Raw genomic sequence first — 72,089 nt, 5'->3', positions numbered from 1 at the left:
CCCTCCTGGAAGGCATCACCCTTCCTGTATAGTGTGGAGGGTAATGGGATGGGTAGGTGGTCGGGGGCGTGGGAGGAAGGGAGGGAAGGATGAAGGGAGGGAGGGAGAAGGAACTGGGGTAGATATGTAAAATATGAAAAATAAATAAATTAATAAAAACTGAGATAGATTAAGTGCATTTACTCATGATTTCTACTCCTCCACCCCCCAAAAAAAAAAAATAGCAAAAGAGCCCATTTGCAAGTGCAAGCAAACACTCTCTGTCTTTGTGGCAGAGGGTAATTTTACAAATTGGAAGTGAAGTTGTTGTCCCCTAAATAAGCAAGGGTATGATTTACTTGAGAAAAAATTTGCTAGGCTAGAAAACTGGTAAGAGGCTTTAAAATTGAATAATGGCTCCCAGAGAAAGGGAAGGTATTTACAATGTGTGGTATAAAGGAAAGATACTAAGAAAAGGAGGGCCAGTGGATTCGAGTCAAACCAAAGTGCAATGTTCTGCCATGCCAATGAGACATTAAGCCTCTATGAACAATACAATTTTTTAGAGTCCCATGTCAAACTGTTTCTTATAGGGACTGAAATAAATAAACCTGTAGCTGGCTATAGTTAGTAACTTCATTTAAGAGGATTTCTAGTAGGATTTTGAGCCTGTGCTGAGTTACTACTTTATACACTAAATAGAGCCCCAGTGAACATTCAAAATGCCTGTTTTACAACCATAGATACAGTAAACAAAAAGTTTTCCACGAATCAAGAGAAGGGCATTTAAAATGTTTAGAGCAAATAACATCAATCAATGAGCCTAAGGCAAGCACAAGCTTTTTAAATTCCTGTAACATATTTTATGTTTAGGTTGTTATACATCTATACATTCATTTCTCAGAATAACATGTTTCTTGGAACATATTTTTATTTGGATCTGGTAGTGCAGATGGTGCAGGGAAGTGTGAGTCCCTTAGGGTATTGAGAAAATGTGGGAGTTGGAACTGGAATAAAAAGTTAGGAAGAGAAATTTATGTAGATAGTGCAATAAAATTAAAACATCATTGACAATGGGATCTGAAAGGAAGAAGAGAAAGTCCCCTTGCAGAATAGAATGCATATATACACATATATACATTTATGTGAAAGAATGTGTGTGCACATGTGCATTTATATACACATACATACATGTATAATACATATGTTTATATGTGTATACACACATGTATACATGCAACATGCACACAAAAAATCATAAATACACATATTTGTCCTGACAAACTTTCTCCATATTCTTTTGGGAAACTCAGTGCCACTTTCTCTTTTGTGAACCACTTGATCTCTCTTGTCCATAAAATGTTTCAGTGGACATAGTAAGTGTAAGACTTGCTTCCCTTGGAAGGTTGATTGTCTTAACAGGAATGTCTAAACCCAGGATAGTTACCAGTGCAGTGTGGCCTAACACAAGATCATTAACTTTCTTAAAACTTTATGATTTTTTTGCAAAGCTTTTTTGTAATTGAATTGCATGGTTCTCAATTGTAAACTTTGTACACAAATATGTCCTGCTGCAGTATCAAAGGTTTGACATAATGGCAGGACCTAAACAGATAAACTTGGTGTCTAATCATCGAGGAATAATGGTGGTTATTACTTGGTAGAGTGACAAACTATCCTGGTTTACTCAGTACTGAAACTTCAAGTCAGTGGTTATCAACTTATGGGGTATGACTCCTAGGACAAACCTCTATTTCCAAAAATATTCACATAAAATCCATAGAAGTACCAAATTAGTTTTGCAATAGCAATGAAAATGATTTTATGCTTTGGGGTCACCTCAACATAAGGAACTGTATTAAAGGGTCACAGCATTAGAAAGGTTAAAAACCATTGCTTTATGTCAGAGCAGTTCAAGGAAACCCAGGAACACAGGTCACAACCAAAATTATCTTACTTATTCTGTAGCTCATATACACTTACTCCAGGATAAGAAACTACTGTAGCCAAATTGATCAGCTTTCAAATGAAAATTGCTTCATCAGAATCTGGGAGAGATTTTTGCCTTACCACCTTATATGCAATCAAATGTGTTAAGACAATAAAGGACTTGAAATTCTAAATGAGAAATTCCAAAACACAAAGGGAGTAATATCATCTTTCTTCTTCTTTTATTATTTTTTCTTATTTTACATATCTATCCCAGTTCCTTCTCCCTCCCATGCCCCCGACCACCCTCCCATTCCATTGCCCTTCCCCACTGCACAGGGAGGGTGATGCCTTCCAGGAGAGATCATCAGAATTTGTCAAATCAAGTCATTTGGAGTAGTGTCTGGGCCTTACCCCCTACCTCCAGGCTAAGGGAGCACCCCACCATGGGGAATGTGCTCCGAAAGTCCTTTCATGTGCCAGGGATACATCTTGGTTCTTGTAAAGAGTAGGGTTTTTCTTCCCGCTGCTTAGTCTTGTCCTGCTGCCGCGCCAGCCCCAAATAACACACAGAGACTCTGTATTTGATATTATGCTGTTGGCTCGTTACTAGTTTCTTATCGACTAGCTCTGTCTTAATTATTAACCCATATCTATGTATTTCCACATGGTCTTACTGAGAGCAGAGGAATGGCGGTTCTGTTCTCTCCAGACTCTCCATCTTGACCCTCCTTACTACTTCCTCTTTCCTCCTTGTCTCCTAGTCCCGCCTATCTTGTTTTCCTATTGGCCAACAGTGCTTTATTCATGAAACCAGTATGGGAACATATACAGAATGACATCTCCCATCAGGTTCTACTGTCAGAAGTCCCTTAATTTGCCCATTATAGCTGAGACCTATTTTCAGGAGGTCTGAGTTGGTATAATGCTGGATCAGTCTGGGGGTCAATTATCTCCCTCTTGTTCAGTTCAGCTGTCTTTGGGGTTTCTGTAGCCTGGTCTTGACCCCTTTTGTTATCACTCCTCCCTCTCTGCAACTGGATTCCAGGAGTTCTGCTCAGTGTTTAGCTGTGGGTGTCTGCTTCTGTTTCCATCAGCTACTAGATGAGGTCTCTATGATGGCATATAAGTTAGTTATCAATCTCATTATCAGGGAAGGACATATAAGATAGCCTTTCTACTGTTGCAAATCATCTTAAAAGAAAACAAAAACAAACTTACAGAGATTTATCCATTTAAAAATAAGTCATTTCTTAAAATAATTAGGCTACATCCTAATTGTTCTATCTAAAGTTTGCAGTTATACCTCAATAGCTATTTGGGAATTGTTACAGAGAATTATAGACAAACAACAAAATGGGCCCACTGTAAGAGAATTGGCAACACCTAATGTCTTACTTGTCACCCAATTCAGACAGTGACACTTTTCAAAGACCCAGGTCTTGGTTTTGTCTTTCCAAATTAGCAAAGCCTGATGCAAGGATATTAGCAGAGATAGTCACTTACACAGTATCCTGGAAGGCACTGGTTTGGCAATGGGCAGTTAGATGAGGAAGAAGAAAATCCAGCAGGGGTGTGGTAGTGAGACGATTACTATTGTAGAAAATCGAGTTTCTAGTCCATTGTGAAGTGTATGTGTCCTGTTCAAACTTTTTCAAATAACAATGATACTGACTGGATATGTGTTTAAATGATTTCCTTCTCACATTGACTAAGATGTGGCAATGTGCTGAAGCCCTGTGCTTTGGGGTTTCCAGCTGGCTAGCCTCCTATGGATGAGAGGCTGGGTTTAATTGCCTCATTGTGGAACTTGTGCAGAAGCCAGGAGAGCAAAGGCAATGGGCTGCAGTGTACCACAAGTGTGCACTGAGACATCTAACAGGGGATGCAAAATATCTTTAAGGATGATGAGTGGATAAAAAAAAACCTCATTTATAAATGATCAACAGATCTTCAGAGCACAAAAAGAATGACTTTAAGTCACATGGATTGTTATTAGAGCAAGAATAGCAGCTAAGATTCCTTACATCCATCCTAGGGCACAGCTGTCCATACTGAGTGTGTCAGTATAGTCAACTGGATTTGGATGTGAGAATGATTTAAAAACCACTTTAATATTAGTGTGTGGACTATGTACAACTACTATCTCCCCATGCTTGGAAAGCTAACTTCAACTTGTTTAACAAAGGATTTAATTATAGAGAAATAAATTGACATGCTGCTTGGAGGTAGGAATGGTGAATTTGGATACTGGACATTGCATCTATCTAACTGAAACTGTCAGGAAATTAACGAATATAAGCTCTTGTTTCTAACTAGGAACATAATAGAGCACTTGATATTTCAGAATTCTGAGCAAGTTCAAATGAAATCTATTAAGTAGAGAATACTGTGAATCATAGGTACTAATCCTTTGTTGTCAATACCATTGAAAAACTAAACAAGTATTTCTGAAATGCTACATTTTTTAGGAGGAGATGCTGAGCTGGTGTCTCCTAAATTTGTGTTTGCTGCAAATGAGAAGTATGGATCTGGGTAATGTGATTAGAGATCCACAAAATTTTATTGTCTATGTAGCAGCATATATATTGTTTTCCTTACAGACTTGGATTTAATACATGGGAATTGTGCTTACAAGTGAATGCAGGAAGGTTAATGGTGAACACAAGAAAGCAGCCCAGAATGCAGCTGTTATGTCCCATTGTGCTCAGTAAAGCCTGCTGAGTTTGCAGGAGGTGCATTTGTGTGTGTGTGTGTGTGTGTGTGTGTGTGTGTGTGTGTGTGTGTGTGTGTTTGACTATACAGTGAGCTGCAAAAGGAGGAGCCCTGTAACTTCCTAGAAAAATGTCTTCCAGAACCTTTTGGGAATAGCTTTGACAATTGGCTTTCACATTATGCTTGAAATCTGTTCTTGTCTGACCCATCTCCTGTATTCTTGTTAGTTTATTACTTTCTATTACATATGTAAAAAGGATTTTTACTGCAGGCCAGATAGCTTACAATGAATGGAAAGAAACCAGCTGAGTTAAACCCACTGTTACATTAAACTCAGATGATAATCCCTGAAATCAAATTCCAAACCCCTTAGCTTTTGTTGACAGCCTATGGGCAATTGTATTAATAAGAGCCCATCATCTGTATTCTCTGTGAGTGCACAGCAGTGGTCCTCAAACATTAGCCCATGCACAATTCATGAAGACAGGCAAAAATGCAGATTTCTGTAAGTAGAAGTCAAGTGTGTATTCTCATTCCCTCTTGAAACTTTTTCCTGGATGCTGACCTTGAAGGATTTTCTTCTCTAATGCATGGCTTTACTTTAGCTGAGCATCAGCATTCTGAGAATGGGATCTTTGGCTTCTCATCCTGCCCTGTGTTGGTTCAATCATTCAGTCTACACAGAAGAACTGGAGGCCTTCTTAGCAACACAAGGTGGGTAATGAGAGAAAGAAGCTAAAGAACACGCAGAGAGATGGATGGATGGCACAGACTCTGTTATGTGAAAGATGTGGCACATAAAAGAGCTTGTACTGCATGAAACCATTCAAGGAAGCTCAATAACTAGTAGAAATAATCAAAGCAGACAGGAAGCAGAGTATGCAAAGTGCTTAGGGAATTTGGGAGTGGTGGCACACAACTGTAAATCCTGATATCTGAGGGGCTATGACTAGAGTATTGAAATGAGTTTGAAGCCAGTCTGTACTATGTATTGAGTTCCAGATTAGCCTGAGTAACAGAGTGAGACTTTGTCTCAAAAGAGCAAGAGCAATAGTGAAAACGAGCACAAGCTAAACACAAAGCTTTGGTAATCTCCTAGAGTATTGGGAATGATTCTTCTTCCTACTCGATGATGAATACACTGGCTCCATATATGCTTAAAATGAAGCAGTCGACTTAGAGTTGCTCCTTCACACACCATATTGTATATATCTAGATCCTAGTTTAAAACACACACACACACACACACACACACACACACACACACACACACACACACACACGGAAGGGCGCCTGTTTGGTGAAGGGTATACAGCCATTATTTGTTCCTACTACTGTACTTGGAAGGTCTTCTCTGCTGAGATAAATGTACCAACAGAATGACTAGATTCTAACATCACTGACAAGATGACAGTTAAAATTAGACTCTTGCTGTAACATTTGCAATTTCTCAAACTGTGCCACAGATGTGGAAAATAATTATTTGTCTCTAGACTTTGAGCACAAAATAAAAAGGGAGATTTTACAAATAATCTAGAGAAGTTGTTCTTAAACTAAAGAATAGCAGACTGTCTTGGGAACTTATTAGGAATACAGTCTTAGGCTTTAGCTTGGCTGCATTGAATCTGGACTTCTAGGAGTGAGGACTAAGGGTGAATGTCTTTTAAAGTTGTTGAACCGTTTTCTAACGTACTCTCCTAAACAACTATAACATGGCACACTGAAACTGATCTGTATGTAGGATATGGGAGTCAGCATTAATCGAAATATAGATTATGTAGTCTCCCCAGAGTTCCTTCTTGCAAATTTTCTCACTTAACTTCTCTTGGTGAATGGATAGAGAAACACCCTTTGCCGTTCACAGGTGAGAAGAATGGAGGTCAGCAATCCTTAGACACTCATTCCTATCTCAGTAAGGCAGAAGTGCACCTCTTGTTTTGAGTCTCTGTCTCTGTCTCCATTTGTCTCCCCCACCCCCTCTGTCCCTCCATGTGTGTATGTGCACATGTGTGTATATTCATGTTTGTGTGTGCACAAGGAGAAGTCCACAGTGTTTGCTGAGACTGTGTCTCTCAATGGTTCAGAGACACACTGAATAGGCTAGGTTGGCCCATGAACCCCAGAGACATACCTATCTCTGCTTCCCTGGAGCTGGAACTGCTGGAATGAACCATGAACCCTGGCTTTTCTTATGTAACCACTGGGGATTAAACTGGTATTTCGGTGTTTTATTGTTTTGTTTTTAAAACAAACAAACAAAAAAATAAAACAAACAAACAAAAACAAAGCTCTGGCATATCAACTTTACCAGAATAGAATCTACTGTTGTTTCAGCCAATAATTGCAGCATTGCAGTTACTGGCCTGCTCTTTCTCCGGTAGCAGCCTGGGCTTTTACATCCCTACTACTCCTGCCACCAAATGTAGCTCTAACTAAACCTCTATCATTCTTTTTTTTCAATAAGACTTGTGAATTATAGGCTGTGGTGAAAGCCTGTTAGCTCAGAGAGGTTGAGGAGCAGTTAGCTAATCTTCCCTCTTTGTCAAAGTCTCCAAACAGAGCTTCTCTTGGCTCATCAAACAAAAAAGCATGGCCACACTCAAAATCCCTCCCTACTACTTCCTGTTCATCTTTATGCATCTTCCAGATGTCCTCTGACTGTCTATGGTTACTTTCTGTCAGCTAGTTGCTAACTCCACCTTCTGACCCAAGGTTGATTTTATTTAATTAACACAAATGCAAACTCGGTTTCAAAGTGTTATGTATCCCACAATGTTCCAGTTGACAGAGGCAAGCACTCTACTGACTGAACTATCTTCCCCAACCCTCAAGACTTTTAAAAAGAGATAGTTAAAAGAGCTCTTGTGAGCTGGGAATAGAGAGATGGTTCAGAGGTTAAGAGGATGGCTGATCTTCCAGAAAATTCAAGTTCAGTTCCAAGGACCTACATGCAGTTCATAATCTAGTCACAGGGAATCTGATACACTCTTCTGGCCTCCACAGGCATCAGGCACAAGCATAGTGCAAGTTTTCTGTCTTCTTTTTTAAAATTCCATTCATTTACTGGGAGTGAATATGGCCAAAATATAAATTATAAGCTTCTCAAAGAAGTAGTAAGATATACAAAATTAAATTTTCTATATTAAAACATTGTATTCTTAAGATAAATATTTTACTCATTGAGGGCCAGTAATTTAATAGAATGTAACAGAAATCAAAATGTAGAAAAATGAAATAAATGTTTATATATGTGCCAACATTTTCTTTGAGCAAACAGACTTACATTTTCGTAACCAAAATGAGTAGATGTGCCACTATTTTCCTAACCAAAATGAATAGATGTGCCACTAACCAGTTACTTATAAAAACTCACTTTTTCATCTTAGATTTCTTAGCACTTCCTGTGTTACTTAAACATTTTAATTCCAAGACAAACATCAGGCTCTCAGGCTCTAGTCAGTGGTTCAGTCTTTTGATCTCTTTTGTTGGACACTGTCTTATAGACCACCTCTCCCAGTTAAGTCCTCAGACCCTAGGTATTAACCTTGCCAGCAACCACAGCACTTCTATTCTCTCAGTGTTAGAAATCTTGCACTGTGATAGTCACCTCTTCACCTTCCATCCCATTCCCTTTAGTGCACTGTATGTCCTGATTCTCAAATCTCACCAAGAATCCCATTAGATTTCAGAAAGCATGTCTGTCTTTCCATTTAGTTAGGACACGTAAAGCACCCAGAATGTCTCCCCTTACCATCTCTACCATCTCTTAACTGCAGTATGTCCTGTTGATTTTTCTCCCCCTTGACATTCTTTCCCTGTCCATCTCCTAGCTAAGGGCATTAGCTCCATTTATTTGGTGTATTCTACCCCTTCCTCACCTTCAACACATAAATCAAGTAATTTTTTTTCTCTTTCAATAACTACTTTCTTTGCCGCAACATTCCCAGCAGAATACATGCATATTTCCATGCCAAGTTGAGTTCTTTCCTTCTCTAGTTTTCTCCTTTTTCTCATTATTCATTGCATTGTTTTCCCTTTCTTTTTGACAGAACTCCTGAAAGGAATGCTAATTGTACAAGATAGTACTGTTTGTCTCTTTCTCTCTTGACCCATGTTTTGCCTCTCTTATACTATGGCATCTCTACAAGGTTCACAGGTATTTCCATGTTTCAAATCTCATTGTAAATTCCTTTGGATCCCTCATTTTTCTAGAACTCCTCCAGCAGATAACCAGGTCATCCGCCACTTGCCATGTCTTTCCCACTTGACTTTATGGGCATTGTATGGGTTCTTTCATTGTATTAAAACGATCAACATTGAATTCTTGTTATCTCCCCAATGTTAATTTGTGATCATTTTCTCAACAAATGATCTGGTCAAACATCATAGTTTAGCCCTTGACTTCTCTGTTTCATGGGGGCCCTTACTTATGAGGAGGAGAGGACTGGGAGTAAGGTGGGGGGAGTTGAGAAAGGGTTGGGGGAGGCGAGGGGGGGTGGGAGGAGGCAAGGGGGTGGGGTTGGAGGGGTGGGACAGAGAACTCTGGTTGGAATCTACAATGAAATAAAAAATCAAAAAGTAAAAAATCATATAAGATAAATCAGAAAATGTTATTGCCACTTATTCAAAAGTGTACAAAATTTTATGGCATTCTGTTTCCTTTAGTATTGATATCTTAGTTTAGACCACCATTGCCTCTTATCTGGATGATTACAAAGGACTGAACATTTCCTGTGTCCTTTTATCACAGTGGTCTTTCTTGATAACCTGGTTAAATTCCTACTTAGACCAAGTTATTTCTCTGCTTGAAATTTCTGATGGCTTTGCTTTTATAGCAAGAGCCAGCATTTGAAAAGTGACCTGTAAATCTGTAGACAAGCCTCCTTTGATGACCTTTTAGTAGCTCCATTTTCTACTTTCAATTCTGATGTCTTTGCTGTGGCACCCTGGCTTCCTATCTTTTTCTTTCTCCCTCCCATTTCCTTCCCCCTCCTTTTCTCTCCCCATCCCCCCATCTCTCCCTCTCCTCCTCCTCTTTTTCTGATGTACCTTCCTGAAATAGCATGACTTGATCCCTCCCATCCTTCATGTCTTTTCTCAAATGGTCTCTTTCAATAACATCTATTCTACCTACTTTATGAAAAAAAAATCCCCTCAGTTTCCAGCATCTACTCTCCATTCTTGCTCTACCTTTCTCCTTTCTTCTGAGATTTGTTAACATTTTCTCTGGCTCATCATTTACCATTTGCACTTGAGTGGAGTCTTTATGAGGGCTGGATTTTCTATATACTCAACATTATATTGCCAGAATGGAGAACAATGCTTCATTTAAATAATAGATGCTCAATAAACACTGAATGAGTGAATGAAAAGAATATATCTGGTTATAACTATTATATAGTTATATTATAGGCACACTGAATGCAGATAAGCTTGTGCTCTGTGGAGGAATCACATCCCAGTTCTGAAATGGACACTGTGCCTATGATCAACTCCAATTTTCAGATTTGGATAAGTCGAGATTTCCTCATTGTGTATACACAGATTTATTTTCTGATCCCCACCCACAGTCTCTTATCTTTTTAAATTTTCAACTCTATAACTCAACTCTGTCAAAAGATAATTCTGGATCTTGATTTTCTTGTATACGCTATTGCTTTCTAGCTTTGATAAGCTATGATATTTTTGCTTCATTTAAGTTTTACATAATGTTTAATAAGACAAAGATGATTTAAAAGTCCCTCTGGGCTATTGAAACAGAAATAGGGACAGATTGTATTCAACTATGTAAGGACACCATGATAGTCTCAATGCCATGGAGGGACCACATAGAAATTAAAGCTTGTGGAGTCTCATGCAATTAATCACCTACATATTTGAATCTTGGTATCATATATGTGAATGAAAAAGACTTGAAATACCTCCAATTTTTGCTACTATCTCACTGAAACTCAATGAGAGGCTTTTTGGTGATCCATCATAAAGCACTATGTGACTAATATCTTTTGTGTTGCTGTCGGTACATGGTTGAAATGCTAATAGGGACAGCATTCAGTTTTACTGAGTCAATTCTTGTACATTGCATGTCAGAAGCACTCAAGGTAGGAAAGAGTACTTGTATATTCATTGGCATGTGAAAGAGTCAAGTGCTTTTCTTCATAATTTCTCTGAATCATTAATCTTTATAGTACAGGGTTGTTGGATGTAAAGTGAAATATTAGGGGTTGGAGAGATTTCTCAGCATTCAAGAGCACTGGCTGCTTGTTCAGAGGACCCATGCACCAACATGATGTCTCACAAACATCTGTATCTCCATTTCCACAGATCTAAAGCTCTCTTCTGGTATCCATGGATATTAGGCACACATTTTGTCCACAGAAACTGTGAAAATACCAATACACATAAAAATAATAAAAGTCTTAAAAAATATATTGGTGGAAGAGAACTGGAGAAGACTGAAGACAACTTGAAAGGAAACTTTCAGAAGTTACAGGAAGAAGCAAGGTGAATTCTTATTTGTATTTTGCTAAAATTGCCCACATTTGTCATTTGTTAAAGGGAATTTTGACTAAAAAAAAACTAGTGCTTTTTCAGTCTTGACTGCTCTGCTAGCAAAAAATCATTCTAACTCAGTGTCTCCTGGGCCCATCCTCCTAAGGTCTACCATATGGAAATGCCATATTATTATAACTTCTCAACTCTTTAGCAGAGTGTTACCTCTTAGTAACTTCCTGAAAATTTATATTCTTACATTTTAGTGAAAAATAGCAAAGCTCATGCTCTTTCATTCTCTCCACTAATGTTTGATATATTATCCCCTTCAGGTCCCCAACATTTTATATGGGAATTCAATTGACTTGTTCTTGCTTTTCTTTTGGTTGTAGTCAGTCTGACTTTATTCAAAGCTATAAACTCTACATTCAGGTTTTAATTTAAGGAGATATTTCCTCTTCTTCTTTGCCTTTGCTCATCTTGCTGTCATAACACCAATATTTTAAAGTGATTTTTAAAAATAACTTTCTCAAGCCAATCCCACAGATTCCTAAGCGTGTGTTCTCCAAGAATAGACAATTTATGACTGTTCTTTCCTACATCTTTCTCTGTGACAGTTCAGTAAACCAGTTTAATCATAATATCTGAAATCTTACTGTTCACAATTATTTAGAGAGGAGAGTATATGGAATAAAGGAAAACTATACAGGAGTGAATTAAATGAATGTAATTAGTTATTTTACTTACTTTTCTATAAGAGAGAGAGGTTGGCTTCCTATGATTCCTCCTTTTCCTAGAGTTTGAACAAGCATAGAAATATCCATAGCCAGTAGAAGAGAAAAGGACGATATTGTTAATATGGCACTTACATGTTAAATACCAGCCTTATAAGACAGAAGCTAGGGTACTTTCTGTTCTAGGGTCAAAATACATTGTCACCCCTCTCCTGTTCAGAATTAAAGTTAATTTTACTGAATATTTTAATATATATCTGCAATGAAATGAATCTAATAACTTCTCCCAAGTTAGTCATAGGAGCAAGGGTGGCTTGTACTCATGGTAACAAGAAATGGGATAAAATTATCATGGAAAAAGGAAGTGAAAGAAAGCATATATACCTAAAATTTACCTTTTAAGGTATAATTGCTATAAGCTAATACATAATTTTAAGTTTCATACATTAATCGTTCTGATACCAACTCCTCTTATAATTCAAGAAATGAGTTAATAAGACAGAGAAGGAACAGAAAATATTTCTCAGGTGTTCTGTGACTAGCAAGATGGAGAAGGAATTACTATGGGGCAGGCAAATGGCTACACAGTTTGTCTACTCTAGACTTTTCCCCAGCTTCTCTATCCTTTGTCTGTGCTTCCGAGATGCATGAGTTATTGAGCTCGATTGTGACTGACAATCCAGAAAAATGTAATAAGTTACCATAAGACTTAACAGTTTTTTTTTAATGTTAACATTTATCATCTTTTGAGAGTCTACAGGCCTCATAGGTGATTCTACTAATCTTGGTGGGGAACTCTCATTTGCCTGCTGCCCTGTGTCTTCTAGTGTCTAGGGAGTTTAGAATAATTCTAGCTGGAGGGGTACAGATCCTCCATATCTCTGATCTCTCCCAAAAGGCTAGTGTGGACATGTTCTATGCTAGCAGAGAACACAAAAGTCTGGGCTTGTACTGTGTTTCCTGGTACTTCCTTGGTCAGGGAATATCATTGTGAGAAGAGAACATAAAGTTATGGAACATGGTGACTTCAGGGATCCTCTTAAAATGCACCATGAATTCAACAAGAGAAGTTATATGCAAGGAGAACCCATCAATTGCTGTATGCTGGATCCAGCAAGGGCCATGCCCTCTACCAATAGCTATCAGAAGTTACTCATAACTTCTCATCTAGAATTGGGATTTCATGGTCACTTATGCACTCCATGTGTGATTTTGTCTGACTTTATCTTTCATAGGGCTTATTGCATGTTGTCACACTGCTATTGATTTTATATGTACAGCTGTCCTATTGTGCCCACAATACAGTTTCCTTACAGTTTACTTCATCTGGCTTTTTCAGTCTCTCCACTTGTCCCCTCTTCTGCAATGACCCCTCATCCTTGTGAGGAGAGAATATGAATGGTATAGATGTCCTGTTTAGGACTGAGCACTCTGCAATCCCTTATTATCTTTACCTCAATTCATTGTGTGTCTCTAAGTGAGTTGCCACCTATTGCAAAAGCAACTTCTCTGATGAAGATGAGAGATGCACTAATCTATGGGTGTACTGAGAAGGCATTAAGAGTTGGTTTAAGTGAGTTCATACCATGATTGTCTTTCTGGGTCTGGAGTATTTTTTTCAAGTTTCATACACTTGCCAGCAAAATTAATGATGTCATTTGTAGTGAGGTAGTCCTTCTGTAGCACTGACCACGCCCATTGGGGGGTGGAGCGATGGGTGGAGGTGACCTGAGGAAGGAGGTCAGAGGGGGCCAGGAAGGCGCTCTCTTTCTGGCATGACTCGGACAGGAGAGGATCGGGTTGAATTTCCTGGTGTTCATCTGTCTAGGTTGTAAGTTATTTCTCCCTGAATAAACATCTATTCGGCCTATTTGTTTATCCTGATCCTTATTTACCACAATAGTCATTAATCTTTAATAGCTACAAATATACTATATATTTTATTCATTCTTTTGTTGAGGTACATGTAAGTTTTTTCCAGTTTCTAGCTATTACAAATAAAACTGCTATGAGCACAGTTTAGCAAGTGGCCTTGTGGGAGGATGGAGCATCCTTTGGGTATTCCTGGGAGTGGTAAAGCTGGGTCTTGAGGTATATTGATTCCCAGGTATCTGAAAAAACACCACATTGATTTGCAAAGTGACTGTACATGGTTTCACTTTCACCATCAGTGGTTCCCTTGCTCCACAGCCTTGCCAGAATCATCTGTCATTAGATTTTTTTTTTTTTCATCTTGCCATTCTGACAGGTGTGAGATGGAATTTCAATATCATTTTGATTCACATTTTCCCGATGGCAAGGGATGTTGAACAATTCTTCAAGTGTTTCTTTGCCATTTGAGTTCTCTCTGTTGAAAATTTTACATTTAGATCTTTACCCCATATTAAAAGTGGATTATTTACTTTGTTGATATCTAGTTTCTTGAGTTCTTTACATATTTTGGATATTAGCCATCTGTTGGATGCTGAGTTTCCATTCTGTTGGCTGTTTTTTCCTCCTGTTGATGGTATCCTTTACTTTACAGAAGCTTTTTGTTTCATGAGGTCCTATTTATTTATTGTTGGTCTCAGTTATTGATGATACATATGAGGCTTAGTTAAGCCCTATTGTGAGATTTTCTTCTTGTAAGAGGCTTAGTAATATTCCTATTATACCTGCTGTATTTTATTCACCCATCACATGTTGATACACAATCAGACTTATTCTATTTGGCTATTAATATTAATAATAAAATTATCATGGGAATGCTGAAATAACACTCAGATAGTGGTTTTGTTTCTCTTGGATATATATCCAACTTCCATAAAATATTGCATTGGATTGTAGCTAAGCATATAATAAATTTAGGCAATGGTAATCTTTTTCATGATCTGTTAAATGCCAAATTATGTATAAATCAGGCTGGAGATACAATTCCTGAAAAGAATAAAGAATAATGTTAGTTGTATATCCTATGAATGCAAAGAAATGGATGGCTTTGGCTGATTTCTAGTACATTCAAATATCTTGAGCACCATTAAAATTCCCAATGAAAATCCATTTCTGAAAGCCATTGTGATCATTATTAAAATTGCAAGCCTCACTAAAGAATATTAATTTGTGACATCAATTATGCTAATTACGCAGACATTAGGTGGTGTTGTGAGACCAGCTTTGCTGAGGCACTTAGAGTAATAGTTTTCAGAGTGCAGGTCTTTGATGGAATATTAAGAAATCACCTGGCAGGTGCATTGCTTCTCAGGCTAACCAGCCATTTCAATAGCCTAGAATAAAATAAATGTGCACAGACATATTGCATATTTTCATTAAGACATATTAAAAAACATTCCATGCCATTCTTTACATAAATTAAAGTGGAAAAACTCCCAGTCTTCAATTAAAATTATGACAAAATTCATGTTTTCCCACTTTTATTTTTCTTCTGGTAAGAGTTTTGTAGTGATTTCTGGTCTTAAAACAAAACCCTAAGAGAGACATGCATGGTCTCCCTGAGGAGGAGAAAGGAACAGGAGCTCCTGAGCAAATTTCAATCATGGGGGTGGGTGAGTAAGGGAGGTAGGAAACAGAGAAGGGGAGAAGAGGAGGGATGAGAACATGAGGGATCAGGAAGACTGAGTTGGGGGAAGAATAGAGGAGAGCGACAGAAGAGATACCTTAATAGAGGGAGCCATTATAGGTTTAAAGAGAAATTGGACACTAGGGAAATTTCTAGTGATCCACAAGGATGACCCCAACTAAGAATCTAAGCAACAGTGGAGAGGCTACCTTAAATGCCCTTTCTCTATAATGAGTTTGATGACTACCTTATATGTCATCCTAGAGCCTTCATCCAGTAGCTTATGGAAGTAGAAGCAGACACCCACAGCTAAACACTGAGTTGAACTCTTGGAATCCTGTTGCAGAGAGGGAGGAGTGATGAGCAAAGGGGTCACGACCACTGGAGAAACCCAAAGAAACAGCTGACGTGACCAGCTAAAAGCACAGGGACCCTAATCATAAAGCTGGGTAACCAACCAGTATTGCACCAAACCAAACCTTCTGCATGTGGGTGCCAGGTAGGAGACCTGGGCAGTCTATGACCTCTCACAGTGGAACCCGTATTTATCCCTGGTACAAAAATGGGCTTTGGGAGCCCATTACTCATGGAGGGATACTCTCTCAGCCCAGATACATGGAGGAGGGCCTAGTCCCTGCCCCAAATGATGTGACAGACTTTGATGATCCCCATGGAAGGCCTCACTTTCCCTGGGGAATGGATGGGGGTAGCATGGGGATTGGTGGGGGGGCATGAGAGGATCAGAGGGAGAAGGAACTGGAATTGATATGTAAAATAAGATTGTTTATAAATTAAATAAATAAATTTAAAAATATTTGTAGTACAAAATCTGGCATATATAATTGCTTTTAATTAGAGTTTCTAAATGTTTGCTGATTTTGTTTAACATGTGATCCAATTTATGTAAATATTTCAAGGAAATATAAGGAAAATGAATACTAAATTATATATATATATATATGTATATTTATACACACACACACACACACACATACATACACACACATGTATATATTTGTACTTCTCTAAGTTTCAGGTATATTCTCTATTAATTAAATTCCCAATGTATTTATTTATGTCTTATGGTCTTCATATATCAAGCAACACCCATCTTAATATTCCCCTTGCTTGTGATTTTACCCATCTCATCTTAAAGTTTTTAATTATACATGTGGTGAACTGTTTCTTTATGTGTAGCATTTTATGACTGGCAAATTGACATTATGAATATATATTTAACAATAAAAATGACACTGATTTGAGTCATTTTTCATTCAGCAAGAAGATAAACTTTTGGTAATTTATAATTAATGTTATTCAGAAAGGGTACAGGGCTGGCATAATTTCTGAAGGCTAGTATGCTGAAGGCATTTGTTTTGTCCCTTCCTAGGAATAGTGAATTGCCATGTAAAATTGCTACTGGTCTATGTCATTTTCTAATTTTCCTAGGTCTGACCCATTATCAGGTAACACTTATATTGTTTTATGTTATAGTCATGCATTTTCATAGTTTTATTTTTTAGCAATTGAACCGTTTAATCTGTAGCTTTCTGCTGAGGGCTTCTTGGGATCCTCTGTCTAGTTGCTGTTGTGAAGATGTGGGACCATTTTCTCAGCATGTATGGGTATTGGCGGCAGCTCTGTAGATGCCTATTACTTTTGGTTCTGATTTTTCAACCTCAACAGATGTGTCTATAATTCTCAGTGAGTCTTTTCTGGATGCAGGTCATTTCCCTTCACATTCTCTTCATCTTTTATTGGTAAAGTCTGAAAAGTCTCCCTGTCTGTCCTTTAGTTTCAGCCTATCACAGATTAGATTGTTCATAATATTGTGTGTAAGCAGTATGGTTTTTCCACCCACTGCCCGGTCTTGTCCCGCTGCCACGCCAGCTCCAATTAATACACAAAGACTCTGTATTTGATATAATTCTGTTGGCCAGGTACTAGTTTCTTATCGGCTAACTCTATCTTAATTATTAACCCATTTCTATGTATTTCCACGTGGTATCCTTACCGGGGAATGGGGCAGGCATCTGGTCTCCCCGGTCTCTCCATCTTGACCCCTCCTTCCTACTTCCTCTTTCCTCCTTTTCTCCTAGTCCCTCCTATCTTCCTTTCCTATTGGGCAACAGCGCTTTATTTATTAACCAGTATGAGAAAAATTTACAGAATGGCATCTCCCATCAATTGTGTGGTTTCCTTCTTTTTTTTTTTCCTTATTCATTTATATATTTTTTTCTTATTTTACACATCGATCCCATTTCCTTCTCCCTCCCTCCCACCCTCCCCTACACACACTCTTCTTATCTCTGTGATATTTCCAATGTCCATGTCCTTAAAATCCTCCCTTCTTTCTTGGATTTTTAGTGTTTCTGCTTACTGTTTTGTACTTCTCTCTAAGGTTCTATGTTCACCTCCCTGACTCAAGGGCTTTTTATTTCTGTTTTGTATACATTATATAGATTAAGATATCCCTTCTCTGCTGACAGAAATTTAATCATTCATTCATTGATTATTTGCTGAACATGCATTTTATTCTTGGTAGCACCTTTATTAATCATAGACATTAAACAAAATAATTAAACAAATAATTATAGACTGACAAAATTGCAAAGTGCTCTGATAGTGTTTAACTCTCATAGGTTAGTACCTTAACCTGGGACATCAGTGAAGGACTCCTTGAGTAGTTATATATGAGCTAAAATTTGAAAAGAATAGCCAGAGTGACAAGAGGGAGAAGGTATAGAACTCAGCATAGCCCAGAAAATTAAAATTCTGGCTTCCTCCACTGAGCTCACCCTCCAGTTTCACAAGATAAAATCCTCTTTCTCTTGATTTATGTGCATTTTAACAACTCTCTTCTTTTTTTTTTTTTTTTTTTTTTTGTGTGTGTGTGTGTGTGTGTGTGTGTCATCTTTTTTAAGGTAGTCCCCTAGATTTGCTGCAGAGTCTATTGATGATCTAAGTTCATCAGTTTGGCCCTTTTGGTGATGGAAATCCTTTTTCCTGTAATTATAGTGTATAGTTCCCAAATGGCTCTGTGTGGTGTGTTTATCTAGGAAGACATTGCCAAAAGTCACAATTCTCTACAGGAATAGACTGCAGTGGCTTTCTCCTTATCAACAAGAGGGTTGCCAACTTCTTTTGTTTTTCCCCTTTTAATTTAAATTTGAAACAATGTTATTTTACATGTCAATCCCAGTTCCCCCACCCTCCCATCCTTCCTTATCACCCCCACCAAGCCATAGCCCATCCCCTCCTGCCAACTTCTAAAGCAGAATTGAGTCAAAGACAAACTGCTTAAATGGCTTATTTATCCTCCTTTTCAGTTACTGTTCATGATACAATACAATTTAACCTTAATGACTTTATGTGAAGAGAAAATTCCTTCCAAACCTTGGAAGTAGGTCTCTTGGCCCTCTGCTTTGAGATGATGTGAACATTCTGCTTGCTTTGTTTACTTCACGTTCTGTGTTTATATGTGTTTTTAGGGTATGTAAAAAGGTGTGATACATGCTATTTTAAAAAAGAAGGTTCTTTATATGTGTGTTTTACTTTGTAAAATTTCTTGGAACTGGTAAATTTACAATTAAGTATCTTTTAGCAGAATAAAAATAAAAGTAGCACATATGAAACCTATTTTTGTGTTTCTTTAACTTGTTCTTCTTTTTGACAGATACAAACCAGTGAGGGCAGGGGTAAAACAGCAAGGGGAAGTGAAGAGTGAGGTGCTCCAATCCGAATGTACAGTTGTTCAGTGGGACTTTCTAGGAATCAGGTTCTCTCATTGCTTGAGGAGGAGTTCCGACAACTCAGTGTTTTAAATCTCTTCTGAGATGTTCTAAGTCCTTATAGGTTCAAGCACTTTCTTTGGTGCCAGCTTTATTCTGTAACCTGAGAGCTTATAATTAATGTAGATTCTCAGGCCCACCACCCCATAGCTGTTGAATCTGACTCCGATAGCTCAACATTCCAGCTGATTTCTGTGCTCAAAGTTTCAGAAGTGTCTTCCTGGCTCTAGCTGTTTCAAACAAGCCAGCTGATTTTTGCTTTTTGTTTATTTTGTTTGTTTTTGTTTTTCCCTTAAACTATTGAGACATAGCATTTGTATAAATTGTTCTTAGAATAGTACAATAATTTAACGTATGTGTAGTGTGTAATGTAATGATAAAATCAGAGTAATGGGCACTTTCCCTCTTCTCATTCTCCTTCCTTTTCCCCAGTCTTAAGGATTGCTACTTCAGTCCCTTTTAATATCTACAGAAGTGTGAGAGATGGGAGGGCAGGGCAGAGGAGGATGTTGAGGAAGGAATAACTAAAACCATGTTTGAAAAAGTCGCATGGAATCTTATTTTATTAGCTCCCTAAATCTATCTGTTTGCCTGTCTATATCTATCAATCAATTTAGATATCATCTATCTATATATATATATCTATATCTATATCTATCTGTTATCTATCTATCTATCTGTAAATGAACCTATATACCTGTAAGGAGTACGTTTTTTCTGCCCGCCGCCTGGTATTGTCCCGCTGCCACGCCAGCCCCAAATAACACACAGAGACTCTGTATTTGATATTATACTGTTGGCCAGGTACTAGTTTCTTATCGGCTAGCTCTGCCTTAGTTATTAACCCATTTGTGTTAATCTATGTGTGTCCACGTGTTCTTCTTACCGGGAGCCGGCTGCCGCATACTGCTCTCTCCTGACTCTCCATCTTGACCCCTCCTTACTACTTCCTATTTCCTCCTTGTCTCCTAGTCCCTCCTATCTTCCTTTCCTATTGGCCAACAGTGCTTTATTATTAACCAGTATGAGAAACATGTACAGAATGACATCTCCCATCATCTCCTCTTTTCTGTCTAAATAAAAAGAAGGGTTTTAACCTTAGCATAGCAAAATATATAACACAACAGTTATCAAATAAGAATCACAGTTAACAATATTTAGTCCATTAACATTTATCAAGATTTAAGAAACTATTCCATCATCTATTCCATCTTTGTGAGTCTAAAGTCCTATATGTAACTTATCTTTAATCCTGACTAAGGAAAACTATAACCATAACTATCGTACAGAATGATATATCCCATCATATACCTACATATTATTTCACATAAATAAAGTGGCCATACACAGGACTTATGCTCACACCAGAACCCATTAGTTGCTAAACGAAATGGCAAGAGCACCATGTGTGATAGAGTTGTTCATCATATGTGTCCTGGAGACATCCAGAATACAGGCTACTGCCATTACTCTTGACTACCTACCAGAACCTGAAAAATTGAGTAAGTCCTGACCAAGAAGCTTACTCCTTACTATCTAACTCTCACAGTAATAGAAGATGGTTACAGGCTGCTGTGAACCATGTGAGCTGCAGACAAGATATTTTCACATGTTTCATAGTGGGATATGTGTTGTACAGGTAACAGATTGCTTTCTGATTTCATTTAAGGTCTGCTCCACATATACTTGGAACTGCAACTATAGCCAGAAGTGTATGGGCAGCAAAAATAAAAGTGGATGGATTGTTGAATAATAATAACAAAGAAGATGCAAATGTAAGTGGATCTGGAAGCAGATAGGAGGAGTTGGAATACATATGAAAGATCACTGAGAGGGCACAGTTTACCTTCCTGTGAATTCACCCAAAACTGTCTTGGGCTGGATTGGGTCTATTCCCTGTAGTTTCTGGACATAGTCCAGTACATGTTTGAATGGAAACAGTGCATTGCCATAAGATTGTCAAGGAGGCATCAGAAGCATGGTATGAGTAGAACTTGGTTCAGGGGAAGGGTCCTGGTTGCCAGAATGCACTGTGAAGAAAGGGTTGTATATATGTGTAGCTTCAGCCAATTAGAGTCCCAGGTTGCTAAGCTTTCTTCATGCTTGCAGCCTCAAAATGGCAAATCTAAATCTACAATAAAAGGGGCTCAAGATGTCCAGAGTAATGGGTGTGACCATAGAGTACTGTGAAGAAACAAATTCAGTGTAATTTAAATGAATTCATTGTTAATGTTAAGCTATAACACATATCCTAAAGCAGAAATTAAAGGGAACTCAGCTTAAGAAATAGCAAAACAAAAATGACTCACATTAAAGAGAGAGAGAGAGAAAGAGAGAGAGAGAGAGAGAGAGAGAGAGAGAGAGAGAGAGAGAGAGAGAGAGAGAGAGAGAGATTCAGAGCAATAACATCTCCCAGAAAAGGTTGATGAGTTGTAGCAAGAAATATATCAGACTGGTTGTTTCCTGCTTCATCCCTGTCATCTTGCTCCTGTAGAACTAAAGCGATCTCAGGATGAAGGCCTGCCAGGGCTGCAGAGGAACTTCAACTCTACTTGGCCAATTTATTGATAGCTTTTCTCAAAGTCAAAAGGAGAATAGGGCTGTGGCTCAAGGGTAAAGTGCTTGTTTGGCTTATACAAGTTTCTGGATTTAATTCCCTGTACTGAGAAAACAATGCTAAATACAGATGCCAGGTGGAGAGATTGTGACTTCCTAGTAAATAAGTTAGATTAACAAATAAAGATAAATGTGTTAAAAGCCCATCCTTTCTCAGGTTCATTTTCAAGGTGCTGTGTTCATTTTTTCATATTAACTAACCAACATTGGGTAAAATATTATTAGCTGTATCATTGCTCAATGAATTGATAGCTGGTTCACCTTTATAGGGTACTACTATGGCATTTGTTTTGAGCAGTTATCTGTACAAAGGTTTTCAGTGGTTTACTTATACAATGCTTTTGAAATATCTTTATATAAGCATCTAGAAAAACATGCAGCTGTCAATTACATCAAGAAATATATATCTCCTAAATATCTAGTTGAAATAAATTATTTTACTGAACTATCCTCTGCTAGAGACAGCAGAACCTGAGAGGACAGCATCAATTCAAAATCTGGGAACTGTCCAAAGCATTTCTGTTAGGATGCAAATTAATTTGAGCCTTGTTTTTCCTGCTCTTGCCACCAGGAACACTTTGGATAGGAAGGTTAATTCGGTGTAGCCTTATCTCCCTTGGGTACTGCTGTGGAGAGTTGCGATCATTTTGTGTCTCACCACTGAAAATGGGATGTGCTTCACTTCTGTGATGAGGATCCAGGTAAGGTCAGTCTGGGGACATAAGGATGCCTACCAAGGCTCCCTGTGCTGAGTGGGGTTACTAGGAATCCTGGAAGTGAGAGGCTGCAGTTAATATTAATTCAGCTTTTGCTGAATTAGAATAATTTTGCTGCCTGATAGTAAAAAAGACCAAGAATCGGTAACAGCTTTCTTCCAACTACAACTTGAATTTAAGTATTTTTAATATTTATTTATTTATTTATTTATTTATTTATTTATTTATTTATTTATGTGGGAAAGCTGAAACTCCAATACAGTGTCAGGAAGTGTTGACAAGGATGGTTTAAAAATGTATATTAAGGAGAGTTCATATCTAAATTCTTGACTAAACACTTCCTTTAGAAAAGCAAAACCTTTCCATATGCCTAAGAATTGTAGAATAATAAACTAGAAGTGAGCCAGGCCAGTCTCCTATTTGACTTCAAGCATCTCTGTCTTCCTAGACCTCTACCCTCCTTTGTCTCATTAGCTTAGAGTCTTGCCTGTCTGCTTATTTAAAACCTACCTCCCTAATTCACATTTCCAATCTCTCTGTTTACTTAAGTAGGTTGTTAAGTTATTCTAGAAGTACAATATGGAGACCTCCAAATAGTTAAATATAATATTAATGTATAGGTTTATGAGATCAATAAATGCACAAGCCAATCATGAATAAAATAAGTTTTATATTCCACATGACCAACCTCTACAGAAATGAAAATATTCAATAAATAATCTTCTGCTTACTTGCAACTATAGAATTATGTAACTCCAATCATGCCAGATAGTAGATTGGTATATTTTCAGTCCAGAAATGTTCACCATCACCTTGCCTCAACAGTAGCCCTGGTCCCTGTCCGTTGGTCTTCAGGGAGAGAAGTATTTCCAAAGAATAACTCCTCAATAGAAAATTATTATGGTCTATGTATGTTATGTTATTTTACATTTTAATACTCATTTTCACAAGAAAATTAAACTGTGTTATGAATTTAGTTGTGACACCTAAATTAAGGTCAGTTGATTTATAGATGATGATCTTACAAAGTAAATTAGAAAAAGACATATGTTCATACAGGAAAAGCTGTGGGAATAGATTCAAGAAAAAGAAAACCACTTCCAAGCCACAACTTTCGTAGGCTTTAGGAGGAGTCTTGATTTTAGACTCCTCTCCTGCAGCACTTTGAAATTAGGGTCTACTGTTTAACCTCCCTTCGGAGTCATTAATAGCAGCAGTCCTAGAAACCTAACATGTAGTGAAGATATTGTATTAACTTTTTACTTACTGCTACTCACCAACCAATGCTATTACTCAGTATAGAATCTACATAAAGATATTTTAAAAATCTGGCACTATAGAAATGCCCAGAGATCTACAAGGATGAACCTAACTAACAATCTAAGCAAAGAGGAGAGGCTACCTTTAATGCCCTTCCATGATAATAAGATTGACGACTACCTTATATGCTATCCTATAGTCTTCATCTAGTAGCTGATGGCAGACACCCACAGCTACACACACTAGCCTGACTCCTGGAATCAAGTTTCAGAGGGAGGAATGATGAACAAAGAGGTCAAAACCAGGCTGAAGAAACCCACAGAGTCGGCTGACCTGAAGAAGGAGGAGCTCATTGACCCAGATCTGCTAGCTGAGAAACCCAGACCTCCTGAATGTGGGTGTTAGTTAGAAGGACTAGACAGTCTATGGTGCTTCTAGTAATGGATCAGTATTTATCCCTAGTATACAAATGGATCTCCCACATAGAGGGATACTTTCTCAGTCTAGATACATGGGGGGGGGGCACTAGGCCCTGCCCCAAATGATATGACAGACTGAAAACTCCCCATGGAAGGCCTCACCCTCCCTGGGGAGCACATAGGGGATGGACTGGGGTTTGGTGGCATTCATCGGTGAGGAGGTGAGGGACTGACATGTAAAACAACCTTGTTTAAAATTTAAATTTAAAAAAGAAAAAAAATAAAACTAAGGATGTCTGAAAAAGCAAAAAAAAAAAAAAAAAAAAAAAAAAAAAAAAAAAAAAAAAAAAAAAAAAACAAAATCCCTTCCAAGTTTATTTGTGGATTTGATACAGTACATCTCCTTTTTAACTGACCACATTTCAAGTGGGAACCATGTAGGGTTTATGGCTTTATACTGAACAACACTAGTTTCTGATGAGCTAAAATCTGAATGAGAGATATACTTATTTCCTATTCTCTAGGATATCTAGGGACATATTCAGAGGTCTGGGAAAACTGGATAATGAGGGAATACATAGAATAGTCTTACAGTAACAAGAAAATAGTATTTTATATTTTCCATTAGTCAGACTTCTGTATAAAAGCATTCATGTATGTCTGCCTTTAGTTCCTGAATGTTGTGCTATCACAGATCCAAGCAACATCAAATCAAAATAATTTGAAAAAAGTCTATGATTCTGTACTAAAATACACAGGTTTTCCCACCTCCATGACATTATTTTCTAAATGGTGCACTGGTAATATAGCATATATTTGGCCTTAGAGATTTTAAGTAATCTAAGATAATTTAAAATACATGGGAAGATGTGATGGGGTTGTAGTCAGATATGATGTACCATTTTACATAAAGATTGATAGGTTTTGATGGTCATGAGTATGTGCAAGGGTCCTAAACCCAATGCCCTACAATACATAGGGATAACTACCTTAAACTTTGACATTAGTATACACTTTGTGCTTTAGCAAATAAGTTGATTTGGTATTATTTCTTTAATCATACAAATGGAAGCTTTAAAGTCAGTTTACCACAGAAACAGAAAAAAATCAAAACAAAACAAAAACATATCCTCCCCACTACAAACACAAGAAACTATACAATCATGAGCATGTGGCAAAGTGCTCCATTACACGTTGTTTAAAACCAGTATGGCAGATTTGACAGCTGCTTATAAACATGGATTCCATATTTAAATGTCTGGCTCAAGCCTGTGGACTGAGTCCTCATCTTTGGGTTTATGCATCTTATCTTATAATTCTATGTTCTGAATGATACCTGAGGAAAATTATTTTAACAGAGCAAGAGGAGCAGAGGGACAGTGGAGGAGGGAGTAGGGAGGATGGAGGAAAGGAGGGGACATAAAATATTACTCATTTGCTTTCTAGCTATATCTTTAAAAAATACCCAGCAACAAACTGAGATGTTTCCATAAAACACTTTTCCAAGAAGAGTAAGCACTACCTAAAACAAATAGAACAAGTGATTAGAAAACAGCAAAGTGTTCCCAGCCAGTGGCCAGCAAGAAGAGACAGAAGCACCACACCCATGAGACTGTTGAGGACAAAGCTGACCCCAGCAATGGGAGTGTTGATTCTCTACCAGCATGGTTTGCATCCTGTTCCCCTAACTATGTCTTCTTTTTGGCGTGGGTTCAGCTCCTTACTACTGCTATCTTCCTGAGATGTACCAATAAAATTGTTCCCTGGTGATCCTGGTCTGTTTCCCCTGCATTGCCCAACCCACTGTAAGAAAACACAATCATCAGAGTGGTTTATGCTCCCTTACATCATCTTGGTGCTGTTAGTACTAAGACTTCACTGAGCACTAGCAATATGGCTTTGAGAAGAACTGATGCATTCTGACTTTGATAGTCACCTCAGCCCCAATCACTTCATATGTGGATCAATTCCAACCCAAATCTTGTAGATCTACTGGTCTCATTGCTGTCCATGCTTCTGTGAAAGTGCTCAGTAAATCCTCTTATGTAGTCCCCATGGGACTGGGTCTGTCTGGAAGTCAATTATTGCCACAGTTTCCATTAGTGATTCCCAGGCCTCTTTCTGACCTGCACTAAACCCTTACTATACAGCATTTTGTCTAGTTGTCTTGTGCCCTATTTTATTTCTATTTTTTTCCCAGGTCCTCCTGGACTGAACTTCCTCATTTTTTAATGTTCACATGAAACATAGCTCTTGCCTAAAAAAGAAAAATATATTGTTTGCTCCGAGACAAGCATCAGCAAGTATGGCCTATGAACAAGATTAAGGACCATAATACCATAATCCACCATGGAATCCATTATATGAGATTTTATTAGTTACAGCACAAATTCATAAATAAGCCATTTATTTAATAAGTATATTGGTAGAGACCACAGGTAGGTAGACTACAGCACAGAAAAGTATTCCAAAGGTCTCCAGTGCTGTGATATGTTAAGGTTTGGGTTGTTAGCTATGAACTGCCAAGAATACATACAGGCATGTAGCACCTGATGTAAGATGTCAGATCATGCAAAGGGATGGACAATGAGTGGCTAGTAAAGGGCCTAAAATCAGCCTGAGATGATTTAGGTTGCCACCACTCTTACTCTCTACAATAATGAAGTTCTCATCAGCCATTGAGCCTTATAGTGTTCAACCCTGGTGCCCTGTTCTCACACATAAACTTCAGAAATTCAGATTTACAGCAGTTATGTCTATTTATTGCTTGGAGGGTAGCATCTTCAGACAAGGTTTCTAAAAGAGGCAGTTGTGATTAAGTGCCCTTCTATGTTCATCCTTCAGTGATTTCTCAAGGAGTCCTCTGGATGAAAGCCTGCATCCTGCATGATCTGGCATTTGATTAAGCCTATATTGGCCTATTGTGTGCCTCGTTTGCTAGGCTCTAGAGCTTCTTTGAAAACACATGTGTTACATGCCGGATGTCTGTACTCACATGTGTATATGTATCTCTGTGTGTGTGTGTGTGTCTGTGTGCAGACACTTGTGTGCACATGTGCATGGAGGTCCAGAGTTTGTACTTGATATCAGGATCTTTCCCCCATTGTTTTTCTCCCTTAATATTTGAGGCAGGGTATGTCAAGGAAACCTGGAGTTCCCTGATATGGCTAGCCTCACTTACCTGCTTGCTCTAGGTATCCCATCTGCCATTTGAGGATTGAAGTATAGGTGGATTATCTCATCCATTCTCGACTAGGCATTTGTATGAGATCTTAGAGTTCAAAATCAAGCCCTTGTGCTTGTGAAGTGAGCACTTTAACCATTCTCATTCCCCCAGCTCTTCTGCAATGGTTCTTAGGGTAGGGTGCTTAGTGCTCACCCTTAGCCTCACCTGAAAGCTTCTCATCCAGGACCCATCCAAGACAATATCACATCTGAAAGTCTGAAAGTCTGGAGGTCAGAGCCCATGTCCTAGCTATTAAAATAAAAAAAAAAAAAAAAAGAAAAAAGAAAAAAGCCTCCTGGGATTCTGATGCACTGTCAAGGTTACAAACTATGTTCAATTTTAAGAACCACTAGTGCTCATGTTCAATCATGTCAAATTAAAATCAGATGAGAAATTGGCAAGGAGAGATTTTTATCATCAAAGGATATTACAAATGCAGGGGAGAAGGGACACTTACAAAAGGAGAGGATGCTCTCACTGGAAAATCTTCATTCTTAACAGTTCAAGGCAAAGCATTTGTCTGTTTTGAAGGAGTTAAGCAGGTTCGGAAGAAACAGGTAGGGTAAGGAGGGGAAAAAGTGATAATTGTCAGAGAATGTTCACCTTGAAGCAAGGATATTCCCAGTAAGGGCTTTTAGAAATGATCTGTATACAACTTTAAATCAAGGGAGTCAAAGAGTAGGGGCCCAAAGGAAGGAAAAAGCTCTAGTTTGCTAAACAGATGTGTGTGTGTGTGTGTGTGTGTGTACGTGCACGTGCGCGTGTGCATGCACACACACATGCACATGCACACAATAGTGCATGCCTGCATGTGTGTGTTAATAAGTAAAGAGGATTTATGAAAATATTTATGAGAGAAAAATGGGAATTTAGAGACTCTCTTCTAGCCTTGCTATCTTTGACTGCGTGGGAATCCTCTATGGATGATAAGTCTTTATAATTAGAGATTTGTCTATAATGCAGAATGGTGGACAATTGCTTCACTTTTCCTATGGCCCAAGAACACAGATCTCAAATCACCTACACTTGCTATATCCCTTCAAATCTCTTGCTCTTTTTTTTGGTTCTCCGTCCAGGCTAACAACCAACATTGTTCCCAATTCATCTTATCCAATCAATTTGTGTTCTGATGTTTTCTTCCCATGTCTTTTTCTCCATGTTAGATCCCCCGTCTCATCTCCATACCTTATCTCTAGTTGTGCTTGGTAAGTACCTGGAATTAATAAAAGCCAGGAAAAAATAAAGTATAATGCTTCTTCCTGGGACACTGTTAAAATTTTTAAATTTCTACAAAGGATAAGGGAGATGACTAGAATATATTCTATGCATGTATGAAACTGTCAAACATTTGATTAATAGAAACCAAACAATTAAAAGCTTTTCTTTTATCTATTTGGCAGGCAGTGGGAAATTTCACATCTGCTCCTGAGGGTTCCTCTGTGTGGCTGCTACAATCACTGTCCTTTGTGTGCCCAGAGGAGCTCAGTTTCCCTAGGCTCAGATCCAGAGGGGTGGAATGTGTAGGAGGTATACTTTCTCTAGTGTTCTACAAGACAGGATAGCAGTGTTGGCTCCCTAATGTGCTACTGGGCTACAGATAAAGAGTTTAACAGCCCGTGGGAGAGCCAATTAGAGTCAATTATAATGTAATTGAACTGCTTGTTTTTCCAGCTTGTATAGAACTCCTTTCTGCAAGGAAGAATGTGTTTCTCCTAGTACCATGTTTGGGGCAAATCACAGCTGCGTGAATTCATTGGAAATGGATTTGACCTTAGTGATCTTGGGGAAGAGTTTCATGGACTAAACCGACTTGTGAGATTGTTGCCTGTGATGTTCAGCTCAGCTCTCCTGTGCTGAAAGGATAAAGAAGCGTTGGTTTTCCTAATCCTTTGCCTTTTCTTGCTTATTTATGAGTGCTGCTAAGTTGTTACAAAGTACAATTGGCCTTTGTATATATGAATTCTACAACACGGATCTGTGAGAGCAAATGTTGTGGAAACATAAATTGCTTCTCTATGAAACAAGAACAGAATATTTCTCTTATCTCATTATCTCCCACATAATACAGCATCATAGATGTTTACACAATATCTATGCTGCAATAAGTATTGTATGCAATCGAGATGATTCAAAGAATAGGATAGACACACACAGGTTATACACAAATTCCCCATCATTTTACATGATAGACTTGAGTGTCTTTGGAATGTGGTATGTACAGTGGGTCTTGGATTCATTCCTCCAGATGACAAGGATAGCAGTATACAAAAACCTTGTGTTGGATCTCCAGAAGTCAACCAGACAATCTGTAGTGAGGTAGTCCTTCTGTAGCACTGACCACGCCCATTGGGGGGTGGAGCGATGGGCGGAGGTGACCTGAGGAAGGAGGTCAGAGGGGGCCAGGGAGGCGCTCTCTTTCTGGCGTGACTCGGACAGGAGAGGATCGGGTTGAATTTCCTGGTGTTCATCTGTCTAGGTTGTAAGTTATTTCTCCCTGAATAAACATCTATTCGGCCTATTTGTTTATCCTGACCCTTATTTACCACAATAGACAATCTTTTTGAAAAGTCAGAAAGCAAAATTATTCCTGTCATGCATTCATTCCCTTCTAGTTTCTCTACCAGCATATGTTAATAGTGCTGCTATTCCTACGAATGATCCTCCAGCATACCCGTTAGCTTTTATCAATTTGACATAAACTAGAGTCATCTAAGTGGATGGAACCTTAGCTGAGGAATTTCCTTCATCAGATTGTCCCATGGGCATACCTGCAAGGCATCTTTAAAGTTTTCCTGATTGATGTAGCACCATTATGCACACTGTGTGCAGAGTGATATCTGGATGGGTGGACTTGAAATGTATAAGAAAAGTAGCAAACCAAGCAATAAGCATGGTTTCTCCATGGTTTCTGCTTCAGTTCCTGTTTCCTGGTCCCTGCCTTGAGTCATTGTTTTGGGGCCTCCTGCAGTGATAGGCAACAAAGTGCATCCTGTAAGGTTAAATACATCCTTCCCATTTAAGCTAATTTTTGGCCTGGTACTTATCACCATAAAAGAAAACAAATCAAGGCACCTAGTAATTTATGTTTGAACAATCAGCGATGGGTTCCAGTGGTTATACTATGTCCCTTTTCTCTTTAGACCCACTCCTTTGAGTACTGGGTTTGGACTGAAAAGGATTCCCAAAGACCATGAGGCTAGTGAGGCCTTAGCAGTAGCCAGCTCTGTATGGGTTGCCTCTTATGAGTTCACCTTTCTTTTTATTTTAAGAAATATTTATTTTTACTGTGTGTGTGTGTGTGTGTGTGTGTGTGTGTGTGTGTGTGTTCATACATGAGTTCAGTTATCAGAGAAGTTCAGAGGAGAAGTACTAGGCTTTCTTTCTGGCCTAAGTGTGTTCTCTTTTCCCTTTCTACCATATTTACTCCTGTTTCTCAGTCTTGCTCCTCAGGATAGCACACTGCAATGTAATCATATAGCAGAAGCCTCCAAACTCACACTCAACTTTATGGAGAACTCTGAAAGAGACCCGCTAGATTTGTGAGAATAGTAAAGGATAGTTAGTGGTTTTGACTTATTTGTATATATTACAATGCCCTCACAAAGGGGTAATAAACTCAAAGCCTAACTCTTGGCACTGAACATATAACAGAATAGAAAGAAAGCTTCTCACTGTCTCCCAAGTTACATATATGGAGTCAGAGGAATTCTTATTTGTTGCTGATAAAATGAAGAATGACAAAACTATTTTGTATTACAGGTTAGATGCTTATCTTATAACTGAATATATATGATCTAGCAATGATGCTCCTTGTTTTTCACCCAAATAACTTGCATGTCTATATTTAAATAGACCCAAACAACCAAAACATGCACAAAATGTTTATAGCAGTTAAATATACAAGTACACAAGCAGAAACACCAAATTCCCTTTAATAAGTGAACAGATCAAAAGACAAATGTCTATCCACATAGCAGAATGTTAATGAGAGTGAATTGAATATTAAACTGTAGAGATAGATGGAAGAAATAATGCATATTACTGAGTGAAAACCCAGCCAGAAAAGACTGTTTATTGTGTGATTCCCACTATGTGGTGGTTCTGGAAAAGGCAAGGCTGTGTGCAATGAAGATAAAGGACTGCCAAAGATCTGAAGCAGGACAGGTGATAGGAACATATGAGCTATGTGGGTATTATTGCAAAAAAGAAGCTATTGTGCATAATAATGTACTGGTACCAAATTATGAATTTGGTAAAATCTAGTTGACTATGAAATATAAAGAGTGAATACTAAGTTCATTCTAGTTAATGATAATGTTGACAGTAGTTCTTTAGGTATATATCCAATGTATGATATACCTGTAAGATGGTAATAACAAAGTGTTTGTACTATTTGTCTAATATATATAAAAACCTAAAACTGCCCTAAGGAATAAAGTCTAATTTTATCTAGAGTCCTACTCAGTGACTTTGCATTTCTTGGGGTGACAATCAAACACAGGCATCATTTACATGATTCCCAGGGGACTTCAGTGTGCAGGAATATTTCAGTTAAATTAAGGCATATGTACCTAAGACTTAGATCACTCCTACTGGTCTTTGTGCAAAAGTGTTTCTCCCTGGAGTCAGCTCTTGTCTGTATCATGCTGCTTGGGAAATAAGACAGATCAAAAATTAGTGTAGAATATAAAGTTGGTAATTCAAGTATTGCATACTCATAGGACAGATCACTAGCAGCTTCAGAATCATTAATATATTAACTACTCATTAAAATTTGCGTTCATAATCTTAATAAATTAAGAATCTAGCCATTGCTATTCAAAGAGGGCTTCTCTGTTCAGTGGCAGTTTTAGCTGGGATTTTGTTAGCAATACAGCCTCTCAGGCTGTACCTTTAATGCACTGACTCAGATAGTTTTGGGTTTGAAGTTGGTATTGTCAGTGGCTCCAATGAGAAGAGCTAATGTGTGAGAACCATGGAGCTGAACAAAGAGTAAACAAAGCAGTTGAAAGATTGCTACACATTCAAATTCTCTGAGCAGCATCTTAAAAACAGTAGCATTATATAGACAGTCATGCTTGTTAAGTAGCAGGACTTGAGTCACACACACACACACACACACCATTAAGGCACAGTCTGAGCAGTGGAATTTTCATGAACCTCACAAATTAATCTCCTGTGCAGGCAGCTTAAAAAATATTGGCTCAAAAGCAGAAAGCACTTTGTTGCTGGATAGAGGAGGATGGCTGGTTCCTAAATGACAGAAGTTAAACTGTCTTGAACCCAGGCTGCTGGGAGCAGTGCAGGACTCAAATCCACTGAGTCAGCATGTACTGTGAATTTATCTGAAGGGGTTAGAGGAAAAGACACTCATACACTCTCTTGGTGGTTTCCTTCTTTATTTTTCTGTATTATTCATTATTTGTTCTATATTATTTCCTTTATCTTTATCCAGAAATGTCTCTTCTGTAGATCTTGATGTTTTCTTTTCCTTCTAACTCTCTTGATGTTCTTCATCTTCAAATTCTGTCATTCTTGATGTTTTCTTTCTAATTCATTTTAACTCTGTCTTTATTCTTTCCCTTACAGCTTATATACCCCAGCAAAAACTTTTGGCTAATACACAAATTACAATTTAGTTACATTCTGTTTGTCAAGTGAATGATTACAACAAATACAAGTATAAAATAGCATGCTTTCCATATCTCTTACATGATTAAACATTTTTCATATTAGAGGTAAAAAATATTATCCCAAGAACCCATGTATATTCATACCCAAGAAACTTGTTATAGATTAACTATGTAGGCAAGGAAGATGTTCTTCTCAGTCAGGTCTTTTACTGGCAGGCTGCATTTTACAGTTATGAAGAAAGGACAAACCCTTTCTTCCTTCCTTCCTTCCTTCCTTCCTTCCTTCCTTCCTTCCTTCCTTTCTTTCTTTTGGAGGGGGGGGGGGTTCCTGCTCATGTTTATTTGGCCTAAAGAGACTGAAACAGTTAATTTTCCTCCAAAAGAATTGAAATTATTTCATCAACAGCAATTCAAGTAAGCACATGACAAAACTTCCTGCGTCATGAACCAACATGAGATGTGATAGCCTGTAGATATCAATAGAGAGAGCTTTACACAATGTCATTCATCTAAGGCATGTGCATACAATTTCACATTCATAAAGGTATCTATCTATTCATGGACAGGGAGATATGTCCTTTAGGAGCACTGGACACAGAAGGACAAAACAGCACAAACTTAGTTACTGAGTAATTTTAAAGAGGAAACTGACCAATCACTTTAAAATTACTTATCTTGAACGGCAATCTTATAAGGAATTTTAAAGGAATCACAAACCAAAACTTTTATATATGAAAAATATTCAGTCAGCTCTAATTTAAACGTTTAGGGCTCATTACCCACTCATCAATAGGCTTTATTTCAAGACACTGAGGGCAGAAATGGGTACAAGAAACTAATCATCACCTTTATTCCTCAACCAATCTCAGCAAGAAAGGTATATCAGCCAATTGGGCTTCTTTGTTCTTGTTCCCTGACTTTCAAGAGTTCCTCATTCAACTACGTACCTCTCTACAACTTGCATTGTCTTTTGGGGGTTTGCACATCAAAGCCATTTGACAAAAACATCATAGTCTAAATTTATTTTCAAAGCTTTGTTTTAGTTACGATGTACTCCAAAACATATAAACATGACTTCCAACATTAATATTAGAAGAATTTAAATTAGGTAGGCTACTGGGACTCAACTTTTATTTCCAAGTGTTAATTCTGTTTTATTAGTCAGCTGGAAATCTAGACAATTCTCGAGTTCAGGGAGGTATTAACTTAATCCTCTTTCCCATCATCACCAGCTCCAGCACCACCCTGGCCTTCTTGGCATTCTTCCTCTTCTCTTGGCCTGGGTGGCCACCACTGTAAGGAAAACTGAGGGAGAAATGAATGTGATTCTGGGAGTCCAGATGGACAGTGAAGGATGGGATGTTCCTCACCTCCTTCTGGATCCTGATATGACAATGGTGGATGAGCACAAGGTTATGATAAATAGATTTAACCAGACCCAGCTTAAAGACATGGATCTGCAGCTGACTCTCCAAGAAATCCTCAATCTTCTGGCCCAGGAAGTAATCCAGCTTCATCTTGCCCTCATCCAGCACCTCAATGCAAACAAGTCCTCAGCAGAGCATTGCCTTCAAAAAGACACCATGGGTCCTTTTCATCCAGGGTGGCCTTTTGGATCTTGGTCAGGCTAAGTTTGACCCTCCACTCCTCACGTTTGTTACATAATCCATATTCTCCAATTAGCTTCAGTCCTTGAGTAGGACAGGGTTTCTTGAAGGGTCTCTGTGGGGTCACATAGGTTTTACAACAAACCTAGCTTCTAGCAAACAGCATGTTGGATTCTCAAGGCCAGCTGTACCTACAAAGTCATGCTGGTGTCAAAGAGCTCAATTCTTTTTCTTAATCATTAACCTAAGCCACAGTTTGTACAGGTCTTCAATAGAAATTTGTGTGTTCTAGGTGTGTGACACTTCCTTGATTTAATTGTTTTATCATTAAATTCTATTTAAACTAACATTTTTATTATCAGTTAGACATTATTGCTTAAAAAGAAATCATCTTCACAATAACACACAGGTAAAAATGTCAGTACAACTGGATGTTGCCATCAGATAAACACACTGCATTACAGGCAGGGAGGATCTCCACACTCCCATTCATACCACACCAGATAACAGAGAAAGTTGTAGCAAACTTGTAAAAGCAAAGCAAAAGCAGTCTGAGGCCTTGCCTGTCTGAGATTCACCCACCAGGGAGTTGCTTCCTGGAGGGCTGACATCTTAAACTTCAGTTACTACTTGCTGTTCCTCTGACATGGCCATTCACAAAACCCTGTATCCCTGTATTGTTTGAAGCATTTTTTTTTTGCATGGTCTAAAGGGGCTGGGCATTCTAACAAGGGGTGCCAGTAAGGAAATCATGAAGGAAATGTGATAGTGATAGCCAGCAAATCTCAAAAGAGAAAGAAGATGGCCCTGAGGAATAGCTGTTGTGGAGAGGGTGTGTTCTGGGAACACATCACTGTTGTGTTGTGTTGCAGTAGACAGGGAATTATGGCAACTGGGAAGGAATTGGCTGTGAATAATTATTTAAGTCTTTGGATTGAAGGTTCATAGGGAAAAAATATCAACCATTTACTGAGTCCACTATGAGATGGAAGCAGGCTCGGCAATATCTGGAGTACCAACTCTAACAGACAGTAAGATGTAGTAGTCTTCATTTAGGATTACTTTCCCAGTATCATAGAGTACTTGTGTGTGTGTGTGTGTGTGTGTGTGTGTGTGTGTGTGTGTAGTTTCATTTGAAGGAAAACCATACAAAGTAACAAAGTGAAGATCAACTTGTGTACAAAGTAGGGATGCTAGCTATACATTCTCTGCCATAGGAATGAAAGATACAAAATTAAGAACATCCTGGTTGATCAAATTTTAGTCTTGGTCAAATACTCTGGTCATGGAGTAATGAAAGGCTACTGCTCTGTACTGATGGTCTTATCACACCATAGTTAGCAGTTTTGGGTCCCGTAATGGGGACTTTGCTCATTTTCTGGTAAGCTATTTATGGATTTTCTTCCAAAAGGGCCTGTCTGTGTCTCCTAGAGGTAGAGACCCAGGGTAATTCACACATGTCTCTGAGTGTCTTCCCTATGTATTGTGTGGAACATACAGCCAGCAGCTTAATGATCCGAAAAATGCATATCTCATAGCTTTTTGTGTGCCAGGTGTCCAAATACTGATAAGGTGGGCCCAATAAATCAGAACCACAGGCAGCTCGAAGTCTTCTTGCAGGCTCCCATGGCTATTGACAGAATTTGGTGTCTGGTGTGGTGATATATTGTTTAGGATTTAATAAAGCTTGCCTGGGGTTCAGAATGCAATGTCAGCTACACTAGTTAGCTATAGAAGCTGGTCCGTGGAGACACACACCTTTAATCCCAGGACTCAGGAGACAGAGACAATTGGATCTCTGGAATTCTAAGACCACCCTGGGCTACACAAGAGTGAATCAGCCTAAAGGAGCTCACACCTTTAATCCCAGAACTAGAGAGGATATAAGGAGCTTAATGCAGTTCCAGAGAGCAGTCTAGGATTCTGAGACTTGGAAAGCAGTGCAGTATGGAGACACAATCCAAGGTTCAATGGATTGCCCCTTCTGTCTGAGCATTGGTAGAGGAGAGGACTCTCTAGTTTCTGGCTTCTTTGTTTTTCTGATCTTCAGCTTTAACCCCAACATCTGTTGCTGAGTTTTTATTATCGAGTTACAACCTGGCCAGTCTGGCTTTAGAATCAAGTTATTTTTTTTTTTAACTTGAGACTTGTTTTATTTGACCTTGGATGCACAACCATATAAAAGTAGGTATACAAATCATTTATTTTTTGCTTTATGTGTTGGCCTAACTTTCAGCTCTAAGATGTTACCTGAAATTCTCTGCTGCATGGTCCTTTTGGTCCCTACAAGCTGACTTCCTCAAAGAGAGAGGGAAATTCTCTTCTTTTGGAAAGACTTTTTCATTCTAAGAATGTCTATCTGACTAATTTAGGCCCATCCAAGATAAGCTCCCATCGTTTTAAGTTAGTGGGTTTAGTACATTAACTGCATCTGCAAAATCATACTACCTTTGCAGAAGGTGACATTATAGATCCCACTCTGAAGAGGAGGGATCTAGGCAGATGCAGGGATACTAGAAGTAGAGGTCATAAGGGACTATACTTGTGTCTTCCCTCAACACCGAGGAAAACAAAGGTGGAGCCTGTAGTATCATCAGAGGACAACAAGGACAGGTTGACAAAGATGGCAGTCCACTGAACTGAAGGCATTATTGTTTCCTTGTCTTTTACTCTTATGAAAAGCCTGTGATTCTCTCCTTTCCAAAAGATGACTGCCTCAGTAATGATGGAGATTAAAAAAATCTTAAACATAAGGGTAGAGGTGGGTAGCTTTGTTATTATGTATCATACTGAGGTATAAGCATCAACTAGGGATAGGCAAGTACATGCATTTTATAGCTATTGCTAGAAGCCCCATCAAATTGCTTTCTTCTCTGAGTTTTGTTCAGTAGAGAGCCAGATTATCCTGATCAGTGAAACAGTAGAATCTGAGGTTGTGGCACATCACCTTGTTAACCAGGAGCAATGTTGTATCTAATCTGACAGGCCTATTCTAATCTGCCCATAAATACCAATCTTTTCAAAGGCTCTGTGGGTTGTTTTAACACCTTGTGTTTCTCTTAGTAATTAATTAGTTGAATGCATCTTTGACATATGTTCATTTTACAAGTACCAGGGAATTACTATTTTACATTTTTAAAAATTATACCTTAACAATGGAAAGAATTTTTTATTAGCCACCCAGGAGAACAGAGTTTATTCAATTCTGAAAAAAACAGAAAACTATGAATTTTGACCTAATATTATAAAGGGTGTAGTTTACACTCTGCATAACTTCCCAAATCCTCAGGTGTTTCCTCATCATATGCCTTTGTAAGAATGAAGAAACTAAATCCTCCAGTAGCTATATGGCTTCTTTCTGTAGATTTAAAAATGTCTGATGTGTAGTTTGTGGGTTGGAGAACATCCTACTTAACTACCATGTATGGCAATGGCATTGCCACCAGAGTATAAGGTTCATTGTGAGGGCAAGGCACATGAGTCAGGGCTTCTGCAACACCTGCTGTGCTGGAAATATCTCAGATTAAGTACTGAGACTCTAAGCAAATGCCCAAATTTTGTTTAAGGAAGATTTTATATGATTCTTGATAAACTGGAATTCCACTGGGTCTTATAAATTGACTTCACTTGTAGATGTCTGTACTCTTTAATATTCATTTAGTTCATTGTACATAGTAGGTGGGTATGCATGTACATGCTTATAAATGTAAGTGTTAAGGTCATATTAACTTCATGCCATTTTTATCTTCTGCATTTACTTTAAACCATAGTGCTTGGATAAGAGAAACACATTTCTACAAAGAGTCATAAGCTAGATACTAAATGTTGTTTCATAAATTATTCCTCCATATTGTCCAACAAATTTTTACTGAAGTAAGGGGAAGAGCCCCAGGCTCAGCCCTGCTTAGACATCTTAAATATTATGGTACAGTTGCTGCAAGCTAAGCACACATAACTACTTCAAGACTCTCTTTGACAAATTAGCTAAACTAGGGTTTTCTACAGTAATTTTGAACTCCATATATGGGAAGCACTGGATTGGCTTACAGCATGGGATCTGTATAAAATAAGGCTGTTTGAATACCAGGGAAGCATAGTACCAGATTCTCAATTTAGGAAGCTGGATAACTCAGTAGTCCGTACTGGTGCAAAAGGTCTAGAAGTACCTTTGTGAATTACTGGTATCACAACTATACTGAAAGGCCAAACATGTTGATTTTCATGTCAGTGGTTGATAGACACAGAGAGATGTGCACTCACTCAGAAAGAAAGTGGTTCACAGGCATATGTGTCTGATCTGACACCAATTACTTTTTTCACCAGGGTCATCAGCATATTGGAAGATGTGACCTTCATCTCTAGTCACTGTCCCCTATCCACATGTCAGTCTTCTCTGGAAGTGTATCCACTGCCAGACAGAGGCATCAGATTTTAACCTCATAATGAATACTGAACTCATAATCAATTGTCAAATGTAATGTTATGTAAATTACAGGGAATGATAGCTATCAAACATAGAATATCAAGCTTTTATGCATGTCAGATGATTACTAATAACTCAATGATCTTTATAGTATATTACTAATGTGATACTTCATTCATTGAGCAAATTGTTACTTCATGTTTCAAATTTGTTCAAATTCTTTCAGGGTTGAATGTTTGTGCTTAAATTGTGTTGTAGCATATTTTTTTCCTTCTTTTCATCTATTGAAATTGTAATATGACTCACATTTCCAGAAGTCTAGAAACCAACATTAAGATATAATATGGCCTAAATTAAGAGACTATAGCTGTATATGGTAGTACAGGCCTTTAGTTCCAGCACTCTGGAGACAGAGAAATGGGCAGCTGAATCTATGCGAGTTTAAGGCCAGCCCTGTCTATACAATATGCTTCATGTCAGTTAGAGGTTCATATTGAGACTTTGTCTCAGAGGAAGGGTACAAGAGGAGGGATGGAGGGAGGGATAAAGAATGAAGTAATGAGGGAATAGTTAGATTTGAGGTTCTCTCCTCCAACAGAAGAGTAAGGGAACTTGTAATATCTATTTTCACTTCTTAGAAGTTTTATCCTTAGCTCCATTATACCAATTTTAGAATTAGAGAACGAAACTATGCCCAACATTGCTCTCTTAACATTAGTGATGGCTATATTGTGTGCATGCTTTCGTATAGCTATCACTAATGTTAAGAGAGCAATGCCAAGTATTATGGAAAAACACACTAGGAAGGTTGATGCAGAAGGATTAACATTTTGAGGACAGTCTGAGCTCCATAGTAATACTCTCTATAAAGACTGGAATCCATCTCAACAAACAAAAAGAAATAGAAGAAAGTAGGGAGAGAGAGAGATAAAATGTTGGAGGAATGAAAGGAAGGTGGAAGAAAGGAGGAAAGAGGAAGGGAGGGAAGGAGGAAGGGAGGGAGGGAACCTAGATTGGTTACCTAAGGTTTAGGAATTTTAGTTCACAAAGAAGTAACTAGGAACCTGGTGGCCAAACTCAAAATGAAAAGACTTTCATTCTCTTTCTAGTTCTTCCCTTACTCCACTAGTTTGGCCCTTTCTAATACACCTTTCTTAATAGCAGACACAGCTATAGGTGCTACAGATATGACAAACATTAAAGTACTTAACTTGTAAATTACTTATTGCTACATATCCATCTACTCCAAAACTTACTGTCTGACAGCAGTGAAGAGATCCACTTCCCAAAGTGAAACAGTCAAGACAAACTTGACTAGACTGTTCTATTGGTTTCATCAAACTTGAAGTCTCAAAAAAAAAAAAAAAATAAAAAAACCAACAACAACAACAACAACAACAAAAAACTGAAGTTGTTTGAAGGTTGAACTACTCATGAAAGACACAGGAAGGCTTCTCTATAAATTTTCTAGCTCAAGGCCCTTCAAATGATCTGTATTTTCACTTAGTCTGCCATAGGACACACTGCCATCAACTTCATTATAGTATGGCAACTCCTATTAGCCAGTGCTATAACCAACCCAATGCCGAATGCTGGGGATAGTGAGCAGCCAGATGGTGAGTTTTGCTGGATAAATGGCTAAAGCAGGAGTCTACCACAAGTGTTTTTTTCTCAACCAGTGATTTTAAAATACAATGTGGAATCCATGAAAATCTCAGTGAAATATTTCAAGTCTGATATTAATAGCAAGAATTTCACTTACAAATATTGGACATTGGTAGTTAACATTTCAATGAAAAAGAGATAATATGTACTTTCAACTCAATTAACTGTGTGATCTCTTCTAAGTTACACATCTCAGGAATTCTGATGCTCTTGGACTCCTTCATGGATTCGTCATCCTCTTGCCTGCCTACTTGATGCCAGACCTATGAGAGTCCTGATGTTCCTGCACTGTGTAGGTTTGTTCTGCACCATCACTAACACATCCGCTGAATTTCAATCAACTCTCCACATTGCTTTCTGCATCAGAAATAACTCCTCTATTTAGAAAGTTAATATCCATAATTATGAGCATTTATCAATTTGGAAGCAGGTGTTAACATTAAAGAAATCAGTGCCATGAGCCCATGTTGATTTGAAGTACTCAGTTCTGGCTGTATATGTTACTGGGGTGTTACTTTTGTCAGTAGCATGCATTCTATTTCTAGAATTATAAGAAGTTTTCAAGTAACAGCTGTAACAACTGCAAGTTATTTTTTTGTTTTCTTTATATTTATTATTTTCCTTATTTTACATATTCCTCTCCCTCCCTCTCTCTCACCCTCATGCCCCCCCAGACCACCCTCCCATCCCACCTATCCCCCACTCCACAGGAAGAGTGATGCCTTCCAGGAAGGGTCAGCAAACTATGTCAAGTCATTTGAAGTAGGGACTAGGCCCTCCCTCCTGTCTCTAGGTTAAGGGACTATTCCTCCATGGGAAATGTGCTCCCAAACTCCTTTTGTGCACCAGGGATAGATCCTGGTTCCACTGTCAGAAGTCCCTTAGACTGCACAGGCCTTCTAACTGAGACCCAAGTTCAGGGGGTCTGAGTCGGTCCAATGCTGTGTTCCCAGGTATCAGTCTGGGGGCCCATTCGCTCCTCCTTGTTCAAGTCAGCTGTCTCTGTGGGTTTCTATAGCCTGGTGTTGTCCTCCCTTTCTGCATCTGGATTCTAGTTCAGCTCAGTGTTTAGCTGTGGGTGTCTGCTTCTGTTTCTATCAGCTACTAGATGAGGGCTCTATGATGACATATAAGTTAGTTATCAATCTCATTATCAGGGAAGGGCATATAAGGTAGTCTCTCCACTGTGACTCAGATTGTTATTTGGGGTCATCCTTGTAGGTCTCTGGACATTTTTCTAGAGTCAGTTTTCTCTTCAAACATATAATGGCTCCCTCTATTATATCTCTTTTTTTTATGCTCTCATCTCTTCCTCCTTTGACTCAATCTTCCTAGTCCCATGTGCTTTCCTCTCCTCCTCTTCTCTTTCTCCTAACTCCCTCTCTGTTCACTGTTCCCCCATTCCCAAAATGCTCAGGAGATCTTGTTCTTTTACCCTTCTGTGAGGGACCTTGTATGAATCTCATAGGTTCCTCCTTGTATCCTGGTTTCTCTGGTGGTGGGAATTATAAGCTGGTGACCCTTTGCTCTATGTTTAAAATTTCAAGATTCAATTTTTTTCTGCTGAATAGTATTCCATTATGTAAATGTGCTTCATCTTTTTTAGCCATTCTTCAGTTGAGGGACATCTAGGTTGCTTCCAGGTTCTAACTGCAAGTTATTGTATACTGTTCAGGGCACATTTCATTTCAGCTCTTTCATCCATACAGAGCACTGCAAATTTGATGCTGATACTGGGAGTACACTAAATGAGCAAAGGAGAAAATGTAATCTAATTAACTGACTCAAATTCATGGACTAAGAAGTTAGTCACAGAGAGGAAACACAGACTCAGACATTTCTGAGTATAGTGCCAGTCTCTCCCTGTCCACCATGTTTCAATTTTTCCATGACTCATTGCATTGCTTTTGTGATGAAGATCCTAAGTTAAGATATTATGAGTTTTGGTGAATAGCAAAAGAAGGCACCTGGTTTAAAAAGCTGGACTCTTTAGCTATTGATCACAGCATAGCTTCTCAATATTGTCTGCCATTGCAATACCCTGGGGATCTTTGCTCACTACCACTCTGAATTCTTGATTGAACTCAGTAGAGTCTGGGAAGCAGGTTCTTTTAAAGGTCCTTTAGGTCCAAGGATTGATGAATTTCTCAACTCTCATAGAAGAAGCTTCTATTTGCCATACATGGTTATTAACAGATAGACCCACAATGGTTCATAAGGCAGAGAATAAGGAACTGCAGAATTCTCAGCCTTAAAGGGAAGATGCATGCGACACCACCCTTCCCCAAGTATCAGAGCTCATTGTAGAAGAAATAGGAAAAATAGTGTAAAGAGAAATGGTATGTAAACCATTCAGACTGACATCTGGGCTGAAATGATTGCTAGGCCTTCAGATTTTCCAACCCTGTGTTTCTTAACACCTTTGCCTAAGTTCTTGGGCATTAGCATGTGACCATTTCCTTAGGTCCTGTCATTTTAGGAGAGATGCCCAAATCATAAAAGTTTGGAAAATTCTCTCAGAGGAAGCTAGAAAGGAATATGTGGTTACAGCTTTGTGGATGTAGCCTATGTTTTAGTCTCCTGTGATCTGTGGTACACCAATGAAGGTATGCAGGTATGACTTCTCTTATGGAAGGATAAAGTCTGATTATTAATATTTGGATACAGTACTATTTTACACTGTATTCTTCAGCAATATTTGAATTTTAGAGATCATGCAAAATACCCATCAAAACATTGAAAATTAGAATATCCAGCAGAATAGTATAACAATATAATGTTACCAGATTCAAAGAGGCTCAAATTCTTCCAAACTTCACTTTTAAAAACCTATTGTGACATTTTAAAATTGATTCTCATACAGGATTAAGGTATTATCACTTAAATATTCACTGTTAGTTCATATTTTTTGGTGAAAAGTACAGGTATTTCTATTTTTTCTTTGAGAATTCCATAGACTATACTTGGATCAAATGCTTTCCACTTCCCTAACTCCTCCAAGATCTTCCCTTACTTCTGTACCTTACCACATTCTTCACGTGCTTTCTATCTCTTAAAAGCTGCAATAGAATGGGAACATTATATATTGGCTGACTACTCCTGAGCATGTGGCTGGCGGTGGAGTGTGATTGATATACTCAGTGTCACTACATTGAAGAAAAATGTTTTTCTCTTTCCCAGCAACCATTACTTGTGAATAGTTTCTTGGCTTGAGTATAACTTTATGCTCATGTCTCCTCCCCTATACTGAAATTGTGTCTTGATTGAGTTTGGGCAGGTCTTGTGAAGCTGTCACAGTCTCATTGAGTTCTGTGCATCATATGTGCATCAGCCCTGTTGTCTCTGGAAACCACAGTTGTCCTTGAAATCAGTCACCACCTCTGCCTCTTTCAATATTTGTGCCCTGTTTGCTATATAGACCACCCCTCCCCTTAAATTAGAATATTTTAAAAAACGTATTTCTCCATGTGGTCATCAACATTATAACTATCTCCATCTTTAACTCTAGCACATATAAAAAAAAAACTCAGCTTTTGATAGATACTCTTTAAGAACATTAAGCATGTTTAGAATTTGGTTGTTTTATGTTTGAAAGTATCACAAGGAGAGTTTCTATGACTATATTTATTTTGCAGACTAGAAAACTGAGTCACAGGACACAAACTCATTTTATTTACTATAGGTACACTTGGGGTGAAGTTTGTGATGTGTACAATCATGATCCCTGGAGTTTGCTAAAGTTTAGATTCTTAAAGTCTGTGTTGGTTTTTTTTTTTTTTTTTTTAAATTTTTGGCATCTTTATAACAGACAAAGAAATTATTATCATAAGTGATATTTCTTTTTTATTTTTTACATTGAAGAATTATATGACAGAGAAAGGTTGTTAGTGAGTGTAGATTAAGTACTTCTCTTAAATGCACACATGGAACACATTTCTATAGGTAGACGTAATTGAAACCCAATTGCCATTTGCTAATAGCTGTCATTTGGGATCTGGAACAGAAGATCCACTTCCAGAGCTGTTACTCTTTCCTCTCCAGGGAACTCCAGAGCTACAGTAGGCTCTGGCTTTGAATGGAAGTGGCAGGTTGGGCACTTACAAAAACTGGATGTTTAATTGCTGTTTGATTTAAAGTGGTAGGAAATTTGTGGCACATAATTGTAGTAAGTCACAGGACTTACTGTATTTCTGCACAGGGAGGTGCTACTACAGAGAAGATTTGAAAAGAAGGAAAGAGATTCAAATTCAATAATCAGGTCTTACCACTTGAAGAGAAGTAATCTTCTGACCTAAGCACTGAGATAAGCATTACAATTTAAACATATTCTAATTTGCATTTTATTACATATTCATTTATTTATGAATATATATTATGCATGTGTTGTCATTGGCTAAATATGTAGTAATATAGATTTATGTCTACAGATTTATGAGTATTTAATGATATAACTCATCCTGTATGCCTTAGCTGTGCCTATCTACCAGAGAAAGTTCAAATGTGGCAGCAGTTGACAACACTAGGAGAAAGTTTGTTAGCCTTTAAGAGAGGGCATGAACTACTGGACAAAAAGAAAGGCCTGCAGAGGGAGGTCAATTTTAAGCATGCTCCACTGTCACAGAGAACTTGGAGATGAGGATGACTCAAGATCTTCTGTGTAGAAATGGAAATGTATGAGTACCGTAACTCAGAGCTGATTCTGGCCCCCGTGTTGCAGGGATGGGGTGGTCTAAGAAATCTCATCTTGACTTCATTTGTTTCCCTCAATGTCTGTGATGACACCCTGACAGTATATCAGGACATTTTAAAGAGCAGGTTGGTGGCAGCATGGGGAAATGTAGCTAGCACTGCTAAGTGGCAGTGAATGGTCCCCACACAGCCTTCTGCAGGGGAATTAATCTTTTTTTAAGAGCAGAAATTATTCCTGTATGCTTTGGGGTGTTTTTCCATGGTTATTCATACTCAGGGAAAGTCATTCCTCTTGAGGGTCTCTGTCAGAAGCAATCTTCTAACATCTCCTTTGGAAGCAGAGACTCTCTAGGGTCTGGTGTCATCTTCCCTTATAGTCCTGAGTGAATGCAGACTTTTAGAGTACAAAATATACTGTTGGCTGCTCACTAAATCCCCCTGATTTCTGAAGGCCAGGAAGGAACACTAAGCTATGTGTGTGATCCCGAGAAGAAGAAAAGCTGAGGAAAGAACCTGGGAGTTCAAGTATGCTCATGTTCCTTGGAGAAGTTGGAAACCCATGTATGAAGTAGAGCTGACTATTTTTTTTCTTTTCCCCTACTCTTCCCCCTCTTCATCCTCCTCCTCCTCCTTTTAATCTTGTCAACTTGACTGGAGCTAAGGTTATCTGAGAAGAGGAAAACCAAATTGAAAAAGTGATCCCATCTGAATGATCTGTAGGAAAGCTGTTGAGGGCATTTTTTTAAAATTAATGATCAATGTAAGAGGGCACAGTCCACTGTGGCATCGGTGCCACCAGGCAGATAGTTGGTCCTGGGTTGTATAAGGAAGCATGTTGAGCAAGTGATGGGCAATGAGCTAATGCTAATAGGTAGCATTCCTCCACAGCCTCTGCTTCAGGTCCTGACCCTGGGTTTCTGAGCTGAGTCCCTGCTCTGACTTCTGTTCACAATGGACTGAATGAGGAAATGTAAACTGACATAAACTCCTTCCTCCCCAGCTTGCTTTTAGTCATGGTGCTTGTCACAGCAACAAAAAGCAAGCTAAGACAGGTGAGCAACACAGTTGGAGCATTGGTGGGAATGCTACAAAAGGAAGTGCACTGATATAAAGCATGTAGCATGTGTGAGGGGCAAAGTCTCACCAAAGGGAACCCGCAAACACTTTCCCTCTGTCCTCCATGCCTACTGCCTGCTTGCCTACCTTCCTCTGTCCTTTATCCCCTCCCTTCATTCATTCCTTCCTCTGCTTTCTTTTTATTTCTTTTAGAGTATCTTTTGTTTGTCCTTTGATAGTTTCACACATGGCACAATATATCTTTATCATACCCACCTCTAATTCCTCCTCTCCCTCAGTTTTCTTTTTCACTCTTCCCTTCTCTTCACCACCTCCCTTTCCCTCATTCCTCTTTATATCTTCTCTATTGCCTTTATGCTTTAATGTCTCTCCTCCCCAGATTGAGGCTCTTTCATGACTGGAAATGAGACTTTCACAAATGATTCCACCTGTGGTTTCCCTCAGCAGAGTTCAAACCCAGAATACACATGTGAGCATCTCTGTATGAATAAGACTTGCATAGCTTTTAATTGCTCCAGCATGTTTACATTGTCATACAATATTGGGTTTTGAACAATGTGACTTACAGGAGAATACAAGTACACAAAATAAACCTATTGCATTTTTTTTCTTGCAGTTAAATTCCCAAAGGCCAAATCCCCCAATTTCCCAACACTGAATGTACTTCCATCTTTTTAAGGAAATATGTGGTAGCATCACCCTCTTCTCTACAGTGTGATTCCCTCCTCTTTAAATGATGGGTTCTACTATTGTGGTGGATAAAGGTATCACTATGTACTTGGACCATTTGTTACGCCATTGCACTGATTGATTCTGCCTTTGGTTCCTTCTTCTAATCATGTTGACTGTGTGTGCTGTAGATTTTTTTAGCCTGGATGTTTCAGGTGTGCACAGTTCTGTTGTGCCTATATAGACTTGAGGTGTAACTAGATCTTTCTACTGGCCATGATGATGTAAAGTAGCATTTAAGGGTTATTGCCATTTACACACCAGAATGGGACTTTCTTTGTGGACACTGTGTATGAAAGCCACTATTCATTAAGATTTGTAGTAGCTCTGCAGTCTGAGTAGAAGGGCTTCTCATAGGCACAATTTATTTTGTTTTCAACTGCACATTTACTTACAAATATTACTTTTTCCTGAAAAATATTATGCAACATTAATAATAAATGTGGTATTGTATTGGCTGTGTTATTGAAAAGCAAAGAGTGCCAGAGGAGAGTTTTCTCTACAAATGTAGGGTGTGCCTCTATGTGCAGTGTTATGAAAATTCATGAAGTGAAAAATTTCCACTAGATGTTTACTTAAGAGAGATATGTGGTGGGTAATTTCTAGAAAATGAGAAAGAATGTTGTTTTATGGACCTTGCAAATGGGGAGAGAAATTATGAAGGCTGAGCTTGTACTACACTAGTTTAAAGGTAGAAGACAGCAGATCAGACAAGTTCTTGGTCCATAAGTGAGGCATGGAGGTGTGTCTGAACAGTGTGCAGGAGAAGAGATTAGCCATTCTCAAGCTTGGTGGCCTCAGCCCATCTTAGGGCAGGGTGAACCCACACTGGTTCAGTTTGCCTAGGCTCCCAGATCTTGGCTTTGCATCAGTCAGCTTGCTTTCCTGGGGGCTAGATAGTGCTGGGGAGATACCAAAGTCTGAAGAGGTTACCATAGAACCCTGCGATATGAGTTTGATCCAAGAACTCATGTTTAAAAAGCCAAGCATGGTGGTAAACAGATATAATGACAGCACTGGGGAGAAAGAAACAGGTGGGTCTCTGGGGCTTACTGTCAGCCAACCAAACCTACATATTGAGTTGGCTAGTAAAAGAATCTGTCTCTAAAACAAGATTGACAAAACTCAAGAAACAACACTCAATGTTAATCTCTGTCCTCCAGGTTCATGGACCCACATATGGGGGACACACATACACACACACACACACACACACACACACACACACACACACACACACTATACACAAGTCCACCTAGCACATGAAATGATATCAGCTAAGCTAGATTGTGCCTACTTTTTAGAGGCAGGTAATGTCTGATGCCACAGGAACACCATTTCCTGGTCCCCTTAAATCAACTGGAGCTCTGTAGTGAACTTTATTCTATACTATGCCTTTGGATTCAGTATGAAGCTGGATTCCAATGGATGCCACTTTATATACCCCTACATTGATCAGCTCTTTTACTACCAAATCCTGTTTCTCTCAGTTCTAGTTGTAGAAATCTCATTTTCAATTGAGTGTGAATCTCTTTCCCAAGTTCTGCTTATAGGTTTCAGATAGCTCTTGATATTTGTTGATCTAATTTATGCATCTGTACATTCCAAGATATTTGGGCAAGCTACTATTAAATTTGTCATACAACATGCAATTCATGTTTAAGAAATTGCAGAAAGTTTTCCTATATGTAATAACACAAGATCTATTCCTCATTACATTTATTTACATCTTTACATATTACATGGAAAAAGCCAGAGAAAGTGTAGATGTTGTTCAATACCTAAAATGAAGTAGCTGTAAAACTTCTCTACACAGCACAAATGAAGTTTCCTGGATGAGGAAAAAACACAGGCCCTTTCTTGGTTTCTTGTCATAGAAATTACACTGAAATATTATATAAAATGATATTTAATATAGCTCAGTTAATAATTTACCAGGGGCTATTTTGAGGCTAGAATGTTTTAGCTACCCCATTGCCTTTGCAATGAATAGAGCAGAGCATCAAGAAGTTACAAAAACAACCTCTGATGGTCCCTGAGGCCTTGTTTTATGGAGTGTATACAATCAAATTTCAGTAAGCCATGGCTAGATTTTCTATGCCAAGGCTTCTCACTTTTCAATGTGCCTGTGAATCACCTGGGATTTTGCTTAATTTCTTTTGTATTTGGGAGTCTACATGTTTGAGGAAGTCTCCTCTTCAGTGAATAATGCTGATTTCCATTTTCATAGTTCAAAGTTTATAGGTTCCATGTAATGAGGTCTTATATATCATAGTGTTTGTTTTCTGTAACTATGCATATAATATAATTGGAAGATGAAAATGGAATTTTAGAATTAAGATCCTTCATTACTGCAGCTTGTACCAAAATTTACTCTTGGTTTATAATAATAAACTCTAATTCCAAATATACTGATAGATGGGATGTAGGTACTGAAATAGGACAGGTGGTTTTCGCTTAATTAATTTTCTGAGTCAGATCAGACAGAAACCAAATATGCACTTTTAACAAGTTTTTAGAAAGAATTTTCAGTTTATAATACTAAAAAAAATTAAGGACATAAATAATCTAATTAACACCAAAACTAATGTGATCTCCCTAGATTGCTTGACTTAATGAGGGTAGCTCTCCAAAACCAACATCTTTATTGTTAGCTTCTGCAAAACCTAATCAAGTTCTAGTCTCTGTTTTGAACATGAAACAGGTGAATTATTTTCCTATACCACCAAAATGTTTTACAGCCATGCTTGGAGCAATTTATTTCTTATAGTAAAATGGATATGCAGAATGATCAGAATTCTGGAGATTAATCAAAGTCATACAGTTATACGGAAATATTTAATCAACATCAGAGAATGGGTCTCAGTAAAGCAGTCAACTGCCTTGGGACACTGTGTCTGGTACTATTCTACCACCCTGCCTTCTGCTTTGTGATAGCCTAGGAAGCATTCAGCCTATAATTATGGTTAAACTCAGCAGTCTTGCAGAAGCTAGTCAGAGAAGGGCATGGTAAGGCTTTCAGGCTGAAAGGGAATGGCACAACATGTGGCTACTCTTGCGTTGCTATACTAACAATACCTGACAGGAAGAACTTAAGAGAGTTGTCATGGTTCTCAAGGGATTCAATCCACCATGTGAGGGAAAACATAATGGAGTAGATCGTTTGTGGTATCAGAAGTTCTTTTCATAACATCAGAGCTGGGCATGTAGTGTGAAGGAACCAAATGCTGGTTATAATCATCAAAGTCCAGGGTCCACTAGGACCCAGTAGGCACAACCTCTTAATGGTCCTACAGTCTCCTAAAATAGAACTGTTAGCTTGAAAACAATTATTAAAAACATGAGAGTACATTACAGTTTCAAATAATAAGAACAATATAGGTGAATGCTAAGGAAGAAAAGTAAAGGGTATTGGTAAAATCAACTGTGTAGATATATACAAAAGATGATATAAATGTATTTCATTTTGAAATGTTTTTCTCATGTGTAATTTTAAAAGTATTTGCATAAACCAATAATTATACATCTGCACTGATGAACCAAGCTGTATGATGTTGTTTCTATGGCAATAACAGCATACACACACAAACACACACACACACACAAGACAAAGAGAGAGAGAGAGAAATTTAGTTGTATTGGGATGAAGCTTTGGTGGATTATAAAACTTAAGTATATGCTCATAAAGCTATATTGCTATAAATTAAGATGCTAATTGTGATATCTAGAAAAGTCACTCTGAAAATAACCTAAGAAATGGTAAATAACACAGAATTAAAATTAAAAGATTAGAAAAACTTATTCAATACAAATCACATTAATTGATGATTAAATGAAACAAAAATATAGCATAGAGAAAACCAAAAACATATTGATGGGTATCAACATTACCTGTGGATAATTATAAATATAATTGGATATATACTCAAATTAAGGGCAACATGACTTTTTAAAAAATATGATTTAACTATATTTCATCCAGAAACAGAAGTTCAAAGATTCTTTGAGTGAATATATGTGTGTGTATGTGCATGCTCATGTGTGTGCATGCGTACACATATGAAACCAAAAATGTCTTGATTACCTTTACTATGTTAACTTCAATGTTAATTTTATGAGTGAACACCCCCTGATTTAAGTGATATCCATATAGGAGACTACATGTTATTTCTGTATATTCTTGCAGAATCTGTCTATAATAGTTCAGTATTTAGATCACTATTGATATAGGCTGTCAAAGGAATGTGCACCATAGGTGTAGATAGGCATCATAGAATACATTGAGGGTCTCATCCCCTTCTTTTTTTTTTTATCCTCATTATCCAAACTCAAGGTTATTAGGACTTCAGACTCAGACTTAACTGAGCCTTTCTGGTTTTCCATTGTATCATGGGATTATTCACCTTTCATCAACTTTTCTGATTTCCATAATAAATCACACATAGACATAGACACAGACACATGCACACATACTGTCTATTCTAATTCTGAGGAGAATTCTAACTGATACACTAAAACCAAATGTAAGTCACATGTGGTTTGTAAGTGAATTATTTCCGATAGGTCCAAACAATTGAACTCTTAGAACACAGTCGGTGTGCTGTTTGGGATAGTTTGAGAATGTTCAGGGAGTGGAGCATTGCTGGAGGAACTGGTTCACTGGGGGTGGGTCTTGAGGCTTTATTGCTTTGCTACACTCCCTGTTCAAGATCACTCCTGTGTGTAAAGTAAATGTGATCAGTGACTTCCTGTTTCTACCACTAAGCATTTCCCATTTTCTGCCATGACTTTCCTGACTTGATGGACTGTATCCCCCTGGAATTGCAATCAAAGATAAAGCCTTTCTCCATTAAATTCTTTTTCTCAAGATATGTTGTGGTAGTAAAGGAAAAACAAAACTAAGACTATTTTAGGGGGAAAAATCTGCTACTAGACACAGACAGTAATATTTTATGATGTTAAAAATGATTAACAAATGCAGATAGTATAATAATGGCAGCAAATATTGATCTAAAGGCAGAGCCCCAATATCCTTGAGGCAGAAAGTGGATTCAATGAAGGAGAAAGCAAACAGTTCAATGGGAGTGGGTGCAGCCCAAAGTGCTCTGCTTTCTATAATCAATAACAAAACTGCACAAAAGATCAGTGAGGATGCAACAGCTACAAATAATACTAAAAGCCAATGACAGCTAACAAACATCTTGGAAAGGTGATATCCAAGAGTGTCAGAATAGACATTTTTCTGAATAAAGGGCAGTTCCCTAAAAGGGTGCTAATTAGGTTCCTGCTTGTGGTTTTTAAAAGAATCGTGTGATCTGTGTTCTCTGACTATGTTGCAATGACTCCTAGATACCACAGGGTCAGTGAGTAAATCTCAAAAACAAAAATGTAATGATTTGAAAAGAATGAGGGCAAACACAAAGTTTTAAGATAAAAGAATTGCTTAGAGAAAACTATGCTGTCAACATACTTGTTAGAAAAGACCAAAGATATTCAATCCTCAGAAAAAGATAAAGGGGGAGGGGCAAGAAAAACATTAGAAAGCATATTAGCAATAAAGAATAGAAGAACAGTAAGAGAAAATTAAAGGTATGGAATGTTAGCTCTTTGAACAAATCAATAGTATTGACATAACTGTACATAGACCAACCAAGAGACAAGGTCAGAAGACTGAAATTATTAAACTTGTTAATGAAGCAGTTGATGTTACTGTTACAAAATATAATTTTGTTACAAAATTTGTAATACTGTTACAAAAATAATTTTAAGGGACCATAAAGAAACAATATAAAAATCACTTGCTATTAAATTTATAACCTTGAGGAAACAGACAACTAGAATATATAAACTAACCATGAGTGAAGAATAAATATAAACTGTAATCTTCTTTATAGTAAACACAGTTAGTAATCAAGAATTCTTTATGAAAAGACAAAACCAAGATGAGATAGGTAATCTGAAAAAAAATTATCAAATTAAAAGACCAACTATTTTAAAGAATCCTACAGATTTCTTAAAAAAAATGAAGAGCAGGGAGGTGGTAGCACATGCGTTTAGTCTCTATACTTGGGAGGCAGAGGCAGGTGAATCTCAGAGTTCAAGGCCAGCCTGGTTTACAGGGGGAGTTTCAGAACATCTAGGGCTACACAGGAAAAACGCTTCCTTTATTTAAAAAAGAACAAGCATGGGAAATGCTACCAAAATTACTAAATGACTCAACTATTATTTCCAAACAGACGAGTAAGAAAAAAAAATCTGAGTATTAAAAATATTGGGGCTGGAGAGATGGCTTTAGCAATTACAAGTATTTACTGCTCTTGCACAGGGCTCAGATTCAGTTCCTGGCCCCCACATAGCAACAACATGCATAACTTCAGTTCTCCTAAATGAGGTGTGCTTTTCTGACCCCCATGGGCACCAGATATGCCTATGATGCATGTCAACACATGCAGGAAAAAAAAACCCTTGGTTTTGAAAAATTATATATGTATATGTATAATAAATAAAAAATTAAAAATACTAACAGAATCTATCAACATATACAATACATTGTAAAACAGTCAATTCTTAAAGCATAACAAGAAATTACAATGAGCACAAATATGTGTATGGTTATTGGCTGATATAGGGAGTGAACTAAGCTATGTGTGACTGAAGTTCATAGTAAATATGTACTGCTCACATGGGCATGGCACGGCAAGCACTCTAAGGCCTTTGACCCACAGAAAGCTGGCAAAGCTTTCCCTCATAGGGATCAGGCCCAAAGTTGGTAATTATTCTCTCTGTCAAAATACTAGTATTTCCAGATGATTGCTCAGTGTGTACAAAAACTAGCAACTCCACCCTCCTACTTCTGGATGCTTACAGCCTGAGACTTCTCTCTTACAGAGACCTCCTACCCAAACTATTACTCCCACCAACTGCTCTGTTCCTACTAAACATGTTGAAGTTCTAGGATGCTGGTAATAATCGTAGGTGCTCTCCATCAGAATGCACACTCCCACATGACGTTAGCTTTCCTGTGCTTGTCTGTGTGTTTGTTCTCTCACCATTCCATCACCACCCCTAGACAGGGTTCCAGGAGCCAAGCCATATCAGTTTTAGTAGGTTGAGGACATTAGTAGGATGAGAAAACTAAGCCAGTAGAAGCAGAGTATGGTCAGTTAAATTTGGGTTTTACTAAATGCAGGGGTCTCTGTATCCTTCATGCCCAGGCATGACATGGGAGGCAAGAAGGCATCTGGCTCAACATAAATCAGGAGGCAGTGCTGGTTTAAAATTCAGGAGTCTCACTTTGATAGGTTTATTTTAGGCATATTTAAGCATAGCATAATTTGGTGAAAACTATTTTGGCGATAACTAGGTCAATCCTGGGTACACAACAAAGCATACATAAATCTCCTTGAGGATCAAAGTAAGCTAAAGCAAGATGAGATGTGTATGTTAGACTACATTGAAACTTTTCATGGAGTCCATAAAGATAAGTTCTATAGATAGATTGGAGAAGAATGGGTTTATAATTTCTAAGGAAAACACATTTATGATAAGTGTCTGGGGAAGGATCCAGTGCTGGAAAAATCTCTAGCTACATAGACAACACAAAGGTTACGAGGCTAGAAAATATGTCCACTCCAGCTTTGAGGGTGGATAATAGGATTTGTATTCCTTTTCTTGAAGGAACAATCCTGTGTGCTCACATTCTAGGTTCCCTTCATGCTTATGTATGAACACAACAATTTTAGTAACTCCTACACCTAAATGCTTTTTAACAGATTCAATACAGCACATGGGATTCAATCACACTAAAATAATTCACAATTTTCTGAAATTAACATTCAACTGGATCCTGCATGCTTTCTAAGAACCCTAGCCTTTTAGAATATTCTTCTCAGTGCACTTGCAGAGGCCACGGGGGGAATGATTGAATAATTAAATAGCCAGCAAAGTGGATGAAGAAACAAATAAATGAACAAATAATCATGTAGAATTACAGTATGTGTCTTATGCTATATCAACTGCAATTTGATTATGTGTCCTTGGAATCATTAATGGGGACCACACAAGGTCATTTTCCCTGGGCTACCTAAATTCAGAGTTCTAATCTTGATACTTCTTTCTAACCATTAGATTAACTTAACCACAGGATGGGAAGTAGGATATAGAATTAAAGGAGAATCTTTATGAAATTATTTTAAAGGTCTCTCTTAATAATTAGTGGTAACAAGTTAATAACCCCTACATTTCCTTATTTTCCAATTACCATTGTCCTAAAATCTAGTGGCTTAAAACTGTGCCAATTTATGTTACAGTTCCAGAGGTCAGAAAGGATTAAATCTGATAATTTGCACCATAGCATTCCTTTTAGGGCTCTAGAGGCAAAGGACAGCATTGTCTTCAACCTTTCAAAGGCCTGCTCCATATGTTTCTATGGAGACACATTCCAACCATATAAATAACATCCCTCTGTTAGCTCATACCACCTCTTTTTCTGGCTGACATTCCTGATTACTTCCTATAAGGACCATTGTGGTTAAACTGGACACACTCTAGGAATCTAGTACAATCTCTTCATCTAGAAATCCTTAATTTAACTATAATTACAAAGTCTCACCTGTGAGAGAACTTACATAAGTTCTAGGTATTAAGATGTGGATACTTTTGAGGCCATTATTCAGTCTAAAACAAGCATTATGTATTAATGTATAGTTATATCTTGGTGGTTTTTATGTATAGTAAATAGTTAAAATTAATTTTTAAAGTTATACCAGCATTTTGTAACTTATATTTCTGTATTTTTAAATACCCTTTGAGCCTCTTTTGGCTATGAGAGGTAGTGTAATTTCTTATTTCAATAATGGAAAAACAATATAGTTTTCTAACACCAAACCAGTGGTTTGTAATCTTGGCTTCATGCTGGAGTCAGCTGGAATTCTTTAAAGTCCCAAAGCCAAGGCTGCACACCAAATTAATTAAACCAAGCTCTGTGGGGACTGGATCCAGATTTTTGTAACTTCAAAAGCTCTCCATGTAATTCTAGTGGATATATAAAATAGACCACCTATTATCCCCTCTGTAACCATAGTTTGGGGGAGGGGTTTTAGGAAAGAGCCTCAGTTTAAGAGCATCAATAAAGCAGACTTGGCTACCTCTCACAATGTACTAAGTCATCATGTGCTAATTAAAGGGACCAGTGATGCTGAAAAGCAGACAGAATAGGTTTATTCAATGAAACTATACTGGGAAGAGGAACAAGAAAAAAAGGCATCTAATAACTTCAAGTTAATCTTTAGGTGCTGACAAGAGCTTAAGCTTAGGCAGAGAAAGAACTGAGACACAGGGCAAAAAAGGTATCTTCAAACTGTCCTGGTCTAGATTTCCTCCTCATTATTGTTATCTCAGCTCTGGTCCTGTATGGTGATATGGAGAAAGTGCCCATTTGTTGAGGTGATAGTGGAGGTCAGGAGAAAACTTCTGCTATATGCTGCTTGCTGTCCTGGATAAACACCCTCATTTGGTGGTGAGCTGTCCTACAGAATTTTGTCCTTTTTACAATTGAAGGTAACTACAAGTTTAGAACAATGACTTATGTCTGTACCTTCAGCAAAAGTCAATTAGACACACAGAGCAAAATGAAGGCAGAAATGTCCAGTTTTCATTCTGCCTCAATGAATTTGTGAGCCTACATGAAAAGCCCATGCTTTATAGCCAAAGTAGTTTCCTGGTGCCTCTTTCACACCTAATTTGTGTTTTCTTCCTCCAGTCCTTTCCTGTTTCATCTTCTGAGTATTTTTTCTCTGCTGCTTAAAATTGTGTCTCATCTCCCTAGTGAAGTATATTCCTCATGTTCAATATGGTATGGCTTATCCGAGACAGAAGGGTGAACAAGACAGAATACTATGCTTTAGCACTAAGAGGCCAAGCTCTGTGTCTTGCATCCAGTTTTCTTCTCTAAAGAATACGATAATAGAAATAAATTTCTGTATATTCTTTTCTGATTTGTAAGCCTCACAATTTTAGATACAGAAAAATATCAGAGTCCTGTGGAAGTTCTGTGGTCCAATTTTGAAGAATAGATGTGATTTAGTTAAAGAGTGGCAGTCTTAGCTTTTTTCTTGTAAAAGCAGAATCCCAACAAAGATTTTAGAATGCATTTAAGAGGTCATCACAGAAACCATTAAGAAGAGTCAGGTGACACAAGCTGTACTCCCAAGATTAGCATCACTATGGGCATATGAAATTTATTCCTTGTAGATAAATATAGATATTAGATACCAAATATGGCCTTCAGGGTTATTCTCCACAAAAGAGAGAACAGGGACACACACTGGTGGCTTCTTGGTAGATCATTGCTGTTGGGGAACTGGTAATTTGCAAGTCCATGTACCTTGCTGTGCATGAGGGATACTATAGCAAGAGAAGACTGTAGGCAGAGAAGCAAATGCTGACATTTGAATAGCAGGTCACTGTTCACCACAGGGATAATGCCAAAAGGGACAGAAGCAGATGGTGATGTGGTTGCTTCATTTTTAAAATGACCATTGATTATTTCTACCTATACATTTAATAAAAATGTAAACAATACCTAAATTTATATTTTTGAAGTACATGGATGGCCCTTTTGATAAAAGGCAAGAGTATTGAGACATTTATGTTATCCTCTGAAATTTATCTTGTAGGTGGTGGATGCATTTAAAATTAGCTTATTTATCCTTTATAGTAGATGCTGTTTCAAAACAGTGTTTTTTTTGTTTGTTTTTGTTTTTTTGTTTGGTTTTTTTTTCGTCTTCTGGCTCTTTTAATCTTTCCAGCCCCTCTTCTGCAAAGTCCCCTGAGCCTTAGATGTAGGTGTTGTTTGTAAATGTGTCAGTTGGAAATGGGTAGGTACCCCAAGTCATCTGTTTTCTGAATTTTGATCAATTGTAAATTCTGTAATGATTTATTACTGATGAGGGGTAATAGCAACACTTGTCTGTGAGTATAAGAATAAGTTGTTTAGAAAAGTCACTTGAAACATCAGTTGACATGCCAACATGGATGGGTGAAATGTCACAAGGGCCTGCCCCTTGATAAAGGGTTATTGGTTCTTAATGCAGCAATTAATGGTTGCTGAGAGGGAAAATCAGTTATCCAATCCCTAAACACATGCATACCCCAGCAACACTTAAGAGACTCAGCAGGCTATATTTATACATACATTATGTACACATAGACACATACATGCATACATGCACACTAAAACATAACAAAACAAAATTAACTTATTTGAAGACTAGTTATATGTTGTTCCAGGCTATAACATGCCAACTTTTCTTAAATATTCATAGGTTAAGGAGATTTTCAATATTGCAAGGAAGTTAAAGTAAATATTACTTTAGGTCTTAAATAAATCATGCTGTAGATATTAAAGAGATAATGTATGTTGGAGCCAGGAGGAAGACAAATTGCTGGCACCTATCTCTTCCAATCCTGGGCTGCAACCAGCAGACTTACACCATGAATATATAGATCTGCTTTCATTCCACTGAGGAAGTAAGGGCAGGGCAGAAAAAAAGAGACAATTAAGAGGACTTGGGAAGGGAAAGGAGCCTCTTAGCACTGGGATCAGATTTAAGTCTCTTGTTTAAATGTTTTGTTGGCTGAGAGTGAAGAATTTTGATGGAGCTAAACAAATTGCCTATGTAAGAGACAATATTGCCGCCTTTGAGAGATATTTTAAACATGTATAATACAACAGCTAAGCCCAGCATCTTGACTCATACCTGGAATCCCAGCCTAAGGAGGCTCTGAGTTTGAGGTCCACCTGGCCTGACACAATGAGTTCAGGTTCAGCCCGGGATACACACACACACAAACACACACACACACACACACACACACACACACACACACACACACACACACACACACACACATATATATATATATATATATATATATATATTCCTAACTTCTTGTTCAGTATGTATAATGTTACTTGTATGTATGTTTTCCCAGCTGACCTTTTGACATTGGACAATTGGTGTTCTCTTCACTAGGCACACCTCTCCTGCTCCCAGCTTTCCTCGGTTGCCTATAGTTCTTTGTGTAGTCTTTACCTACTTAATCCCTAACAATAATGTATTAACATCTGTCCTTATACCAACAGGTAAATAAGATTTTTACTTCTCATCAAGGAAACTTCCCTTTGCAATAGACAGAGATCACTACACAACAAAAATAAAACCAAAACAGAACCCATCCAAATTCAGAATTATAAAGCCCAGTTTCAGTGGCCTCAACCACCTAAGACTCAGACATTTAAGGAAAATGGAGCAGAAAGAGTCTAAGTATGACAAAGGATCAGAGAGTTTGCTGTGACAGTGTATCTACTAATACTACCAGAAGATATACCCATAAAGTCTTTCCAGCATGACTGCCCAAATATGAGTAGAACAAAGATGATACTAATGGACATGCTAAAGTGGATGGGGAAAATGCCATAAACCCTCAACCCTATTGTCTTTTTCTTTAATAGCTCTTCTCTTGATGATAAAATGTATCATCATCATATTTACCTCTAAATTCCTCCCTAATGTAACTGCTGTCTTTTCTCCCTTCAAATTCATGTTTTTCTTTTATAATTTAATTTAAATAATTACTCCTCTCAGTCAACTTAGTGCTGTTCATATGCACATGAACATGGTATCATCCACCCATCAAGGTATGGGGAACTTTCGAGTGATCACACTGGAAAAACAAACAAACAAACAAATAAAAAAAAACTATGTGACTATCCCTTTCACAACAGCCATGTGCAAATAGGTCTTAATCTAAGCTGGAGCCCCAAGAGCCCTCTTTTACCAGACCTTTTACTGGCTTGATATTGTGCATATCTTGCATAGGTAATGTCTGCTACTATGTGGTCATGTATGCGGTCATGTATGCAATAACAATGTCATGTCCACAGGACAATATTTTACATACACTTTTCCACTCTCTGGCCCTTATATTATTTCTGTTCTTTCTTTTGTGATTGTGATATTCTCTGAGCCTCAGGGTAGGATGTGGGTCATTGATGTAGATGTCCTATGAATGGCTGAGCACTCGCTTTGTTTCAGCATTTTGAAAAGTAATATTTCTCTGCATTAATCACTAGCTACCACGATAAGCTTTCTGACCAATGTTTAGTGCACTACAAATCTGTGAATATAAATACAAATACATATAAGTTAGTCTAACCACATGGCCGTTTAGAAAAAAACATCAATAGGTTCCTTCATAGGTACTGTAACTTTCCCAGCTATGTGTCTGAAGCATGTTTTCTAATTCCTGCACTAAATGCCTCTATGAAGCAATCTCAAGAATAGTGTGCACATCTTCCCTGGCAGGTTGTTGTTATAACATATAGGGTTCAGTACTAGATGGATGTCTTTTGGTTAGTGATTGGTGTCTATTTTCCCTTAGCAAACTGCATAGTAGCCAGCACTAAGAAAGCTAGCCATCAGGGTGGTGAGCTAAAATTTATCTCCTTCAACCAAACTGTATTGTGCTTTCAGCAATAGAATCTTATCATCTAGTATAGTGAACAAACAATCACAATGATGATTTTTGGGTGGTGGCTTCTAGGGCCTCTCTGACCAATAACTGTCAAGGATGTAACTTGTGCCTGATATCGTGATTTTCATTTAATAACCCATGTCTTCTGAGAGCATCATTGTTCACTAATATAGAGTACTTCTGTTGAAACTTTGAGAGCAGCCATCTGTGCTGATACATGACTTTAATTAAAACACCCATTTTTGAGGCCAGTCTGGTCTACACAGAAAGTTCCAGGCTAGCCAGATAACTTAATCGGATGCTGTTCAATAAAGAAAAATGGGTGTAGAACAAGGAAGTTGCCAATGCTCTAATGAGTGCTTAAATACTCAAGAATCTATGGGTTCTTAAATTAGACTTGATATTTTAAAGAGGACAAAAACTTTGGTGGCTGTAAAAAAAAAAGAAGGTGCATCTATGAGGAATTTATGGAATGAATATAAGAAGATATATGAGACTCACAAAAAGCTAATAAAATGATCAACACTGCTTTTTAAAGAACAAAGTTATATTTTAATTAGCTTATAAACTAGTAGGGTTTCATAATACTTTGTACATTGTGTTTAATAAACTTTATTTAATACATCCTATTTTTGCCTTCTACTTATTTCAAATATAAGAGCTTCTTTTTAAGAGCAGTAGAGAAATGTGCTGAGATGGATTTCAGGAGAAACATCTTTCATAATTATAGGCCACTCACAGTGGGGAAAGCATGGACAAAAGTTCCACCAGTAACCCACAGAAGAACAGAAATTTCCTATCTTCATAGATTTTAGAGAGGAGAGGTCTCTAAGCTCATGGGGGATGGGTCTTCAGGCTTAACTGCTTAGTAGAGTACTAGATGGCCTACAAGGGTGTTATTTGGGAAGCCAATCCTATTGTCCCACTCACCTGAGTGGCCATATAGGCTAGGGTTTTAGTAGCTCAGTGAAGATTCTAGATAGGCTGTAAGGCATGGCTGATCTCTACAGGGGCAGCCTCTGTGATTTAACAATGCTGTTTTGTTCTGGGATTCTTTCATGCAGCAGAAATCACGAGCACAGCTTCACCTGAGTAGAAATCTCTGGAAAGAACTCAAACTGCCAGCTAACAGCCTACTTTCATCCCCTACTGCCTGTTACAGTGCCTCTACCCTGTCTCAGCCTCAAAATTGCTGTATATATCCTTCTATCACCATGGATTCTTCCCATGTAAAGGATTGAATCAGATTCTCTGACCATTTCTTCAGCTAACTGTTCTAGAATGCTTGAAGTAGCTATATTGAATAGACTTATCCCAGAATTTAAAGTCATAGAATTCATTCTATAGTGTAAATAAATTATACAAGTTTTGGCTAAAGATACATCACTCTCATCTCTCTTTATAGCAGAGATTCCCCATGATTAAGTTCGTGAAGCAAGTTTCCCTAGTACACATCAGAAATACTGGGTGTCTCTAGTGAGTCAATATAGTGAAGGAGGCAGAACATTTATTCCATTTTCAAAACTTAAGACTTTATCTCTCAAAGATGAGTACATATCCAAATAATTCAAGCTGCCCAAGTGTAGTGGGATATTCACTTTGTCTCCTTCTGTGGCACTGTCCACGTCCATTGAAGAGTGGAGTCAGGGGTGGAAGTGACCTGTGGAAGGAGGTCTGAGGAGAAGCAGGGGAAAGCTCTTGCTGTCAGGACGTGGAGAAGAGAGCATCTGGTGGAACTTGCTGGTGTTTATCTGTCTAGGTTGTAAGTTATTTCTCCCTGAATAAACATCTATTCATCCTGTTTGTTTATTCTGATCCTTATTAAACCACAATACCCAGTCCCATCAGAGCTCAAGATGACATCAGAGCTAGAGACAACAAAAGAAACAGGGAGTAGTTTAAGTAATAGTCATTGAATTGGGTGTAAATAAAAGAGCCCTTGCTTATATCAATCAGAAATATGTAATTAATGTAAAAATTTAAATACTAACCAACAAATATTTAATAAGTGAAGATGTGGGTATTTCAAAGTTATTTTAAAGGTCATTTAGCTCCGGTTAAATTGTCTTTATTTAAAGCTATAAATTGCTTGTTACATCTGAGCATGGTGTCACATACCTTCAATCCAAGCACTAGGGAGGTAGAGAGAGGAGGATCAATCCAACTATGAAACAACCTGGTCTACATAGATTTCTAGGTCAGATAATTTTACATAATAAGATCTTACATAAAAAACAAAATGAAGCAAACAAAAACAGTTTTTCAAAACTGTTTATTTCCCCTTTGAGTGCCAAATAGTGCTTATAAATTCCCTTCTGTGATGCTATTGTTTATGCAGATCCCAAGCACGAAATATTTGATCCCCTAAACCTGCCCACAGCAATCCACTTTTCAATGTGGTAGGTTTCCTTCTTGGTGTTTGCCTTTGGACAACCTAATTCTAAATTTCTTGTAGAGACACTAAATCCATATGATAACAATAGAATGTGCATATTTGACATTATGTCAGTCAATGAAAATCATCTCATGTATTTTGTAAACTTTGTCAGGGAGATGGCATCTTGTATGGCATTTCTCACACAGTTCAAGATACATGCCAATCTACCATAAAATGTGTATTCTAAGTACATATTGTTGCTGCTCTTTCAATTAATACATGGGAGGAGGAGGAGCAGAGCACAACAAAACAAAAATACTAAGTTCTTAGTATATGATTTTAATTTTTTTTCCTTTTATCCCCTTTCTTTTCTTCCTTTGTTTAAAACTCTTGTAGAAGTATAATAGGTTATCAGGTTAAGGCACTTGCCTCCAACCCTGAAGACCAGACTTCAATCACAGGGCATCCAACTACAAACGCTGTCTTTCCTCTGATTTATATATGCTGTGCATTGTAGCATGTGTGCCTATGTGTGAGCACACACACATACACAAGTACACAACAAATAATGTTTTAAGTCTTAGAGATACAATTTTATTGTCTCATTTTTATATGACAATTTGCTTCTTAGGCTCTAAAAATTTCTAAATATCTTAAAAATGATAATTGCTGAGTGATGGTGTGCTGTTTGTCACTGAGGGAAAGAGTCACAATGGACTTCAAACAGAAAGTGATAGAAGGGCTGTCTCACTCAGAGTAACTGAATAAATGTTAAAGAGAAAGATCTTCATTACATTTTTGGTACCAAATTTCACTGAATTAGCTTCAGTTCTCCATTTTCTTTCTGTTTCACAATGCCCTGCATCACATGTAGAGAACAGTTGAACCCCCAGTCTTCATGACAGTCAGTAAGATTATCTCATGCAGAAAGATTTCATTTCAACTGATGGATCTCATCTTTTGAACTTTAGCAGGTTAGGTTTCAGAGATACTACATTTATGTTGGATGAACCTCTGTTGCTGGTGATAATTTCTAATATGTCTCTGTGGGGTGGAGGGGACAGAATCACTGGCAGCAAGCATTGGGATTCATCAAGGAGCATAAGAAAAGCTAAGCTATACAAACAAAAATGCATGAGAAGTATCACTCTAAGTTTTCTCTATGGAATATGCTGTAAAACACAGAAACATCCACAAAGTTGTCTAGGAGATTATCTATAAATAAAGACAGAGCTTGCCTGGAACATTCCAGTACAGAGTGAAATGGATGCCTCTTGGAAAAGGCACTGAAAGATCTCCTTTCACTCTTTCTCACTTGCAAGTTCAAGGGGTCAAAGGTGATATGCTGGTTAAGTTTCTAGGTTTTATAATGAAGATATTTTCATTAAAAAAACATGTGCACTGACTCCCTGTCTATGTGACAATGAATACACTGGATGATTTCATTAATATTGTTTTTTTTTCATTGTAAACTTTTCCATATCTCTTTCACTTGAAAATTACATATTTCCTAAAGCAGAAAATGTTCATTTTTGTTATGCAGTATCACAGACATTTTTCCAGAAGACTGATGAAAACATCACAGGTAGTGAAAGAAAGCTAACAAGGAAGAAAAGGTTGCAAGTAAATTTCCAGTTTCAGCAAGCGTCTAAGTGGCATATTTATTTCATCTCATCTCACACCAAAGGAAGTGATATGGGAGTATACTATCCAGTCTCTAGCTAATGCTACTCTTGTATGATTGGAACTCCCAATCCTTCTGATACTAGGTATGCAGCTAAAATGGAATTGATGACTTAAGTATTTCCCTTCAATAGAAAGCAAAGGTTCTTAAATATAAAGTGTGTAGATAGCAAAGTTGGGGCTAGGAAGATGGCTCAAGTGGTAAAAACAAATATCTACTGTGCAAGTATAAGGATGAGAGTTTAGTTCCCTAGCACCCAAGTAAAGGTCAGGTGGTCTTGACTGCTTGTCTATAGTCCTGGCACTGGAAGATAGATATATAGGATCCCCCCCCCTCAAGAACCTAGGTAGCTACATCAGTCAAATTATGTGCATGTATACACATCTAAACACACAAACACACACACACAGACACACACACACACACACATAGACATATAGCACATATACACATGCAAAGGGCAAATAGAAATGTATGAAGAGTCTAGCTAAATGTTTGTGTGTTTACTCACAAAGAACAAAACCATAGGTTCAATGTGGAGTGTACTGAATATGTTTTTTAGGAAAGAATTGAGATTGTTCACATTACGTGTCTCTTTAAATAAAAATACAATACTATCTTATTAGTGTGAAGTATTGTGCTGCTGATTCAAATTTGCTTACATATATGAAAATAACAAGATCAGTGATAGCTTTGAATTGTTAATCCTTTATACCTATGTTTTTTGTTTTTGGTTTTTTGTTGTTGTTGTTGTTGTTGTTGTTTTTACAGCTTCAAATAACCCACATGGAATAATGCTAATGTCTAATCCTTACTTTAATTTTACTTCCCTTTAGAATTAGAACTATCAGAAGACACATGTGATCACCTACCATATAAGCTTGCTACTGAAGTTTCTCTAACTTCTAGATTTGGAGATGAAAGAGTCAAACAGGAGTCTTCCCAATCTTACTTGACGATTTAAGGCTTTTCTCTGGATGAATTGATGAGCTTTAGACACATTCAGTTCAAGACTTAATAATCACTTTATAAATAGCCTTACATATATTGCATTCTGACTGAAGGAAACTATGTCTTTATCATTTTATAACCAAGAAACTTAAGTTCAAATAGACTGCTATGGGATGTGTTGTCTCTTCTTTAACAACAAGAAAGTCCAGCTTAGTTATAACTGATTACTATTGAAATAGAAATCTCAGCTCATTTGTATTGTATCTTTTTCACTCTAGGGCTTAGCTTGGGACCACACTGATGGAATCCACCTGAAGCATATTTCCTGCCTCATCTAGCCTCTCCTTGTTATTTCATCTCTCCTCAGTATGACTTTTCTTTTGAAATAAAGAGACAGCATGACCAAGGCAACCTATAGAAGAAAGTATTTAATTGGATGATTCCTTAAAGTTGGGGGGGGGGTCATGACTATCATGGCAAAAAACAAGAAGCATGGGAAGGTAACAAATAAGGTGGCATGGTGCTGGAGCAGTAGATCTTGTTCTGAGATAGATAGATAGATAGATAGATAGATAGATAGATAGATAGATAGACAGATGATAGATAGATAGATAGATAGATAGATAGATAGATAGGAAGGAAGGAAAGGGAGGGGAAAGAAGAGGGGAGGGGAGGACAGGAGAACTTCTGGGCCTGGCATGGGCTTTTGAAGTTTAAAGCCCATCCCTAGTGAGATACTTCCTTCGACATGGCCATGCCTCCTAATTCTTTCCAAAACAATTCCGACAAATAGAGTACTTACGTTCATAAATGAGATTATGGTGGCTATTCTTATTCAAACAAATGCACCACTATTTCTTGGGAGCAGCTCTTCAGCAAACCAATTTAATACATAAATTCTTATCTCAGAGATAAGAGAGAACATGCATCCAAAGTTGTGTTCTTATAAGTTGCAAGTCAAAGGAGAAGTCAATGACACACTTGGTTCAAAATCACGAGGACCAAGTATACTTCACTTTAGCCCATGTGACTCTTTCCCAAAGGTATGCTCTAACAATCACTATCTGTGTTTCTCAGCCAAGTGAGCAGGCAACACTGACTAAAATATTGGTTAACAGATAACATTAACAGTGAGCCTGGTAATGGCCATTCCCTTCTTCTCAAGTCAGAAAATTTATTTCTTGTTGGATACTGAGATTTGAAAGAGGAATGAGCAAACTTCATTTGTCCTTATGTAGCTTGAGAGTTTTTGTTTTTGTTTTCCTCCAGTGAAGGGATGGCTTCAGATTTTGCATCCAAATTTGGAAAACAAGGACTCAATCAGTTCACCAAGTCCTATTTGTAAATATGATACCATAAAAAGATGCCCCCTACCATTCACTGTTAACTGTATTACATGTGAGAGATGGTTGTAAAGTTTTGCTGGTGGCTTGCTCATATTCTATCTACCCAACGCATTCTGAATAAATTAATGCAGATGCATATTTCAGTTTCAACTTAAAATTGGACCTAAGGGAACTGCAGAGTAACCTGAAGTTCCACCAGGCCCTGCCTCAGTGTTTAACTTCTAAAATGTGCCTTAAGGAATGTCACTTTTTAGTATTTAATTGCAAAACTTCTCTGTGTTTTGTTTTGATTTTTTTTCCCTCCTCCTCCTCTTCTTCCTCTTCTTCTTCCTAATGTAAGGTCTTGCTCTGTAGCCAAGGCTGGTCTCAAATTCATGCCACTCCTGCTTCAGTTTCCCAAGGGTTGTGATTTTAGCTACTTGCCACCAAGTCCAGCTTTAAATTTGTTTTCTTTAGCAGGCTAAAACTATATGCTATTTGTAGAGAGATAACTCCTACATGAGTCCATAATTAGACAAATATTTGTGTGGTATTTTGAAATAACCTATCTTAATTGACTCATTATACAACTTGCACATACTAATGTACAAAGAAAATAGTATATACTTACTAACAGAGTTGTATAAAGGAAGATTGAGACAAATGCTGAGTCTAGAATTTTCATAGCCATCCATGACTGCTCCCAGGTTTAACAGTAGTTCAAAAAGTATCTATACATTACATACAAAGATAAGTTTGTGTGTGTATAGGCAAGTAGACAGAAATAATAGAGATGAAATATTACATTAAAACTACACATTAAATATCTGATTGGAATCCAGGGATATCTAATTCTATGCAGTTAATTGCTGTGCTTAGTGCTAACTTTTCTTGTATCCATTGTTTTTATTCTTTACTGGCCAATGGCTCTTAGTGGATAATTTTAACTATGTTATCTTCTTATATGTGTGCTATACTTTCTATTTTCACATTTTGGGACACTGTGATTGCATAATCAAGTAAATATTAAGTATAAAACATATTCAGTAGGAATAGGATTTTCTAAAGGATAGCAGAAAAAGTAGGAAAACACATTATATTACAATTTTACACTAAGGAAGGAAAGCAGAGTTGTCCCCGGGGATAGCCTGTCTGCTATGCAGCTCAAGCATGTAGCAGGCAGAGGTATTTCGTGGTAAAGACTTTCCATTTGCTTTCTAACAAAATAGATATCTCTGAATTTTGTGTTGTTGAAAGTTGTAATATAAATGGACTGCCTGACATTTGTAGTATGGTTTATGGTGTCAATCTTACACAATCATTTAAAGCCACACCCAAGACTGATGACAACCAGGGTAAAGACCTGGTATTTGCGTACAATCGGGGGTCTCTGCTGAATTTATCCAGCTGCATTTGGAAAACAAAGCCAACTACATGCAAGGCTGAGGTTAATCAACCAGCCTGGGCCTCCTGAGGCACAAGGGTTTCTGCATCTACCCTGTTGGAGTGATGGGAAAACATCACCTCATTCCCATTAGTGTTAATGGGGCCAATCATATGAACCCACCACATATCAATGCGTATCCTCTTGTGTTTTGATATCTTAATGCACAAAATTACATCTCTGGGGAAAAGCTAGCATCCTCGTAAGTGCTCCCAATTCCCATTAATGCTAATGGAACAGAGACACACACACTCACTGTTGCTCAGGAAAGTGGGCAAAATATGGAAGATGATTAGGTTTGTGAGTATAGTAAGAGACTTGCAGAAGCTTCAGAGATTGCCTAAAATGATCGCTGTATAGATAGCTGAAGCACTTTTATTATACAGAAGCTATTTTTCTCAGAACCATCAACAGATAATTGACTGCACTCTGCTCTCCAGGAGGGAAACATTGATATTGATACCTGTTTGAGAATAGACTTGGTGGATATTTATCAAAAAAGTGAATGGGAAGGATGAGAGAATCCCAGATATTCTTGTGAAAACAGCAAGGTGAGGCAGCTGGAAATAGGGAAATGTGGGAGCTTCTTTTTTGTATATTGTCCTTTAGAGTGGGAAGGTCTGGCACAGACCTATCTGGAAAGGTACCTCTGTATGTAAGTCTGACCCAGGAAAATGCCCACTGCTTTTCTGTCTGCACATTTTTCAAGATGCTTTTTTTGTTTGTTTGTTTGTTTTGTTTAATTTATGAGAAATGCAAGATAAACAATTCTGGCTTAAACCCCACCCTTTCCACTGTGTAGAGAGGGGACTGGCACAGGCTTCTGTTTCATCTAAAGTTATTACAGAGGTAAAATTATACAACTTAGAGATAAGACTGTGTGACCAGAATACAAATGAAAATGAAAATCAAACAGCCCTCACTTTCCTTCCAAATAATTTTGGCTATTTTTCCTCCCATAGAACAAGAGTGTGATCTTTGCTGAACACCTGTAATATAAGGAATGGATGCAGCTGGGTCTGGTACACCTGTAGGTGCCACATATATGTGGCATCAAGAGGGTGCTGAAGAATGCTAGGTGCTAGGTGACTTCAGTTCAGGGTCACAGTTTTTTTATTGGATGTAGTCACACCTTGTTTTTTTTTTTTTTTTTTTTTTTTTTTTTTTAGATAAGATTTACTGTATGAAATTGTACCGGTGATTCTTCATGCCTATTATTGTCTAGGATGTTATCGTATATTGGAGAATCTGGTAAAGACTCTTGCATCAAGGAGTTGACCATATATGCAGGTGGAACAGTCAAGACAGACTTTTTTTTGTGTGTGTGTGTCTCAAACATCTTTTTTTTCTATTATTTATTTATTTATTTTATATAACCAAGTCCATTTAAATGAAAACAAACATCTATAGACAATATTTGGGAATTTGGGCGTCGTTCTTTCCAAACTACTTCCTGCTGGTAAGGGGCACTGTCATGGGGGATTCGAAGAAGATGCAGAAATCCTGGCTGTAGTCTGTAAGACTGTTTTGTCCAGCTGTTTTGAATGTAGGATCACATGGTACTCTGTTTCAGGTGGTCTGGCTTGATCAAGCCACATTAGTCTGGAAGGAATCCACATCTTGTCATTTTCTGTGGAAACAAAAATAGAAATCCTTTTCCCCAGTAACTTGTCCTTGAACTTAAATTTTGGAGTCAAAGCATTTTTTAAATTTAATTTATTATTTTACATGTCAATCCCAGTTCCCTCTCCCTCCCTCCCTCCATCCTTCCCACCCTCTTCCCCTCCCTACTTCCCTCCCTTTTACCCTCTCTGCCCTCTCACATGCACTCTAACCACCCTCCCCTCGCATCCTCCCACCGCAATTCCATATGTAGGGGAATGCCATCCAGTTGGGGTCATGTAGATCTGACAGTTCATGTGAAGTAGGGATTAGGGCTTCTCTCCTGTCTCTAGATTAAGGCAGTTATCCCTCCATGGGGATGTGTTCACAAGGTCCTTTTGTGCACCAGGGATAAATCCTGGCTCCACTGTCTGAGGTCCCTTAGACTGCTCAGTACTTCTGGCTGAGACCCATATTCAGGGGGGCCTGAGTCAGTCCCCTGCTGTCTGGTGGCCCTTTAGCTCCTCTTTGTTCAGGTAAGCTGTCTCTATGTGTTTCTGCCGCCTGGTCTTGTCCTGTCCATCTGCATATGGGTTCTACTTCGACTCAGTGTTTATGTATGGGTGTTTGTTCCTGTTTCCATCAGGTATTAGTTGAGGGCTCCATGGATAAGTTAGTTGTTGATCTCACTCTCCGGGAAGGGTATTTATGGGAGCCTTTCCATAGAAGCTCAGATTGTTAGTTGGCAGCAGTCTTGTAGTTCTCTAGACCTTTCTATGTGTTCAATTTTATCTTCAAACCAATATTGGCTCCCTCTTTTATGTTCTCTCTCTATCTCTCTCTCTCTCCTGTCTTCTATTCCTAATCGGGCTCAATCTTCCTGGTTGCACATGTTTTCCTTTCTTCCCCCTCGTTTTCTCCTACTTCTCTCTCCATTTGCTGCCCCCCCACTTCCCCTGTGCTCTGGGGGACTTGTCCCATCCCGGTTATGTGAGGGACTTTATATGAATCTCTTAGAATATACCTTGTATCCTAGTTCATCTGGTGGTGTGAATTATAGGCCAGTGATCCTTTGCTCTAGGTCTAAAATCCATATATGAGTGAGTACATACTGTGTTCCTCTTTTTGTGGCTGGGTTACCTCATTCAGGATGGTTTCTTCAAGTGCCATCCACTTGCCTGTGAATTTCAAGATACCATTATTTTTTTCTGCAGAGTAGTATTCCATTGTGCAGATGTGCCACATCTTCATTAACCATTCTTCAATTGAGGGGCATCTAGGTTGCTTCCAGGCTCTTGCTATTACAAATAGTGCTAAGAACATATTTGAACAGATGTCTTTGTTGCATGGATTTGGATCCTTTGGGTATATGCCTAACATGGGGATTGCCGGGTCCTGTGGTAAACTAATTCCCATTTTCCTGAGGAACCGCCATACTGATCTCCAAAATGGCTGTATGAGTTTGCATTCCCACCAGCAGTGGAGGAGTGTTCCCATTTCTCCACATCCTCTCCAACATGAGTCATCATTGGTGTTTCTAATTTTAGCCATTCTGGCAGGAGTAAGATGGTATCTCACAGTTGTTTTCATTTGCATTTCCCTGATAGCTAAGTATGTGGAGCATTTTCTTAAGTGTCTTTCAGCCTTTTTGATTTCCTCTATTGAGAATTCTTTCTTCAGGTCTGTATCCCATTTTTAATAGGGTTATTTGGTGTTTTGTTGACTAGTTTCTTGAGTTCTTTGTATATTTTGGAGATCAGCCCTTTGTCGGATATAGGATTGGTGAAAATCTTTTCCCAGTCTGTGGGCTGCCATTTGGTCTTGTGGACTGTGTCCTTTGCCTTACTGAAGCTTCTAAGTTTGAAGAGGTCCCATTTATTAATTGTTTCTCTCAGTGTCTGTGCCCCTGGAGTT

General features: G+C 38.0%; 1 pseudogene; it reads right to left on the bottom strand.

Moving 5' to 3' along the window:
- Positions 1-34,272: 34,272 nt before the first annotated feature.
- Positions 34,273-34,839, bottom strand: LOC127221213 (40S ribosomal protein S9-like; annotated as a pseudogene).
- Between the last annotated feature and the right edge of the window lie 37,250 nt (positions 34,840-72,089).

Source organism: Phodopus roborovskii, unplaced genomic scaffold, assembly GCF_943737965.1.
Source record: "Phodopus roborovskii unplaced genomic scaffold, PHOROB, whole genome shotgun sequence".
Taxonomy (NCBI): domain Eukaryota; kingdom Metazoa; phylum Chordata; class Mammalia; order Rodentia; family Cricetidae; genus Phodopus; species Phodopus roborovskii.
Note: the sequence above shows the minus strand (reverse complement) of the source record. Positions and strands in the feature narration are given on the sequence as shown.